This window comes from Benincasa hispida, chromosome 3, assembly GCF_027475165.1.
Source record: "Benincasa hispida cultivar pf3 chromosome 3, pf3_genome.v1.1, whole genome shotgun sequence".
NCBI classification, from domain to species: Eukaryota; Viridiplantae; Streptophyta; class Magnoliopsida; order Cucurbitales; family Cucurbitaceae; genus Benincasa; species Benincasa hispida.
Window position 1 is genome coordinate 40,759,311 of NC_143480.1, and position 72,089 is coordinate 40,831,399.

The 72,089-nt window shown below is 34.3% G+C and overlaps 3 protein-coding genes and 2 non-coding genes across 5 annotated transcripts; 4 read left to right on the top strand and 1 right to left on the bottom strand.

Moving 5' to 3' along the window:
- The first annotated feature begins 4,769 nt into the window (after positions 1-4,769).
- TRNAM-CAU (transfer RNA methionine (anticodon CAU)) lies at positions 4,770-4,841 on the top strand. The gene has a single exon. It is a non-coding gene; the product is annotated as a tRNA-Met (tRNA).
- A 10,363-nt stretch (positions 4,842-15,204) lies between these two features.
- Positions 15,205-23,118, top strand: LOC120072799 (exocyst complex component EXO70A1). The gene is made up of 11 exons (XM_039025306.2): positions 15,205-15,562; positions 15,835-15,930; positions 17,243-17,448; positions 18,288-18,530; positions 19,336-19,474; positions 19,569-19,781; positions 20,411-20,616; positions 21,119-21,316; positions 21,402-21,501; positions 22,307-22,545; positions 22,637-23,118. The coding sequence occupies exons 1-11, from the start codon at positions 15,404-15,406 to the stop codon at positions 22,752-22,754; spliced, it is 1,917 nt and encodes a 638-aa protein (XP_038881234.2). The 5' UTR covers positions 15,205-15,403; the 3' UTR covers positions 22,755-23,118.
- Positions 23,119-34,379: 11,261 nt separating this feature from the next.
- Positions 34,380-36,018, top strand: LOC120072670 (NDR1/HIN1-like protein 1). Its single transcript, XM_039025106.2, has one exon. It carries the CDS (start codon positions 35,074-35,076, stop codon positions 35,698-35,700), a length of 627 nt encoding a protein of 208 aa, XP_038881034.1. The 5' UTR covers positions 34,380-35,073; the 3' UTR covers positions 35,701-36,018.
- A 7,821-nt stretch (positions 36,019-43,839) lies between these two features.
- LOC150037273 (uncharacterized) lies at positions 43,840-44,988 on the top strand. Its single transcript, XM_090311948.1, has 2 exons — positions 43,840-44,535; positions 44,608-44,988. Exons 1-2 carry the CDS (start codon positions 43,840-43,842, stop codon positions 44,986-44,988), a joined length of 1,077 nt encoding a protein of 358 aa, XP_090168074.1.
- LOC120074785 (small nucleolar RNA R71) lies at positions 44,225-44,330 on the bottom strand. Its single transcript, XR_005481067.2, has one exon. It is a non-coding gene; the product is annotated as a small nucleolar RNA R71 (small nucleolar RNA).
- Positions 44,989-72,089: the final 27,101 nt, after the last annotated feature.

Genomic DNA, 72,089 nt, shown 5'->3' on the forward strand with positions numbered 1-72,089 from the left:
AGAGAGATTGCTCCCTTAAGGGCTGATTCCGAGGCTTAAACATAGTGGCCACAGCTTCTCTTTGGAAGAGAAGACTCAGTCATAGTAGGACTATGACTTATGTTTATTAAAGGGATCAGTGGTACTTAAGGAGACAGATGTAACTATAGGAGCATAACGGTTATTGGCCCAACTATACTTATGAGTGATTTGTGAAGGGTTGTTGCACTGCTGATTGGTTAAGATGGACACATAATATATCTATGGTAAGAAGAGTTCAGTTGTCGGTCTTTAGTGGAATGCCTGGCAGTTAACGGATGGTGGATCTCGTGACTAAAAAGTTTAGTCAGTTATTCACGTACCGTTGGAGCTTCGGATCTACAGGTCCATGAGATCCCCTTGGTAGCTCAATGGATTCAGTTGAGGATTAGTTCTTGGTATTGATTTGAAATGTTCTAATTAACAAGAGGTATTTTGATTATATATGATATAATCGGTATGATGTATGAGATACATCTATTGGAGGATTGATGTAAATGAGATTTACATTAAGTACCATGGAATAGAAAAAGAACTATGGTTTATATGTTTCATGAAGATGAAATATTAAAACTATAGGTTATAAATATAGTATGATAAGTTGGTTATCATTTATATTTATAATAATATTAATTATTGGATAATTAATTCTTTTTCTTTAATAACCAAATGAGTAGGTGGTTATTGGATTCATGGTAACCGTGAGTTTAAAAGGAAAATGGTTTTTCTATTTTCAAAAAGATGATTTACAAACGTTGAAAAGTTTTCGTAAAAAGTTTTTTGAGTTTTCTCTCTCACGAAAAGAAACTCACGTAGTCATCAAGTAAATATGGATTTACTAAAGGATGGCTGGCCGAGCTAAACGATCATGCAGTAGCAAGTTAAACGATCGTGCAATATTTATTAAACGATCGCATAGTTTTGCTAGATGATCACTTGCCCAAAGTAAACGATTGTGTAGAGTCTGTAGGTGACAGACCGAGCTAAACGATGAGCTAAACGATCGCATAGCTTTTGCTAGACGATCGCTTAGCTTTATCTAAACGATATGACATCGACCTATACGATAGGTCTCCGCCATCTCCTACTTGCCCAGTCGTGTACACGATCGGTGTTTCCTCCTTCGTTTACCTCATACCAAGTCCGAACAGAGTCCACCCTCTGGATTCTCACACCGAGAATACCAAGGTAGCCTTGTTGGTGGTGTCAGACTCAACTCGACACTGTCGAGGTTTTCTGGAGGTCGTTCATGGTGCTGTGGAGGCCGTTTGTGTTGCTAAGGAGTTCATGGCCGAGGTGATCATTGAGGATGAGTGCGAAGTGTTCGTGCTGTGTTCGTTATGGTGTTGCAGTCGTGTAGATCGAGTGTTCGAGGTTGCTGTTGTTCGAGCGTTTGTGCGCAACAGAGCGTGGAGACGCTTCTGCATTTGTTCGTACAGTTTTTTCCCTCTGTTCACTTGAGTTTTTCATGCTGTAATTTCTGTATGAATTGTATAACCGCTTGTTTGAAGTCGACTGTAAATGTTATGTTCATTTATGATTCTGATTTAGAATAATCTTGTTCCGCTGTTCATGAAAATCTCGGATCTGATTTCCTTCAGTTGCAGGGGGTGCATCCTGTTCATAAGCATTTAACTCTCGTTCAAGCACAATTAAATGAGGTATGTATGCTTCAAAATCTTATTGTAGTGTTGAAATATTCACTCCTTCCTAACATGTTGTTCTTGAAGCCGTCTGTTTCATTGAAGGATCCTGTGATGTAGCTACTGCTGCAAAATTTTTATCTGAATCTGATGTTATAGCATATTCAATGAAGTTTTCTTATTCTTTCATCCAAGGGAAACTTCTCATATTTTGAATCTTTCTGTGGGTGTGCTCTATTTACTATTCTTTCGTACTCTTCCTGTTGATGTACCTACTGTTGCAAAAGCTTTATTTGAATTTGATGTGTTATAGTATCGGATGGAAGTGCCAAACCATTGAGTGATCAATCTTCTAAAATTTTGGCAATGAAAGAATCAATCTCCATATTCATTACTCATGTTTTCAAGCCTTGTCAAGTTAGCTAGCTCATTTTGTGAACTTTTCCTCTAAAGTTAACTTGAAGTTAACTTTTTCTTTCTACTTTTTTTTTTTTTTTTTTTTAGTAATAATTGTACATAGGACTTATGATTTTAGTTGTTTTGTTCTTGTTTTTGTTGGAAATAATACAATCTATAACTTTAGTATGACTAGATTCAATTGCGTTATTATTTTAGTTTTATTTTGTTTTTGCTCGATGTATCTATATGACACTATAAAGTAGATAATTAAATTTTATTTTGTGCATGTACAAGTAAACGAGAAAGATTATTGCTTCTAGAAAAAAAAATATTATTAATTTGCACGTGCATAAAAAAAATATTTATTTTCAAAAAAAAAAATCAACAACGAAATGATGACAAGATATTTAATATCGGACAATTACTAACAAAAAGCAAGTGAAAAACCAACATTGAAGAAGATGATATTCAATGTCGGTTGAAAACTGGCATTGAAATCTTAGTCATCTATAATGTCAGTTTTAAACCGACATTGAAAACCTTTTATAACATGATCTTCGATATTGGTTTTGAACGGACATTATAACCCTACAATGTCAGTTTTAAACCGACATTATAGCCTAATTTATATTAATGTTTGGCTTATACACTCATTATTAATATAATGTAGTCAATTAAATAGAGGGTTTGTTTTTTTCCGAAGAATTTTACAGAGTAATCATTATTTAATTCCATTGGCTTGAATATCATATACTAGCATTTTTTTTTCTATGTTTGAACTTTTTGCCGTGCTATTTGTAAGAAACATTGTGATTGCCTTGCTATTGTTAAGACATTCATAAGAATATTCGATTGCTAACTTATAACGCAAACTAAAAAGACATGTTTTGGGTCATAACCTACATTAGTCAAATTTTGAATTCCTCTACTCTCACTTATTGTTGAACTAAAGATAAAAGGCAATATTTTGTTCGACTTTAAAGTAATTTCAGGGATAAATTTTGGTTGATGGGACAACTACATTATATAATATTAGTCAGCCAGTTATGGATGATTTTTAAATTTTGGGTTTGATATAGATGACTTTGGATCAAAGCAAACAATCGATTTTATGACGAAACTTGAGCCAAATAACTACTAATGCCAAATTAAGCATTTGAAGAGGGGATTTTGGGCCAAGGCCCAAACTGGCATGCTTAGCCTCGACCTCGAACAAGGATGAAATCGAGGCCGACCTTCTCAATTTGATAAATTGAGCATGTTTTGGCCTAATTTGGGCCTAAAAAAATGGATTGGACTAAAAGCTCAAATGACATCCTCAACCTCGGCCTCGGCGAAGGATGAGGTTGAGGCCAACCCTTACAGTTTAAGGAATGGGGTACCCTGAATGCAAACTCTGACCCTTTTGGCTCGAGAATTAACCTATGTGACACGAAAACTTTGATATGGAAGTCTTGGGTCATGATTTCTCTATAAATACATCACTATGACTTAAAAGAAGAAAGTCCATTCAGATACTAAAATCTCCTTCTTGTTTCATTGTCCTCCGTATTAACTTAAACATCAAAGCCTATGTGGCTAACACCAATTTACTGTTTAGATCTTCTCTATTTTGTTGGATAGGTTATTCCATAAATTATAAATTTACTGTTGCTATCACACAGAGGTCAAAGATCTTAACCTTGATCAAAATTTGGCATCAACAGAGTTTAAAATTTACTAAGTTTAAATGTATGATTTATGCAAAAATGAGTCTAACTCAACTCACATCAAACATATCCTCTCAACATCGAAGTTAACCTCCATCTCACATATTTTTTTAAAAAAATGTATGATTTAAGATGCAAGTTGATGGATATTGAAAATTTAAATTGACAACACAAAAGGTAAATCATTAAACTTAAATAAATTGGAAAATAAGATAGTCGAGTGCCCTATGAATTTAACCAACGACCATTTGGACAACATAATCAAAAAAAAAAAAAAAAAAAAAAAAAAAAAAAAAAAAAATTATGTAACTTGACTACATTTTGGCCTAGTAGAAAAAACAAATCAAACTACTACTTTAAGCATGGTTGGTTGAATTAATCATTGAGAAATTTACCGATAGAAAAAATATCAAATTATTTATAAAAATTACAAAAAAAAATATTAATGACACTGATAGACTTCTATCAGTATCTATCACGTAGTATCAATGATAGACTCTCATAAATTTCTATCACTAATGGACTTCTCTCAACCTCTATCAAATATTATTAAATTTTGTTATTTTGGGTAAATAGTTTCTATTGTTTTTCTATTTTAATTTTTTTTATTAAAATAATAAATTTTAATATGATATTAATGCCTTATAACTATTTTTTTTACTTCATCCTATTTAAAATAAGCCTAAAATCAATCCACTAAAATTTTTAATATCAATTTCATACATAAGTAGTCTATCGCATAAAAAAAAAAAAAAAACCATAGAAATTATATATATGTACAAAAAAAAAAGAAATAATAATAATTTTATTGTCCCTATTTTTTTAGTTAGAAAGTTAAAGAAAACATTTTTCCAACTAGTAAAAGGTAAAAACATAATGTTTTTTCTTTCAATAATTTTGTTTTATAAATCTTTAAAACAAACGACAAGAATTCGGTTTTAATTATAAATATGAAAGACAAATTATTATATTATGAATATTTGAGTATAGTTTTCAACAAATCAGAGTGGCGCAGCGGAAGCGTGGTGGGCCCATAACCCACAGGTCCCAGGATCGAAACCTGGCTCTGATAGAGAAAAGCTTCCTTTCCACTGTCCCTTTTTTCCATATTTTCGCTAAAGCCATTAGGGCCACCAAAACGACGTCGCAACAATAGAGGACGGCCCACATTGTTCAGCCCAGTTAGTTAGAAGAGAACCCATATCATCGGCCCACATTTCACAGATTTCATGTTCATTGTTAAACACCAGTTGTAAGACACTCATTATGGCTTAATTTTTGTGATAAAGTTTTACTTTAATTTTTTTTTTTTAGGGTTCTTTGGACAAATAGCTAAAAAAACCTTTTTAATTATGACCATCAAACTTTTTCTTCCAATAAATGGCCAAATGATTGTTTTAGAATTTTTAATAGAATTTATCAAATATAAAAAAATACTCCTAACAAAATATCTAACTAAAATGCTCATTAATTTAAAATTCAAATAAACGAATATATCTAATTTGAGATGCAAAAATACTGTGTATGTGAAGAATAAAACCTAATTTGGAATTTTCTCCGTCATATGTCATATACCCACTTTTTTGTTAATGAGCAAACCCTACCTCTTTATAATGAGCAAGCCCTCTGTACTTTATTAATTATCTATTTTTCATATTTATAAGGGGGATATTTGTGTTTTGTCCTATATTTCCCATCCCCTTACTTTACATTCATAACATTCAACGTCTTCTACTAAAAAATGCTAGCTTTTTCTTTATAGTTTTGCCACACAAATATCTTGTACTAAAACTAGTTAAAATTTTCATTAGTCTCCTAGCAGCACAAAGTATCTAAGACAATTTAAATCTTATACCTTATAACAACTAGAAAAAATACTTTTAACGGCTAAAAAACAACTAAAGTGATTCATATTGTGCTATGAAAATACCTCGTATTCAAAATACATAATTGAAAATCTTCCTAAAACCTGCAATGATAGCGAGAATATGATCCATTTTTTTTTAAAAAAAAAAAGCTATTAAGATCTACAAAAGCAACAATCAAATGCAATGTACTCGAATGAATAAACACTAATCCAATAATTATAGCACATAACCCAAAACAACAATCAAATCAATGATATGTTGGGAATGTCCTATAACTCGCAGTTCATAAAATTCATATTAAACATTCTATTTATCAATAAAATATTATTGACTATCTTATTTGATAAAGTTGTTGATATTGCATTCTATTATAAAAATCCAATAAACATATCCATGGCTATAATATGAATACTTTAACTTTATGTAGTGACATAAACAAGATCAAATAAATAGTATATAACCTAAATGGTCTATAAGTATATGGATGAAATTGGGTATCTCATCCTGCAAAAACCAATACATCTCCCCATATTTATAATAATATTAATTATTGGATCATTAATTTTGTTTCTATATAACCAATTGAGTGAGAGGTTATTAGTGGTTTCACGGTAACCTTGAGATAAAAGAAAAATTGTTTTCCTAATTTTAGTAATGTTGAATTTTGTGAATTAGAGATTTTTCTCTCTTAGAAAAATGTCTAAAGTTGTCAACTAAATAAGATTTACTAAGCGACAACTTGGAGCGAGCTAAACGATACTGTAGTGTTTGTAGGCGACAGACACGCAACTAAGCGATAAGCTAAACGATCGCTTAGCTTTTGCTAAACGATTGGGCATCGACCTATACGATAGGTTCAACCTTCTCCTACTTGCTCAATCGTTTACACGATTGTTGTTTCCTCCATCTTCTACCTCAAACCAAGTCCACACATAGTCCACCCTCTGGATTATCACACCGAGAATACCAAGGTAGCTTTCTTGGTGGTGTCATACTCAACTCGACACTGTTGAGGTTCTGTGGAGGCCGTTCTTGCTGTTGGGGTGTTCGTGATCGAGACAATTGCTAGGTTCGAGTGCACGGTGTTCGTGCTGTGTAGCAGTTATGTTGGACGAATGTTCGAGATTGCTGTGTTCGAGTGTTCATGATCGAGAAGTTTGGCGATGAGTCTACAAAATAAAAGTTGAATTTATATATATGTACAAAAATTTATTTTATGTACGTCTTTAAAAGTTTAAGTCGACTCTTCTAAAAGAAGTTTAGGTTGACTAAATCAAGTAATCTACAGGTATACAAAAGTAGTATATTATTTTCTTTTGCCCATTTTTATTTATTAAGGTTAAATTGTAATGATTTCTTTTTTTAAAAAATAGTTAACTTATTATTATTATTATTATTATTATTTTATCGATAACTAACTAATCATTATTTATAAATTTAAAATTCAATTTAAAATTATTCTATTCTCTTGGTTAAATTTATCATGGCATATACATAATTATATTTTTGAACTTTTGTAATTGAGGTACATTATAAACTTTACAAAAATACATGCAATTATTATGAAAAAATTTCAACCAAGAAAGAATTATTATGAATATATATAGAGAGAAATTCACAATTTATAACAAAAAAAAATTCTAAAAATCATTGTACTTTTAAAACTTTTTGTGTTAATTTTTTTTTTATATTTAAAAAGATCCCATATATATATTAGTTTAAATTAAACTTTGAAATTGGAAGGATAAACATATTATCCATATTAAAATTATAAAAGCTATTTTGACTACGAGAAGACAATCATGAAATAAAAACATTAACAATGGTTTGGTTTTAAGTTAAGTTTGAAATTAAAGAGAGAATAAAAAAATCTCATTCCAAATAAATAAATACTTTAAAGATGGTGCTATCACAAAATTTTAAACGGGTAGAAATTAAGTGGTTAATCAAACAATCTCAGTAAAAAAAAATTGTTTTCTTTTTTATTGTAGGGAATTTTTTTATAAAAAAAAACCACATATTATCTAACTCATATTTTAGCTCTAACTAATATTTACCTAAACAAAAGATTTTTTAAACAAAAAATTGCATTTTATCTCTAGTCATATCTATCTCACGGAAAATATATATTTTTTAAATTTATCTCTAACTAATATCTACCTCGCTTTAAATAAATAATTTTTTTTAATAAAAAAAAGTCACATTTTATCTCTAACTAATATACAATTCATCTTAAATAAAATATTTTTAAAAAAGAAATTATTCTATCTAAATTATTTTTGAAAAATCAAATTAGGATTTAAAATCAAGATTTTCTTTACAGTTATCTCCTCTTCCTTTTCTTCAATTTTTTTTTTTTTTTTTGGTTAACATCTCCCTAATTTTTAATGGATATTTACTTTTTGTAGGGTTTACTTTTAAAAAAAAGTATTTAGGCATTATTGCCACAATTTTCTTTCTTTTTTTTTTTTTCTTTTATTCTTTAAAATTTTACGATTTTTCTACTTGAGGTACCTTTTCTTTTTCCAACCTTTTTCTCTTTTTCCTTTTTTTAGAATTAGAAATAGCTAGGTATCATACCTCCATTTCTATTTTTAGTTTAAGGTATGTTTTTAATTTTTTAAAAAAGTTTTTCTATTATAAAAGTAAATATTATTAATTTGTTTGTTTTCTTACCATCAAATATTTAAATTTAAGAGATCAAAAAATCAATTCGAAAACTAAAAAAGAAAATTCTAAAAAACATATTAATTAAAATTTGTTTAGAAGAATGTGAAAAAAAAAAAGAACTTAAAAAAATATAAAGAAAAAAATCACTAACATATATAAGGTTCTTATTTCAACTTTAGATTTCATTTTCAACGTTATGAAACATGAGCAACCCACATTGTTCCAACTAGTAAAACCAAAAGGACAAATGAAATTATTTTATGATAAAATTTTATTTTATTTTTAATTCAATTTAATTAATAAAAAATGATAAAACCAAAATGTACAAATAAAATTATTTTTTTAAAATACAACAACTCGGGTAGGAGACAGATGTCATATCAATACATCGAGTTAAACTCACTTTGGCCAAATAAAAACTAATTTTAATTAGAATTTATGAATGGAAGTGATTTTCGTATTTACTTTTTTATCCTCCGTCCTCTCTGGTGGTAAAAACAAAACTAAAAATAAGAGTATAATAGTTAAGTATTAAAAAAAACAAATCACAAAATGGAGAGAAAGTTTATATATATGTATATAAATTTTGCAAACAAACGATGATTAAAAAAAACCCAATCAAACATAAAAATAAAGTACAAACAACTCAAGAGAAAATGTCCGAAGGAGAAGATTGTGTGGTCAAGTTATAATATAGTGAAACAACTTTAGAAATCGATTATCGTCCCCAAAGATCAAATTAACAAATATTGTGTATCTATTTGATAATCGAATCAATTTTAGCTAAGAAAATAAAATCGAATGTTGAACAATTGTGAAAACTAAATAAACTTGGGAAATTAAAGATGAATTTCAAAGTAAAATTGTTATAGGGTGTTGAATCCATCAATTACTTCAATAAGTTTTCTTTAGCCAATTCATGGAATTATGTCTAACAATATGCTTAGGTCTAAAAACTTAAATTAAGATTACTTTCTCTAAAAGATAACCTATTCTCTTGCAACTCAAATGATAACTAATTTCTTAATACCAAAATAAGATGCAAGACATTAAGTAAAGTCATTAACAACCTTCACTATTAGCCTAACTATTTTCATGAGAGATTGATAATGATTCAATGGTATAAGTCAAGTTCAACATTCAATCTATCAATTCAAACATTCAATCTATCACGTATTGAAGGGCAATCAATAAGAGTTAAGCTCAATATCATTAAAAAACATATAGTTCAACAAACAACCTTGAAAAGGACTAAAGTTAACATAAACTCATAGCGAACTTCATACACACCCTAAAACTAGAGAGTTTAGCCACTCATGGCTTTGAAATACGTACTTGCATACAAATTTGTTAGCATAAAGTTAAAGAAAAGTAAAGAACCAAAAAAGTTCACTATCGTGATGCTTCCCTTTTGATGGAATTCGCCAATATTCTCTCAGTCGGCACCTCGGGAACTCGAACGGCTTCCTAAATAATTCTCCACACCCTCTAACTTTTATAAGACAAAAAAAGTCATCCTTTTAGGTCTGAATGTCATGCTAAGTGTCGTGTCTTGAGTGTCGAAAAGTTCCAAAATATATAAAGGATCAAAACTTGGCCACCAAGAAATTACCAAAAAACACAACATATTTTTAATTCAGGAAGATTGGTGTCCCAACGCTTTAGGACAGCATCGTGTCGCTTCCCTCTTAAAGACCCTCACACATGCCCCCATCTACTGTAGTGTACCGTTATGCTCTGGATTGAGTGTAGCAATGCTGGCCTAGCATAGTTGCGCTCTGCCGTCTTCACAAAAACTATGCTCTCAGGTCTGAAGCATATAAGGTAGTATAGCTACGCTATGCGTTGCACTGCCCTATTTTTAGGGATGTTTTTAATCTTTTCTTGGTTTTTTTTTTTTTTTAAATGATTTTGGTGGTTTTGGTTCTTTTGGTTTCCAACACTTGTTTTCATGATAATTTCCTGAAACCACTAGCAAACGCATTAAATCTAATAAAAACAACTATAAATAAGAGGCCAATAACACACACTTTAAGCACGTTTCAAAAATATCATTTGGGTTTCCGCAAGAGAAGCCCCAAACCACTTAAAACAACAATAAAGTCCTCAAACTGAACAATCAATCTAATTACCTGGGAAAGGTGCAATGTGTAACTCTATGGACAACACACATATTATGCTCATGCCAAATATTATAGATAACAACACATCAAACAACTTTCCAGACTTGACACTTTAATCTAGTACATGTCCTAAAGTGACAACTTTTCATATTATTCTTTTGACACCTTTTAATATAGATAGACATAAATATACAAATAACTTGAAAATTTAATGCTCTAAAGGACAATTACTTGAAGTATACATTACCAAATACCAACCACTTTTGTATGCTCCAAAAGTAGTTACTTCAAAATCACATCCTAAATCATGACTTTTGTTGTAGCCAACTAATTTTAAGGTGCCCAAAGAGTTTTAACTCAAAAAATAATCACAACATTAATTAATGTCCCTTTTAAGAGTATTACAATCTATAGGCTGCTTTTAAGGTGATCAAGAGTTGAAGTTAAAAACAATCATTACATTCAATGCCTCCTATATAGATCTAGCTATTGTTTTTGTTTTTGTTTTTTTGTTTTTTTTTTTTTTTTGTTTTGTTTTTGTTTTTGTTTTTTGTTTTTTTTAATGAAGCTATTGACATTAATTGAATACCTCCATTAAGCAATGAAGAGAATTTATCTAAGTCATTTAAGAGAAATTTACCTTTGCTTTTTTTTTTTCTATGGTTTTCACATTTTTTTTTTAAAAATAACATATGCATTCTTAATTAAATTATTAAAAAAATATATTATTTATAAAAAAAGGCTGTTTTTAAATATAAAAAAATAAATCAAAATATTTACAAAATATAGTAAAATTTTAGAACTATCAATGATAGATGCTGATAGACACTAATAGACTTCTAACAGTGTCTATAAGTGACAATGATAGACGCTGATAGAAATCTATCAACGTCTATCATTGATAGTTCTAAAATTTTGTTATATCTTATCAATATTTTTAACAATTTTATCATTTGAAATAATTTTTTTTTTTTTATAAAAAATTGATATAGATTTTGAAAACATGTTTATAAAGTAAACAACAAAATAATCAAAGAAGTCGGAGAGAGATGTAAATATATCTCATTTTCAAAAAATCAAATGAGTAACCTAAAATATAACTATTTTTTGTATAGATGACGTAAAAAATCATGACGAACTGAAAATTTGACTTGATTTTTCAAAATAAGTTTGTTTAACATTTTGCTAGTATTTAGCAAGACATTTTTATTATATTTTCTTTTCATTATTACTATTTGACTTCCCGTTTTCCCTATCCCTTTTCTTTCAACTTTTCGCTTTTCTCCTTACATTGCCTCTCGCTCTCCTCAATGTCGCAGTGATGGCTTTGGCTAGAGGTCGTCATTGAAAAAGAAAAATGAGAGCAAGATGAAACATATGGAGTGTGAAAGTAAGTGACAACATAGAAAATATGAGGCATGAGAAAAAGGTTAAATTATAAAAAAATACCTCTCAATTTTATATTCTGTGTACAAATTGTCCATCAAATTTTAAAAGTTTCAAGAATATCCTTAAATTTAAAAAAAAAAGTTAAAAAAATATTATTATTTTAGATGGAAATTGTTAAAGTTTTGTTTCAAAAATACCATTAACATAATAAAAATTCAAAAATACCTTTACGATTTGTATTTGAACAAAAACCGTTAATTTCTCGCTCGTGACAAAAATGACTTTAAAAATAAACAAAATTAAAAAATTCTCATACTGATCAATTTATTTGAAGTTTTCTTAAGTTTGAAAAGAACCAATTTTAAAATAAATTATATCGACATTGTCATTGTTTTCATATAGGTACTCTCATATTTATCTTAATTTTTCAATTCTTAACTTACACCAATTTTCTCACCAACCAAGATAAAAACCAAAGTTTTAAGTTAAAGACATAAAATACCACAAAATTTCACAAAATTTCAGAACAAAAATCTTCTCTTGAAACATACCAAAACGGTAAATAATCAAATAAAAAAAATATTTAGTTATTAACACATACTCAACTACTAACATACAATTTTGTTAAAATATTTCAAGTCTTAAAATCACGTGGTACTTCATTTATTATATTTCTTCTTCTTGTAGTTCATATGTCTTAATTAAAGTGAAATTTTATTTATTTATTTATTTTAGATAAATAAGTGGTAAATAGTTAACAAAAATGGGTGTCAAGAAGGGAAGTAAGAGGTTAAATAAATAAAACTGCACACTTTAATTAAGGTATATGAACTATAATAAAAAGAAAGATAATAAATAAAACACCAAAATTTTAAGACTTAAATATTTTAACAATATTGTACATTAGTAGTTGAATGTATGTCAATAGCCAAATACATTTTTTATTTTACTATTAAATTTTGTGGCATTTTATGTTTTAACTTAAAGTTTTGGTTATTGAGAAAATCAGTGTAAGCTAACAATTAGAATAAGTGAAATATGAGAGTACCTATATGAAAAAAATGAGGCTATCTATAAAATTTATTTTAAAATTGGTTCTTTTTGAACAAAAGAAAACTTCAAACAAATTGATTAGTATGAGCATTTTAAAAAAAAATTTAAAGTCATTTTTGTCATGAGAAATTAATTGTTTTTGTTCAGATACTAACGGTTGAGGTATTTTTGAATTTTTATTAAGTTGAGAGTATTTTTGAAATGTTTTGAAAGTTTAGAGTATTTTTTAAACAAGATTTTAACGGTTTCCATCCAAAATTAACGGCAAAGGTGTTTTTTGAATTATTTTTTAAAGTTTAAGAGTATTTTTGAAACATTTGAAATTTTGAAGGTATTTTTGACACAAAGTGTAAAGTTCATAGATATTTTTTATAATTTAATGTAAGAAAAATAGGGAGTCAAATTTTTTCGAACAAATTTGAAGTTAGGATAAAACATTGACTTTTGAAATGATACTTTGTACTCTTATCCAATGAACCATATGGCAAAAATATTAACACATGTTCATTATATTTTTCATTCACACGTTAGATTTCTTGAAGCCTATATATATATATATATATATATTTTTTGTTTCTTAAACTTATTACAAAAATATTGCAGTATTCAAACAATTTAAAAAAAAAAAAAAAAAAAAAAAAAAAAAAAAAGGCATTTTAAATAGTCAGTGCCCAATACCATGCTAAACTACAAAATTTTAAAACACCAACAAAAATCATGTCTTGAAGACGACAAGAAACGCTTGACGAAAAGACGCCAAGCTATTTGAAATAATAATGTGCTGATTAGAATACCATATACGTCTCTATATTTTAAAGTTTATTCTGTCTAGTTCTTATACTTTTAATTATTTAATTTTTATCCTCATATTTTCAATAGTCTTATATTTAATTCTTCTAAATTAAATTTTAATAAAATTAATTAAATAATAATAATAATAATATTTTTTATGCAAAAAAAAATATAATATGTGAATATGTTTTCAAAACTTAAGGTTCAAATGCTAATACATAATTGTTTTTTCCTTTTAAAAATCAACGATAAACTAGTTGTGAGACTAAATTTAAGATTTATTGAGAGTACAAAGACTAAAATTAGACCATTGAAAATACATGAATTAAATTAAATAAATTACAAAATATAATTTTAACCGAATATTTTTATATGCAGTTTAACAACTACCATATTTTTATAATAAGTTACAAACACTATCAACTATTATATATATACTATTTGAAATTGGGTGTACATGGTTTGAGTTGGATTGAGTTGAGGGTGTTTTTAGACCAACCAAAAATTCGGATTGATTGGGTTGATAACCTAAAAGTCCCAAATAAATCTTCCATCCAACCCAACCCTTAAAATTTGGGTTGGATTATCGGATTATAATTTTTTTTTCTTTTTAATTAACAATATGTAAATTTATCTATGATTAGTAACTAAAATCTCATAAAATGCCAATGTTAACTGCCAAACATCTATGGTTTTTATTACAAACTTTAAACAAAGCAAGTACTATAGCAATTGTAAAAGAAATTAAAAATTCACAGTTAATCAATATAAAAGTAATAAAAAACTTTAAACAAAGAGTCATATATATTTTTATTAATATGTATATAATTCGGTTGGGTTGGGTCAACTTAGATTTTTTTTAACCAACCCAACAAAAATAAGAAAAGTTTAACCCAACCCGAGGTAAGAATAAAACTAACCCAACTCAACCCTTACATTTTAGGTTGGATAGTCTTGGTTGTTTGGATTGTCGGGTCATTTGAATACTTCTATACGAAACTATTTGAATACTTCTATACGAAACTCAATTATTTTAATAAGTTTAAAAAACTGTTATATTAAAAAAAGTTTAAATATTATTTTGGTCCTCATACTTGTGATTTTGGTTCATTTTAGTCTCTATATTTTTAAAATATTCATTTTGATCCTTAAACTTTCAATTTTGGTTCATTTTAGTACTTGTACTTTCAAAACATTCATCTTAGTCCATATACTTTCAAAAAGTAATTATTTTGGTCATTTAACTTTCATATTTACTTTATTTCTAAAGAATCAAAATGATATTTTTTTAAAGTTTAAGAACCAAAATGAATCAAAATTAAAAATATAAAGATCAAAATAAATCTTTTAGAAGTAGAAACTCTAAAACAAACTAAAGTTGAAATTACAAGTATCAAAATAAACATTTAAAAAAATAGAAGAACCAAAATTGTAAGGTAAGGTACGTATTTAAACTAAAAAAACCGATTTCCTCCGGGTAAATTTCGGGATTTTCAACCGGGCCCACTTAAGGTGGACCGTAAGTATATAAAAGGGGCCCATATTCTGACAAGGAATAGCTTTCCGGAACCACCTTCATTTTTTCGTCCAGCATTTCGACGGGAGACCTGAAAAAGGCGAAAAAAAGGCAACAGAAGCTTTCGCATGGCTGAATTCTGTATCTGAATCGGCTTCTTCTCGTGATCACGCTCCGCTCTCCCATACCACACCACATTGGGAGGGGAAAACTTCCATCTCCAATGGGGGTTCCACAGACCATGGAAATTCTGACCGAGAGAGCCGCACTTGTGCGAGAGTCGCTTCAAAAGAGCCAGAATGTCACCGAGAGCATGGTCTCCATTCTTGGCTCTTTCGACTACCGTCTCTCCGCCCTAGAAACCGCAATGCGTCCTACTCAGGTGCTTTTTCATGCTCCCTTGCTTAGCTTCAAGAATTTGGAAACTGCATTCGTTAGACTTGGTTTATTTGTTCTGAGAATTCTGCGAATTTCTTCGTATGATTCGTACTGTGTGTGAATTTGTATTGTTATCATGATCATGCCATCTATTTTCCGTTAATTATGAGATCTGCTTGACGATGTGTTGATACGTTTGATTGAGTTCAAGGAATCCGGAGAATTGCTGTTATTGATTATACTCGTTTGTATTTTCTTTTGATTTTTTTGGGATAGATAAGAACTCATTCAATTCGGAGGGCGCATGAGAATATTGACAAGACATTGAAGGCTGCAGAAAGTATGCTAGCTCAGTTTGATCTTACACGCAAGGTTGATTGCTCTTACCTTCTCATTCCTTCTTGTTTATTGATCATTTTGTGGAAAGAAGAGGCGCGGCTTCTGATTTGCTGCTGCTTGTTATTATTATATGTGTTTCGTCCTGTAACAATTGTAGTAAGTTGAAATAAAATATATCATCCCCAAGCCATGTTCGTAATCATGCCTTGCTACTAATTGGATTTTAATTGACTATAAGTTTTCTGCTGAGTTTATTTTTATTTTATTTAGTGCATTATGGCGTATTGGAAATTTACATGAAATTTGGTGTTCTAGTAGTAGCATTTCAGGGTGACCTCACGTCTCAAATTGTTTGGGTACTTCAATAGATTGTTTGGGTACTTTTAAAGCTTCCATTTGCATCATCCGGACAGTTTTCTTCGCCCTACCCCTCTTTAATTCTATTTCACTACGTCTACAACTTGGAAGCACAAATCGTATCAGTAAAATAATAATAGTAATAATAATAGTAATAATAATAATCACCTGGAGAAATCTCGTCGCAACATGCTAGAGGCACACGTTGGACAAAAATAGTTGGAACTTCTTTTGTTCTTCTTTATTTAACGCACGGTGGGACACACAAGATGTAATTGAAACCCCTTGTGCATTCTTCTCTGGTTCACAGAGAGCCACATATTTACATTTGTCTCAGACTGTAGGATTGTTTCTCACGCTATATTTCTCTCTAATCATGCTAAAATGGGTTGGCATCAAGTGGTATAGACAAAGAGAAAAAAGTAGCTGCGAAATAGTTGGTTCGGGCAGTGCATTGCTTTTATAGTCATGAAAACCTGGTGTTCACCAGGGTTTCTGGCTATTTATGACGAAAAATCCCAGATCATTAGAAACAAAACAAGTTGGAGGTAAATTTACCTATTTTACATGTGTCTATGTATGTTCCTGTGAAAAACATATATCCACGGCATTCTTTAGTATTGCTAAATTTAAGTTTAGGCAGTAGAACTAACCTAAATCATATGTGTCACTATTTTTAATAACTATAAACATGTCTCTGTTGCATTATTTTAATCATATCGACAGCTTGTTTGTTTGCCCATCTCGCAACATGGTTCTCCTTCTTAATGGTATTTTATTATGTAAGAAAGACTGTTAGCAGTTGGCGGTTTTTGGTAGTTTGACCAGGGAATTTTTAGTGTTAGCATTTGGGTCACTAAGTGGCACAGAGTTCCTATTTCTTTGGTTTCATATTTTTCTTTGAAAACTATTATTGTCACTATTTTCAGTTTATGCAACATGATTGTCCGTCTCTAGACGATAACATTACTTCAAATGAAAAATATAGGCCGAGGCTAAAATACTCAGGGGGCCACATGAGGACTTAGAAATGTACTTGGAAGCAATTGATCAATTACGAAGCACAAATTGCTACTTTACTGGGAACAAAATTTTCAAATGTAACGATGCTATTCTTACCCACACAAGCAACTTGCTTGTTAAAGCCATTTCAAAGTTGGAAGATGAGTTCAGACAGCTTTTAACAAATTACAGGTTTGTTTTCTATATTTTTTAATGCTTTTTATGGATAACTGTACTTTGTGGCTGTTCTTACTATTTTAATTCATTTTTTTTAAATAATCTTTTGAATCTTTGTTTTCACGTAATCACCAAGTTGAATAGACTTCCTCTTTTACTTTCTTAGAGAAATTTTTGTTCAGTTTAAGGTTTGAAAAGTTGCTCCATAACAAAAAAATTGTAAATGTCCTTGCTTCTGATTTAAAGTAAGAATCATCTGGTCAACTTATGGTTGGTTAACATTTTTCATAATTGCTTTTATTTTGCTCGGATTTGTGGTTCCATAGAACAGATGTTTGTTTTTGTAATTTCTATTAGAATGAAGATATGAGGCCTTCGATAGTAAATACATCTGAGAGAAAGGGCAAAAAAGGGAATTTAATCTCTATTAGTCGTGCAACGTGTTGTATCATGCATGGGGGAAAGATGGCATTAAATTAATATAGACTCGCGAATGTGGTTAGGGGTGTGGAATTTTTGGCAAGTTAGGTTAGGAGGAGAGGTTACCAGCTTCCTGAAATCAACTATGTGTTTGGAGTCAAAACCCGAGCCCAGGAAGAAAGCCTTTGATAAATAAACAAAGGACTTATTGCTATGGTCACCTTGGTCAACCCAACATTCTAAAATGTTATTCCATCCTTAGGTTGTTATATTGAGCTTACAATATTTTGTTATTCAGATTTGCTGTCTTCCTATCATAATTAGACTTGTAGAAAAGCTAGGCAATTGTTTTAATTAAACGCAAGATTTTTGAGCCACGTTGTACTATTAATCGATATACAAGCACAATGAATGTGGACTTATCATGATTACAGTAAGCCAGTGGATCCTGATCGTCTGTTCGATTGCCTCCCCAACTCTTTGCGTCCATCATCGGCATCTGCGCAGCATGGGGATAGTGGTAGCAAAAATAATTCTGACCATCAGAACAAAAGCTTAGAAGCTGCCATCTTCGTTCCTCCAACTCTTATTCCACCCAGGGTTCTTCCGTTGTTGCATGATTTGGCTCAACAAATGATTCTGGCTGGTCATCAGCAGCAACTGTTTAGAATATACAGGTATCACCTCTGATGGTGTTTGACTAAACGTTTTGAGTACTAGTTTGTTCAATATGAGGGTTGTCTCTCCTGTAACTTGTAAAGTACCTAGATAAGTATATTAGTATGGTATTAGTAAGAGGCATAAAAATAAATTAATTAGGTAGGAAGTTAGTTACTGTATCTTGTTATAAATACAGAGAGGATGAGTGAGTGAAGGTAGGCATTAGTTGATACAATTGTTAGGATACTAACTAACTGCTATAAGATCTGAATATATTGAAATTTAAAGATGAAGAAATACAAGATAAACCAAGTTCAAGGTACTTGGGAACCTCCCTCGTGAGCATACTAACTCAAGCCTTAAACCACTCAACTAATGCCTACCTTCATTCACTCATCCTCTCTCTATTTATAAGGAAACTAACTTCTTATCTAATTACCCTTATGCCCCTTACTAATACCATACTGATATACTTATCTAGGTACCTTACATAACTTTCCCTTCCAAAAAAGACTTTCCTTTTCCTTTGTGTAATATACAAGTTGTAGGTTTATAGATTTCTATGAGAATATGTTGATGATGCTAAGTTGCTTAGTCGCTGACTACCAACTTGAAACTCTGTATTTTACATGTTTTTAGATAAAGTAAATGATATTTGAGTACTGGTTGAGAACAAATCAGTCAATAGCTGTTCAAGGAATGATAAAATGTTTAAACATCGTTTGCTTAAAAATGATGCATCTCACTTCTCTTATACTGTTACTTTCTATTCAGCCCTTCAAAATATGGATCGATGGAATAAATTATTTCTTTTTATATCAGGGATACTCGCTCTTCAGTTTTAGAACAGAGTCTTAGGAAATTAGGTGTTGAGAGGCTTACCAAGGATGATGTCCAGAAAATGCAGTGGGAGGCTCTTGAAGCTAAGATTGGTAACTGGATACATTACATGCGCATTGCTGTAAGGATGTGTCATATTTGGTTGTGGTTATTTAATCATTCTATTCTCAGTCCTATTTTGATTGTTTTCCCAACTTTTTACCCTGTTGAAAAAGGTCAAATTGCTGTTTGCTGGGGAAAGGAAAATCTGTGATCAAATTTTTGACGGTGCAGACTCTCTCCAGGACCAATGCTTCGCTGATGTGACTTCAAACAGTGTGTCAGTGCTACTAAGTTTTGGAGAGGCAATTGCCAGAAGCAAGAGATCTCCAGAAAAATTGTTTGTTCTTTTAGACATGTATGAAATAATGCGAGAACTGCAGTCTGAGGTTCTTCTTCTTCTTCTTCTTCTTCTTTGGTAGTTTATCTTAGGTGTTCAAATAACAAGACTGCAAAGCAACAAGTCCCCATCTATTTATTCAAGTCCTCTTTCCCTCTTTATATTTACATTTTACATTTTCCCTCTCATTTGGTTTGTTTACTTCAGATTTTATATATATGTATAAAATAGTTAGGAGTAAAACTGTAGAATGCTAGGAATACTAGGGTCCAATCTTTATCTTTATTTGTGGGAAACTTTAAAGTGATCCAAGCATCTTCTGTTAGTTAATGATGTGCATGATGATTTATTTTACTCCTTTTTTTGTATGTCTACTACACTTTTACCCGAGTGTAAAACTGCCGATTCACTTTTGAGCATATAATCCGTCTTTTTTGATGGTTGAGATTGCTGTATTACATATTTTTATGGGTTTGTAACATTAAGTTAAAATGAACTATTGGAATCTGAATGTACCCGACTTATTAAATACTGTATTTGCTACCGTAAATTGATGTCAGATTCTTATGCTTTTGTTTGTGAGAAGACCAAAAAAATATTTCCAACAGTGCAACTTGCAAACACTAATATGTGCCCTTTTACCTTTCATTTTTCTTTTTGATGGGGTGCTAAGAGCAGATTGAAACACTTTTTGGAAGTAAAGCATGCTTTGAAATGCGGGATTCTGCATTGAGCTTAACAACACGCCTTGCCGAGACAGCTCAAGAGACCTTTGTTGATTTTGAAGAAGCCGTAGAAAAAGATGCCACAAAAACTGCTGTTCTTGATGGGACTGTTCATCCCTTGACTAGTTATGTGATAAATTACGTCAAGTTTTTGTTTGAGTAAGTTATACTTTCTGTGGCTTCCACTTCAACATTTCTTGTCATATTCCTTCCCCCCCCCCCCCCCCCCAAAAAAAAAAAAAAAAACTACGGCCCACATCCCTGACATACCATGTAACAACACCTGCATTATACGTCCTCCAATTTTCTTGAAGTGCATGCCCTTTCTCAATCATCTTTACAATTGATGTTATTACCTCAAACTATTGCCTATTTTTCTGCTCTGAAACATTTTGTTTTAGTTCGTAGATGATCTCCAAAAGAACTTCTCTGGCTCTCTTTTTCTCCTTTTTTTTCACCCTCCTTGTTGTTGGGTCCTTTGAACATAAGAAATGAGTTTTGATACATGTTATAATTTATAAATCCTTCATTATGGCTGATTGGCCCTTTTCATATGATCTCCTGGCAATTACGTGTCTGTTGTTTTACTTGTTGTTTTTATATCCTATTCATACCCTATAGCTACAAACTACGTTTCTCATAAACAACATAAAATGTACAGCTACCAATCTACTCTGAAGCAGCTATTCCAAGATTTTGACGCTAGTGATCCAGATGCTCAGATAGCAGTGGTAACCACAAGAATCATGCAGGCCCTTCAGACTAATCTTGATGGGAAATCTAAGCAATATAGGGATCCTGCACTAACTCAATTATTTCTGATGAACAATATTCACTATATAGTGAGATCCGTCCGGAGGTTCGTGGTATATTTGGCTTGTACATCAAAAGATTAAGATTTATCTTATTATTATTGGTAATGGTTTGTTCTATTAAGTTCTCAGATCGGAGGCAAAGGATTTGTTGGGTGATGACTGGGTGCAGATACATCGAAGGATTGTGCAGCAGCATGCAAATCAATACAAGCGGATTTCTTGGGCCAAGGTTTGGTTCACTCAATTCTTTCAAAGGGAACTCAAACTCAATCTCTTGATTATTGAATCTATTTCCGCACTTAAATTGCTGCCCCAAAGTTCCAATAGTCAAACAGAAATTTATGTTCTATGGTGTATTGAACATAACCGTTATACTCTGTTGCCTAAATATGTTAAACTTGTTCTTTTAGTTATTGTACTGTAAATCTGTTTGTGAAATTAATTTTAGTTTCAATCTTTTACTTTTGGTTTTCTCTTCTAATGCTGACAATAGATCAGTCTAAGGGCTAAAGTTAGAGAAAGTCCTATCCATATTGGAACTGTCTGTGAAGTGTATGATATGATCTTTTTTATGTCAAGGATGACATCAAGAACTTGCAACCAAGTTGGTGATAAAGTTGGTTTATTTTCCTTGTTCAAGGACTTAATGGCTATTCTGTCATACCTTTTTAGTGATCCATGCATCAGGCTCTTGATGTCTCTTTGTAATCGAAACAAATTTGCTTCACTCGGCCAATGTTTCTCTATATTCTTCATTTTTCTTTGGAATGCCATCTGGAGAGCCAGCACATTAATATGATGTCTCTTATTTACATTAGGATGGGCCAAATAACGTTCATGACTCACATTTGTCATTGTACAATATCTCATTTAATAAGGTCCAGAGGGAACCTTAAAATGCCAATTATGAAACTTTTTCTAGGGACTGTGAAGATCATGGATAACATATTAGCTTTTTCTCGGTATTTTCTATATAAGTTCCAAGAAAACCAAGAACTAGTTAGCATACTAAGATTTTTGTTTCTTGTTTGCAGATTTTGCAGTGCCTTACAGTTCAGGCCTCAGGTAGTGGTGGTGCTTCGGGAGATGGTAGCAGTGGACTTTCAAGAGCTATGGTGAAAGATAGGTTTAAGACTTTTAACATCCAATTTGAAGAACTTCATCAACGGCAATCTCAGTGGACAGTTCCTGACAGTGAGTTGCGGGAGTCATTGAGGTTGGCAGTTGCTGAAGTTTTATTGCCTGCCTACCGATCCTTCATCAAGCGTTTCGGGCATGTTTCTCATTATTTCACTTTAAAATAATCAAACTTTAATGTATAAAATTGTGTATATTTATGTGTAAACTACATACATGTGCAACAGGCCTATGATTGAGAATGGGAAAAATCCTCAAAAATATATCAGATATTCACCCGAGGATCTCGAGCGCATGCTAAATGAATTTTTCGAGGGCAAGACATTCAGTGAGCAAAAGCGCTAGTAGCTTCTCAAAATGCTCTGTAAATGGACAAAGTTAGAGCAGGTACTCCCCCCTCCCCGTTCTTTTCTTCTCTACAAATTGTATCATTTGATTCTGTCTTCCATTTGCGGATATTTTCCACATTTACATGCTCTTAGCGCAGTTGCTAGCAGTATGATAAGTCCTTCCTATTGCAGGCAGCCAGATTTTTTCTTAATGGTCTTGTTGTGTATATGTCAATTTACTCTCTCGATCCTGCCTCTTAACTTATAGTAGTACATAGGAAACTATTCAAAGTTGTGTTTATTAATTGTATCTCTAGATTTTTTCAGAACCGTAATAATTCATGTCAATGTAGAAGAAAAATTCTAATCGCTTGAGCTTAGCCACACTTTCTTCATATGTCTTAAGGTTGCTTGGACTACAGGGAAAAAAAGTTAACCAAAATTTATAATATGGCTGAAGGAAATGAAAGACTTGTATCATCAAACTAAATAGGATGTAATGCATCTCCCTCTCTATACTTTCAATGGTTCCTAGCCAATATACTTGGTGATTCCGAATCCTTAATTGCAGTGGTTAGTATATGATGCTCTCCTTTACACCTCTGTAAAAACAAACTTTTGAAATTTCCACCAAAGCCTTTCCTCACCGTACTCTTCCTTCATTAAGGACTTCTGAGTTCTGAGCAAACTTTTAACATCTATTAGGTGAAAAAGAACTTCCCTCTTTAGTTCCTAAGAGTAAGGATTAGGAGAAGCCTATGCGTGATTTAGATCTTTTTTCCCCCCGTTCATCTTCATTTTCTTCATCAAAGATTAAAATATGATAGCCAAAAACCATTAAAATCACATGATCTGGAGGCCAAGGCTTGCCTACCGTGGCCAATCCGTTGAGGAATGTTCCTCATTTAGTATAATTTAGCACAATTTATCCCAGAAGTTCCTAAGGTTGGAGAAATTTGACGGTTTGGAAAATTAAAGAAGACGCCATGGATTAAGTAAAGTAGAACACCATTTCCTTAGAAACCTCTTATGTTATTGAAGTTGCCTCTTAGTTTTAATGGAAAATCTTCATTAGTATCAATATTTTAAAAAATGAATAGGGGTAAGGGGTGGGATTGTGAACTCGTGGGCTACAGTGTAAGGAGTTAATAAAACATAAAATTGACGTTTTTCTAGTTGGGGAGCCACAAACTCTTTTAGCCAAATAAGGAGTGGTGTTCACAACTCTAAACTCCACTCTCCCAATTCCTTAGTCCTTAGGCCGAAAATTTCTCGATGTGGGCCTAGACATATTCAAGCCCCCAGGTGCAGCCTTTATGCCTCGCTTGAAGCGCACTCAAGACACGCACCTGAATGAATGCTTGTGGTGTGCACCTCGGAGCCTCAAACCCAAGTTTTTGCTTTCTTTTTCCAATTTTTCTAATTTTCAAGGGAGAAGTGCATGAACTTTCTTATCGTCTGAAATAAAACCTCTATTTTGTTAAACTTGTTATCACATCATACTAATTCTTTTTCATAAATTTAGAATATACTCATAAATAAAAGTTTACATTCTTTTTAGTCGTGGAGGGCTACTGAGCTTTAAAAAGCACTGGTCAATATCTTTGTCTTTGTGGGTACATCTACATGATCTGAATTTGTAAACACTTGTAAGGTGGAACAAGCAAAAGCAAATTTAACCTTTCGGCCTTGAAGCTTTTTGGTAAATATAATGATGACTAATGTCATCTTCTTCGATCCAAAATATTACGATAATTACAAAAGGGAAGAGGAAGACTACTGAATATAAGCCAAATTATGATATTTGATGGTCAAAGTTTTTCCCATAATAGTACACATGTTTTTTTTTTCTATTAGAGCTGAATTTTTCTAGTTTTATATCTTTTGAGGATTAATTTAGGCATAACTTTAATATCCTTTCTAGGTTTTAAATGCAAATTTCATTATCCTTATTTGCAACATAATAAGAAAAAAGGAAAAATAAAAACAAATGTTAAGAAAATGAAGATGGAGCCCATAATTGTTCATCATGTACGATTATTATATATAATTAAGAGAATTTTATTATATAATTTTTTATGAGATTAAGATATTAAGCAGTATTCAATAATTACTAAAAGTTGTGATTTTCGTTTGAGATACGGTGAAGAGAATAGCTTTTCAATATATATTTTTAAATAAATTTTTATCAAATACAACTTTGGAATGTTTTCATAAACCAAATTATTGTTTTATGCAACAACATGATGACTCTTTAAAAAAAACTACCTTTTTAGTCATCGAATTTTGAAGCATGAATGTACTTGATTTTTGAGTCTTGAAAGTACAACTAAATCATCTGGTTTTTTAATTTTCAAAATATTGGAATCTTTTAAGTCCATTTACAAATTTAGGACTAAAAAAAGTATACATTAAAAATTGAGGGACAAAATGTACATATTCTTAAAAATTTTAAAACTTAAAAAATATGTTTTAAAATGTTAGGGACCAAACTTCATCATCGTATTCTTTAAAAGTCAAGATTAAAAGGGTGGTTTTTGCTATCTTTTAATTTCTTTTTGCCATTTTCTTTCTTGGAATTATCCTATTTGATAATTTCCAAACCTTTTTTCTCCTGTGTTGGCCTACCTTCCCTAAGCGCGTGACATACAAGGCAAATGTTTTTCAATGGTCCGTGCTTTACACGCATCCTATACCACCTCAAAAGAACACAACGGCTTTGTCACTTCACAACTCAATTGGACAATTTGTATGAAATTTGTGGTTAATTTAAAAGCATAAGGAAAATATTATTATTTAAAATATTTTGATTAGGTATGTTCGAGAATTGAAAATCATGCCAACCATTTTAATAGTACTTCTATTATTATTAATTAACTATAATATCTCTTTGGATTTTTACTTAATTTTAATTTTCAACTTCTAAGATAATTCTATTTTAGTTCGTAAATTTTTACTGAGTTTATTTTAATATTAGAAAATTATATTTATTCTATTCTGACTCATATTTTTGTATCTCTACTTTTGTTCTTGAAATTTATTTTTTTTAGTAATTGAATTTTAAATGCTTGATATTTTAATTCTGGCCGCTATTTTGCTTTTAACAAATGGATAATATGGATTTGAGATGCGTTCTATTATGACTTGCGTCAGTGTCCCATAGGTTACTCAAAAGGTATATGTAGAAATTTTTTCCCCAAATTTTTTCCACTTTTTAATTTTTTTTAGATTTCTTTGTTTTCCCTTCTCTCCTCAAATTCAAGAGTCTGTATATATCTATTGCTTATTTTCTGTGAAGTTTATACACAAATAAAAATATTTTTCTATTTTTTTTTAAATATTACATTTGTGTGTGTATATATATATATATAGTGCACTAATATTTATGTATTAAGAAAACTTTCCTTGATAAAGGGGAGGAAAGAGGGAAAGTATATGAGGAATATTGTGTAAATCAAGGAAGATAGTGTGTAGGGTTATTTAGGGAAAAGGGAAAATGAATTAAACCACAAATTCAAAACTCCCTAAGCCCTACAAATTCCTATCTTCAATCCCACAATATATATATATATATATATATTTGAGATAAATCCCAATAATTCTACTGGTCCATTTCCACATGCTACCTTTTCCAACTTATCAAAACATATCTTTTTTCCACCTCAATTCTTGCTTTTTCAAACCATACAATATTTTAATGAATTACATCTCCAATTGTCCTATTAAATCTCATGGAATCACAAGTACTTCCTAGAATGTGCATTGGGAAAATAATATCTTTTTCGAGAAACACAAAAAGATAAATTAAGATTAAAAAAAAATTACCAGTGTACTCATATTCATGCATCCAAATAATTTTTTTTTTTTATTAATGTACTTATTACTTTCTAATTTTAATTTGATACATCATTAAATAATATATTGATTTATTTCATTGGTCTCACATTATTCTTAAATATTTCTATCATGACGAATGATGAATAGATATAGTATGCAAAAATTCTCTATACTATGATAATACTAGAATCTTTCCGGTGCATCATATATAAAAAATGTTAAAAGAAGTAAGAAAATTTTGGTATGTGGTCGATTATGATTGAAAAATTCGGTGGGATGCACAAATATGGCTATAGCCTAAGATGCACTGAAGTGTATATACGTGTGTATATATATAATATTCAATATTAAAATTCAAGTTAAATTATAGTTGTAGTCCTAAATTTTGAGATTTGTGTTTATTTGATCCTTCAATTTTTTATTTTACAATAGGTTTCTCAAAAGAGTTTTTAAAAATTGATTGATCTATGAAATATAAATTTTAATTTTATGTCAAATGGAACTTTAAATTTTTTATTTTGTTTCTAGTAATATGCCAATATTTTTTTTTTTTTAAAACTAAATTTGTAAATTTGCAAGTTCAAAAATAAAATAGATACAAACCAAATTTGTAATTTTGAAAAGTTCAAAGTACATACCTAAATTTGTAATTTCAACCTTAAAATTCTATATATATAAGATTTTGATCTATCAATTTGTGTTGTTATTTGTTGGTTTCTTTTTCATTTTCTCTTTGGTGGGTCTGTTTTTGACTTTTTGTTGAGTGATAGTTAAGTGATGTTTAAGAGCGTTTAAGGCATAAATTTGTTTTTGTCTAATGTATTATATATCTCATCTTCTTTTCAATATTTTCTTCACATTTTATGAGTAGTTTAGTTTTTCTTCTTGAAAATGTATTAAGCTTTTTGAACAAGTTTTTTTTTTTGGGTCATGTTAAAAGATAATAATGTGAAATTTCAAAAGAGAATACTCAGAGAGTTTAGGGTCTAGGAGAGTAATTTTATATAATCATAAAGATGAGTTAAAAGAAAAAGACTTTTGAAATTTCTTTTTAAGTTAAATTACAAAGTTAATTGAGAAAATTAGAATTTAATATCTATAGAGGAATTTTCAAAAATAGAAAAATAAGGAAAAATATTTACACAAATAATGAAATTTACTTATAGTTGTGATAGTTATTATTATCAATGTCTATCACAAATAAATGCTGATAAACTTCTGTCAGCATCTTTCAATGATAGAAATTGTTACGAGTCTATCACTTATACACATTAATAGAAGTTTATAAGTGTTTATCAGTAATAGAAACGGATAGAAGTCCATCATTGATACTATCCGTGATAAAAACTTATACAAGTCTATCATTGATAGAGGTTGATAGAAGTCTATTTGTGTCTACCAGTGTTTTTTTTTTGTTATTTTTGTAAATAATTTGGCATTTTTCTTATATGTGAAAATTTATCCAAAAAATTGTAAAAGTTAGAACTTTGTTTGTGATTTGATATAATCTCATAAATAGTTATTGCGGGTTGATATTTTTACATAGATTTTATCAAAACATAAAAACTAAATTCTACCTTCCATCAAATCATGCGAACCAAATTTATAATTTAACATTTTTTTTATTTTAAGTTTTTAAGCTTGGTATGTTTTAGTGAATATTTTTGTTTGATTTGATTTTCTCCTTTTTTTTTTTTGCCCCACATACCCCAATAGCAAAGGAAGCAAAGTTTTTGGTCAACATCTAACATCTTCCCCAACAAAAAATCCAAAACGACACCTATATATATGTAATATTCCAAAACTATTTTTTGTAAAAAAATAATCAATCAATCATAAAGCATCTTTGCCAAATAAAAATCACCAATAAATTGTGAATAGAAAACCCTAGAAGAAAACTATATAGTATATTACAAATGAGTACATTTATTACATATTGTTATTTAAACAATTAACAATTAACAATTATACCTACATGAAAATGATGCAATAAGAGAGCCCATATATATGTCTTATACCTTTCTTCTTATCTAACAAAACTTGGATGTATCCCATTAAACCAATATTCTATTGATAATATTAGTAGATCCACTAGTCCTTTGTTGCTACCCTAATTTACTTAGGCGTTTGTATCATATTATTATTATTTGTTATGTACTAACTATTCGAAAAGTGTGTGAAAGATTGAGACGCCCTCACTTTTGAAAAATAAAAAAATATGTACAAAAACAACCTTTCTTCTTTATTATATAAAATTAAATATGAAAATTGAGATGGCCTAAAATTTCTCTCAAAGGTAATATTTTCAAAGATATATATAGATATAAATATATACAATGTATTTATTTTAAATTACGTTCAAAAAACAGGACCTATTTTAAAGAAAAATGTAGCCTTTCAAATTTCAATGGATTTCTATATAAGAAAAGGAAATATGGTCATTTAGGTTAAACTAATATTTGTATTTGGTCGCATTAAGCTACAACATGACAATGACGAGTTAATTATGATAGTTATAAAAAAAATAGTTCAAAATGATATAATTATATCCATAAAGAAAGTGATATGATCGAAAAGAATTTATTTTATGATGACTTGTTATATCATCAAAATTGACAAATAAATTCTAGATGATTCACTTTTTCTTATTAAATATCAATGTATTAAGTTTCAAAATCGTTATCAAAAAGTTTTTAAATAATTTTTATATATAATCAGAATTCAATTCTAATAATCTTTTCTATTAGAATAACTCTTTACATGTGCGTAAATATAAAGTATAGTTTAATTGATTAAGACATCAACGATATTTTATTTTAAGTTGTATATCTGAATCTCCGTTGTTACTTATTTCTTTTTATAAAAATATAAATACATACGAAAGTTAACAAATTATATTTTATATTATCTTTTAGGACATAAGAAAGGAGTTGATTTAAAATTACGGGTGTACATGGGTTGAGTTGGGTTGGGTTGAAGGTGCTTTTCTGGACTAATTCAAAAATTCGGGTTGGTTGGATTAGCAACCCAAAAACTCAAGTAAAGTCTCTAACCCAACCCTTAAAATTCGGGTTTGATTAGGTTGGGTTGTCGGATTATAACTTTTTTTTTCTTTTTAATTAAAAATATGTAAATTTATGTACAACACATGACTAATAATTAAAATCTTATAAAATTCAAATGGTAAAGACCAAATCTCTAAGATATTTAATGCAAACTTCAAATAAAGACAAATATCATAATAATTTTTTTTAAAAAAATATTTAAAATTCATAAATTAATCAATACAAAGTAGTCAAAATTTAAACAAAGAAAAATATATATAGTATATTATATTTATATATATAAAATTCGTGTTAGATTAGGTCAACCCAAATTTTTTGGTTTAACCTAATCCAACCTAAAATAAAACTAACACAACTCAACCTTTATATTTTGGGTTTAATAATTCATATTGTTCAGGTTGTCGAATTATTTGAACACCCTATTTAAAACATTTCACGAGTCCATTATATATATATATATATATATATATGCAAAGAGGAAAAGTAGAATTGAACGGCCATAAAAGTGGATGGAGTGAATGTCTTTTTATGTGTGGAAAGCATAAAAGCTTTTCATTGAAAGAAGAAAATGAAAGCACAATGGTTTAGTAATATGTAACACAACAAAGAAAAAAAAAAGGAGTTTTCATGACACAATTAAAAATGTTCAAAATTACTAAATTACCCTTGATTGGGCTTAGTTTTGATTTCATCCTTTTTAATTTAAAATTTAACTGAATTTTATCACTTAGGCTTAGTTTCATTTTGGTTCCTACTGTAATTTACTTCTTATGATTTGGTTGAATATAAAATTTATATTATTCTTGTAGTCATTTTAGAATCGCATGAATAACCTAAATTTTTGGTCTGAAATGAGATTTAATCCACTTTTTGTATTTAAAAATCTTTTTATCTTTTACTTACGTTATATTTAAGTGAAATTATCGTGACGGTCAGTCGGTACGTAGATTCTTTTTGCTCTATCACTCTCAATCTCCTCTCTCTCTCACTATCTGCAAACAAACTCATCTCTCACTCTTGATCTCCTCTCTTTCTCTTGAGTGAAAACCCACATATTCGACGAACCCATTTCGAAAACCCCTCTTGCAACTGAAAAAACAAAACAGTGAAAAAAATCTCAGAAAAAATCGAGAAAAGGAAGTAGACAAAAAAGAACAAAAAAGAAAAGAGAAGAGTATTTTGGTACTTTTGGCTAATGATAACCTAAGGGAAAAAAAAAATCTTAAGTTTAAAAAAGAGATAAAAAAAAAAAAAAAAAGAAAGAAGAAAGAAGAAAGGCATAATCATCTTGAGTTTTTTTTTTTCTTTAACAATTACCTCATAGTCGTCAAAGTCAGGGACTATAGATTTATTATTAGACTAGATAATGATATCAACATTATGTTAGTTATATATATATATAAAGAGAGAGAGTTTCTCTATATCTATATTAAATTCACTAATGGTAAAAATGAAATAGTTTCAAATTATAAGAGCTAACATTAAATTTTAAAAATCATGAAATTAAAAGTATGATGAAAATATGAAAAATTAAAGGCTAAAAGAAAAAAGAGAGATTAAAACTAGAAGTTACCTCACAAGTCTTCCTATATTTATGTGGTCGGCTTTTGGCAGCATGTGGCGGTTTGAATATTCTCTAATAATTACTCTATTGGAAAAGGAAATGCCATTTTGGAATTAGTTTGGAACCTTCCTTTGCACGTTAACCCCACAACCACTTTTTTCCCTTCTAAAAAAAAAAAATAAAAAATAAAAAATAAATCTATGGTTGACCTTAACCCTAATTTTTTATACAAATTTACCATGAGTTAGAAGTTCTCTAAATTTACCGATGTAAAAAATATCCTATAGTTTTCTATCAATTAATACATGTTTTTTCTTTCTCTACTTCATTATAATCTCTTTGTCGTGAAATATTTATGAATTTTTAAGATTATATAAATCTTGATATCAATCATCATAAAAATATTAGTATTTGTGTACTATTGATATATTGATATATTTTTAAGCCTCACCGATTGAGTAGATAAACAATTGGTTTGTCGATACTCAATCATAAATCGAGATCTTAATATGAAAATGATATTTAGTTATGTTTTGATTCAATTCAATATAGAGACTATCTAATTAATTGTTGTATACTATACATTAAAGTATAAAGACGTCTATTTAAAGTCAAGTGTTTTTATTGTAAGATTTTTAATATTATTATTAGCTAAATGACTTTTACACGTGCATTCTTCTCTCCATTTAATATTATTAAGGTTTTTTTTTATCCAAACATAAATACATTTTTTTAGTACAACAAATATAGGATATATTAGAATTTAAATCTTCGACCTTAAAGGATGAAAATATATAAAAATTATTGTTAAATTATGCTTATATTTGCCCATTTTAATGTTTTTATTGTATAAAGTATTCCTCCACTAATTAACATATTTTCTTAAAATCATGATTGAACTCTCATCTCAACTTAAGAAATCTCCTAAATACAAATCCTCTCTCATTAGACAACCAAATAACTCACTATTTTATTTGTTTTTTCTTTTTTTTTTGGGAAAAATCTTTAATCCAACTTTATGTAGGGTTCATTTATTTCTTAACACAAACAACACTCCAAAATAAAAATGTATGATAATGGATGAGTAAAACTTTTAGGATTAATAATTAAGTATATAACAATTTTTTCAAAAAATTGTAAATATAACATCTTGGTATACTCCGTTGGAGATAGACTCTATCGTTGATGGACTCCTACCAATGATATAGTTTACCATTGATAGACTCCGATAGCTTGATCTAAATTTTGTTATATCTACAAATTTATTTATATTGTGTTATATCAATTAATATTTGGAATCTGATTACTATATCTGCCATAATTATATTACCCCTAAGGATTATTCTTTAAAATAATAATAAATAATTAACAACCAAATATACATGATTGGAAATAATTATTTGCATTGTAAACCAAAAAATAGAGGTAGCTCATGAATCTAATAGGATTTTTTTTTCTAATTGATGATACATATCCTCTAAAGAGGCAACAAATCATGAAAGACTTTTGGAATTGGAATAGGAATAACAAAGGCTTCCCCTTTCCTTTCCTTTCCTTATCTGTTTTTTAGTTGTTAACACTATTTTCTATTTATGATTAGTTTCTTTTTTATGTTATACATCTATATTTGTTATCAATATTCAAGATTACTTAAGTTGAAAATAAAAAAGAGAATTTTTAAAATTAGAAAAATAAAGAAAATTATTTATACAAAATAGTAAAATTTCAATCTTTTTTATAGAGGTCATCTATCAATGATAAACTAATAAAAGTCTATCACTATAAATGCTGAAAGAAGTCTATCAATGCTATAAGTGTTTTTTTTTTTACTATTTTTATAAATAGTTTGACATTTTTTATCTGTAAAAATTTTCCTAGAAAAACTCATCTTTCAAAAATTGTTTATTTATTTTTCTAGAATTTAACTATAAATTTAGATATTTAAAAATGGTGCAAAAATAAGCCTAATTTTCAAGTCGGACTAAAAAGATACACAAAAAGTAGCTAAAATAAAAGACCAAAAAGTAAGAATTTTAGTGTGAAAAAGAAAAAAAAAAAAAAAGTGAGTCATCGCACACCCACAAAATTAAAGCACCAAAAACTTCAATAATTAAAAAGGTTGGAGAAGGCTTTTGTTGACACTTCTCCCCTTCCCATCTCAACTTTCCTCTTGCTTTCTTGTTTTCCCAATTTAATTATTACTAAGTGATCGTAAATAAATTATCTAACTTTATTTTCTAACTACTACTACCACCACCTTCTTATTCCTTTTCAATTATTATTTATTTGGTTGCCTTTCGCTTTTAATTTTATGTACTTTTATCATTATTGTCTTATTCTTTATATATATATACACACACATACATATACATATATACATTTATATTCATAATATCTATGAGACATATAAAATAAGCAATAAATTAAAATTTTAAGAAATACGAATTTCGTAAAATTTTGAGACCTGAAATTTTTTATCAATATAGATACTACACTTTACTGGATGCTTTTTTTATCTTTAAATTAGATTAATAAAAATTGAATGTGATAGAGTTAACGAAATGAACTCTTCGAGTTTGATTGTTCTAAAATATTTTTTCTTAATTTATAGAAAATAAATGTTTATATCCTACTTTGGTTTATCTGTTTTTTTAGTTAACTTTTTATTTTCTCGTTTTTTTGGTACTTTCAAAACATCATTTTAGATATCATAAATTCAATTTCTATTGTTTCAATATGTACTTTAATTTTAAAAATGATAATTTTACTCTAAACTAATACAAAACAAAATAATATGCTTTCTTTTTACAAAGGGAAAATTAATATGCTTTCTTATTAGTTAACATCATTATAATAATTACCAGAAGACATGAAAATGAAATATGGATAAAAAACAATAATAAATACTCTAACTATTCGAGGGCCATGTTTAGGTTGGGAATATCATGCATAATTTTCTATATATATGAAAATTGGAAAATGTTAAGATTTTTTTTAGACGTGACAATTTTGAATATCTAATCTTTATAGGTTAAGATATAAAGTATCATTCTAGTTTCTGTACTTAGAATGATTTAATTTTAGTTTTTATACATTCAAATTATCGAATTATAGTCTCTATAGTTACAATAAATCTTAAATTTAGTTTATACTATTAGTTTATTGTTTATTTTTTTATTTTTTTTATTATCTATGGTGTTTACTATTAATTTTGAAAATATATTCACATATATTGTATTTTCTAATAAAAAAATATTATTGGTCACGAGATAACTTGAGCTTTAATTTGGATTAAAAATTAATTTTAGTGATTGAATTTAAGATCTATCAAAAGTATTGAGATAAAAATAGTATTTTAACTTAAATAATATAACTAATAACTAGTCGATCAACATACAACATCGACAATAACTATAGGTTAAAAAGTATTTTTTTAAAAATTAAAAAATATGGACTAAAAAAACATGTTGAATGATAAAGAAAACGAGTGATGTATAATGCATATATATTCATTTTTATTAAACAAATAATGTGAAAGTAAAAAAAAAAAGTATTTTAAATAATATTAAATGTGTTTTAAAAAAAAAATTAAATAAGACTATTTTCAAGTATAGTAAAATGAGGTAAACAAACATTTTGATATATTTTAAAATATTTTGAATAGTTTTATGATTTAAAATAATTATTCTGTAACATATTTATATATAAAATTTATTATGAACCATCGAAATTAGAGTTCATGATCCATAAATAACACTCCAAATCATCAATCTCTACTACTGATCCTGAGAGAGATAGTGGAAAGAACATCAACGGCTTCAAAACCCACCTTCTTCTCTCTCATCTGATCCACCGGCACCGTCGACGACATGTCAAAGGAATGCGTTCACCATAGCAAGAAACGGCCAAAGCTAATCCGGCGAATCTACGCCGGAATCCTCATTTTCCTCTTCCTCGTCCTCCTCACAATCCTCCTAATTTGGGCCATTCTTCAGCCTACAAAGCCCAAATTCATCATCCAAGACGCTACCGTCTTCCTCTTCAATGTCACCGCCGCTAACTTCATCTCCTCCAGTATCCAAGTCACCGTATCCTCCCGGAACCCTAACGACAAGATCGGAGTCTATTACGACCGCCTCGACGTCTACGCCGTTTACCGGAACCAACAGATCACTCTTCGTACAGTCATTCAACCTACCTACCAAGGCCACAACGATCTCAATATCTGGTCTCCATTCCTCGTCGGTAACGACGTTCCGATCTCTCCGTACAACGGCGCCGCTCTGAATCAGGATCAGGCCGTTGGTACCGTCCAGTTGTCGATCAAACTTGACGGTCGCGTCCGATTCAAGGTCGGTACCTTCATCTCCGGCCGCTACCATCTCAATGTAGACTGTCCGGCGGCAATCATGTTCGGAAATCCTACCGCCGGTATTATCGTCGGTAATAACGCCGTTAAATATCAGTTGGTGCGGCCGTGCAGCGTCAGTGTATAAGCTCCGTTATTGCCGTCAGAATTCTTGCTCTCCGTTCTCTCTCTTAACGCCGTTAGTTTCGATTTTTCTCCGTCTTTTTTTTTTTAAATTTTTTTTTTTAAATTTAGACGATACGTTGGGATAAAGAGTCTATGAATTGTAAATTTTTCCAAAGAATAAAAAGTGAAAATAATATAGTAATTAAAATTATTAATGTGAATTTGTATAAAAGAGAGCAAAAATTTAAAGGTCGGTGGCAAATTGTGTAATTTTGTGTTAAAAGTTGTATTTAATATTTATAATGGAAAAATTTTAATATAATGTTTTAAAGATTGTGTATATCTTCTGCTCATTTCCATTTTGCGTGACCTTCGGACGTTGCCGTGTCATTTTCGTTGCCGTGTCATTTTCGTTGCATTACTCAACTTGTTTCGCTTCATTTTTTAGCCCCCCCTTTCCAATTTTACCCCTCTTTTTTTTAATTATTATTATTATTTGGAGATTTTTTTTTTTTTAAAAAAAACTATTTGCACAATATAGTAAAAGTTTAACCTTCTTTGATAGATATTGATAGAGACCGATAAAAGTCTATCTATGATAAAAAGTCTATTATTGATACTATGTGATAATGCTGAAAGAAGTTTATTAACATTTTTTTTGCTATTTGTATAAACAGTGATATTTTTTCTATATGTATAAATTTTCCTTATTATTATTATTACCATGTTTTATTTTTTTTAATTAAATATTTATTTAAAAACTTACAAAATGACTAAAATGGTTTTCTTTTTAACCATGGAAGTTTATTATTCAAATTATCGTGTAGAATATAGTTTAAAGTATGCTATTATTATGCTTTGATGATTTAAGTTGGTACCAAGTGGTTATTATTAAACAAACTAAAAAATTATTGCTCAAATAAAATGATATTGCTTACTACAGATTGAAATAATGCTTATAAGAGTGTGTTTGACCTAAGGACTTAGGAAGTAGGAATATTGAAAAGAGTTTGTGAACTTCACTCCTTGTTTAGCCTAAGGAGTTGATGAGTCTCACTGTTGAAAAATATCAATTTTATATCTTATCAACTCCTTCCACTATAGGTCTCGATTGTTTACAACTTCCTAAATTTTGTAACGACTTATTCCTTACTATTCCACTATTTGTCTCAAACACTTCCTTTGATTTTACAATCAACATTAAAAGAAAATTAAAATTTGATCCTATTATAAATTTTATCCGATAAACTTTTGGTTATCCTCCCCTTATAATATATAATCATAAAAAAAATATATATTTGAGTTGATTATGTGACATCTGCAAATTAAGATTTATTTAACTTTTGTTTCAATAGATAAGTAGTTCGGATATTTGTATTCGTTTTTTCTTCTTTAATCTATTTGAATAAAAAATTGGAGTGAGTGATATAGGACATTACTTTTTATATATTTACACCAACTTAAAAACAATTATATAATATTTTAAAAATTATTTATATATATTAGGTACAAGTTTTTTTTTTTTTTTTTTTTTTACCTCTTCTTGTTCTTTCTTTCTTTCTTTCTTTTTTTTTTTTTAAAAAAATCAAATGTGAATGAATGATATAATTTCAATAAAACATTATCCAAAGAAAATGAAGATTATTTATGAGAAGCCATTAAAAATTCCATAAGAAAGATGAAAAAATCCTTTTGGAAGTTTGTGCAAAACCCCATCCAAATCCAACCCAAATACAAAGTACCACACTTCTTTTCTTCTTCTTTGTTTTTCCTTTTATTTTTCTGAATGAAAAAAGAAAAAAGAAAAAAGAAAAAAGAAAAAAGAAAAAAGAAAAAAAGAAAAAAAGAAAAAAAAAAAAGACCAAAAAAAGTTTTTGGTGGGGTGGGTTGATATTGGATGCACATGGTAATAGGGCAAATATTGCAAATTGGAAAATGGTGGTCCTTTTCCAATCTCACAATCAATAACAACTCTCTTACCTAACAATAATTGCATAAACAAAAACACTTTTTTTTCCCTTTATATTTGTCTCCACTTAATCATCTCCATCTTTATTTTTCAAGAAAAATTATATGTATGAATGAACTAATTGAGTCCACCCAAAACTTCCACATGCCCTCCTCACCTACCTTACCTTCCATTTGAGTTTTTGGAATTTTCCACCTTCTCAAACTTATAAATATTATTATTATTCCTTTATTTTGCTACCATTTTTGTTTTATATTATGCCCACTAACCTAAGCTAACATGTGGTTTCTTTCCAAGTTCTAAGTCTAACCAACTAAAATTATCTTTTAATCAATTAATTAATATTGAAATAATGATGCGATATGTTTATACACTATATAAGTCTCGATTGAGTTGGCATGACATGATAAATAATTAACAAGTATGCATTGCACTTCTTTTTAAGTAGATATATATCTATGTTAATGTAATTTTTTTTAAAGATCCATCATTGTCTGATAGATTGTGACATTTTGTTATATTTGAAAATATTTTCAATCGTCTGAAATTTAAAACAACTTCCTTATATATATATATAAGTTGAAATGTGAAAATTATGTCCTTTAATCTTTATTAAGTTTTTAGTAACTTGTTATTTTGTGTTTAATAGACTCTTATGTATATTAATTTTATTGGTTTTAACTCAATTTACTCTTGTATTATGACACGTACATTAAATCGACCAAGCCAACAACACTAACCTACTTGACATAAAATTAAAGTCCAACAATAATCTATTATTTTTTATGAATATAAAAATTAAATAGATGCAATTTTTAAAATTCAATAACTTATATGTTATATAGGTAACTAGTTTAGAGAAGCAAGTTATAAACTAACATAATATTTAAATTATAAGATTAATTTTTTTTTCAAAAAATTGAACCTAAGAATATGGTAGAAGATTAGTTTGGCTAAGAATGTGAGAAATAGGAATTTTGTAAAATAAAAGTATAAAAATTTGATTTCTAACAGGTGAGAGATTGATTATTTTATTTTATTGTAATTATTTTTGGCAATGATTGGAAAGCAACAAAGGCTGGGGCTTTCTGTATTCAGTCAGAGGAATGTACCACACAAAGCCACTCTTTTCCATTTATAATTTTTTTGTTCTCTTTTTCCTCTTTATCCCAACAAAATTAGGAGTGCCCAATTTTTTATGTTGTTTTTCTTTATCTAGACATTAAATTAAATTACTTTTAAGTGTTCAAGATTAAATTATTCTCATGCTTTAACCCTGATTTTATTTTACTCTCTCTTGATAGAGTTTCAGCATGGTTATAAAAATTAATATTTGCCTTGCATATTTGAACTTTAGGAACTAAAACAAGGGATTAGATTATTTGGTAGTAGTAAAAAACAAGGCATAATAGTTCTCTAAAACAGTATTTATCAATTTCAGAATGATAATTAAACCACAATCAATCAGTCGTTATTTTCAAAATTTTTCTATACTAATATAATTTTTTCACAAGATTTTTTGTAGTACAATATATTTTTTTAAGTACAACAATTACGGAGTGGAGGATTGAACTTCCAACCTGTAGGAATGGAGGTTATTGCCAATACCACTAAATCGACCTTGTTGGGATTTATGTCTTATACTTAAAGTTTGTAAATTTATAAACAAATTTTCTATATAAATAAAATGTTATTTATCTTTAATAAATAATTATTATTTATTTAATCGCATAACTCAAATCCAATAAACTAAAATCCTAGTTTATTTTCATGTAACTTGAACAATATGTGACTGACATATAAGTGAATCGTGTTCAAGTAATAACTTAAAAGGTCTATAGTATATGGATATGTAATTGTTAACAAGCGATTTGATTCAAATTGTTCATGTGGAGACATGTGAACGAGGGTGTCCTATATAATGAGATTGTATTAGACCAGACTACAAAATATATTGTCTCTCGTTATAACACCATTAACTACAGAGATTGATATTTCAAATGATTACCATGAAACTTAATTTGAATCCTGAATGAGTTATGAACTCCTGGTCACGAGTGTTATCCTTTGATTTGTATGAGTGAGAGTGACCCTAGTTGCCGACTCAATAAGCCTACCATCTTGGGATGATACCAAGTTAGGAGCTGGGAACAAAGCATCGCAAGATAAAATTCACTCATTCTCTCCTCCAGGGTAAGTAGACAGGTTATTCCCTTAAATGCTGACTATGAGACTTGAACAATGAGGTCTCACCCTCTCATTAATCCGAGAGGAATTTTGTCTATGGTTGGACTATAAACAGATTGTTCATTAGAGAATCAGTAGTACTTAAAAAGCAAGAAGTAACTACAAGGGTATAACGGTAATTTGATCCAATTGTAGTTATGAATAACCTGTGAAGGATTGACTTACAGGAAATGGATAAAAATCAATGGATACATAAATATTCTACAGTTCATAAGAGGGTAGCTATGCTTCTATAGTGGAGCGCTCCATAGTTAATAAATATTGATTAATTTAATTAAAGAGTTTAGGTCCATAAGGTCCATTTGCTAGCTCATAATGGGATTAAACAAGGATTAAGGTGTTGTAAATTTGAAGTGTTCAAATTATTATTTAAGGAAATTTATTATATATGGTACAATTTAATATAATATATTTATTAGATACATTATAATATATAGTTTATTTAAATTAGATTCAAATTTAAGACTATATAATATGATAGATAATATTTGAGGTTCAAATATTAAATAATATGAATTGGTTCATATTAAACCTATATATAAGTAAATTTAATGTGAATGAGAATCATATTAGACTATAGGTTATGAGAGAGAAGAATATTTAAATATGATTCAAATATTAAATTAATTAAATATTTGATAGTTAATTAAAGATTAAATAAATGTTAATTTGGTTAATTATTTAAATTAAGTTAGATTTAATTTAAACTCTAAATTAGGGGAGTGGTTAGTGGGGACGGGGGGATTTAACTCCCCTCACGTTTATTCTGAACCCTAAAAGACTAAGAGATACAAAATAACTCTACTTGACTCTCACATAAAAAAAAAAAAAAAAAAAAAAAACAGAGAAGAGATCTCTTCTTTTGGCCTTCCTCTTCTCCAAGAACACTAAAACTCCAACAAGCTTCCTTGTTCCAAAGAGAATAGCAGAGAAGTTCAATAGTCGTGTCTTGCTCGTGGTTTGATCGTGCAATAGATCTAGAAGATTGGGAAAAGGTCTTTGAGAATTGGTTCTACAAAGTTTGTAATTCATCTTCCCTAATTAATTATTGTATAAAATATGTTTTAGCCTAATTCTTTATGTTTCTGTTATGTAATTTTTCTGTAATAAAATTGGGGCATAAATTGCTTCCGCATTGGGATTCAATCCCTTCAAACCTCACTTTGACTCAATACTTATTTACTCTTTGGATAGTAAAACACACACACACACACACCCTATTACATATTAGTGAAAATAATATATTGGAAGTACATACTGCAAGATAAATAATGTTATGAGCAATGTCACAACTGTTGGGTTTTATGTTCTAAAACTCGCAGTTTGTAAAATGATAAACATTTTCTATAATCAATATACTTATTATCAATTTCATAAATTGTATGAAAGTCTAAATCCAATAAACTAAGACCCATGACTATTGTATGAGTATTTGAACTTTATGTGGAGACATAAGAGTGGATCAGTTTCGAGTAAATAGTCAAAATGATCTATGGTACATGAATGAGGTTGGGTACCTTATTCTAGTAACATCGTTGGATGTGGCCTACTCTGTAGTTGTTACAAAGAGTTGTAAAGTGCTACATATGATGTGATCCTAATTCGTACATGTTATGACATAAGAAGTGGGACATCCTATGCAATGAGTTTGCATAAGACCAGAATTAAGAAATAAGTCACTCTTACTTTATAACGCTGTTTATTGTTTAAGACTGACTATTTCACCTAGATGACCTAGGTAACTTGATCTTAATCCTGAGCTAATTATGGACTCCTGTTTATTTATGATTGCCCTTAGATTTGCATAGGTGAGGGTTGGCTCAACAACGCCGGCTCAATAAGACTCCCATTTCAGGGGTAAGACCGGATAGATAGCTGGGGACATAGGGTGCAAGACAAAGTTCACGCCTACCCGATTTAGGGATAAGAGAAAGGTTGTTCTCTCAAGTACTGAATCTAGGTCTTGAACAAGGGGTCCCACCCTCTCACTGAGCTGAGAGAGTTTGGTTTAGTGATTGGATCACAAACCAGTTGTTCATTAGAGGATCAGTAGGGACTTGAGGTATAAGACGTAATCTCGAGAGTAAAACAAATATTTGACCTAGCCACTATTCCGAACAATCTGTGAAGGGTCGGCTCGCTGATTGTGGTTAAATCACGTGGACATAATATATCTACAGTAAGGGGAGTGCAACTATGGGCTTTAGTGGAGTGACCCATTAGTTAACGAATGAGGATTAATCCGATCTAATGAGTTTAGCCAATTAATCTCGAATCATTGGAGCCCATGATCTGTAGGTCTGCGAGGTCCCCCTACTAGCTCGTAACGGACTAGATCTAGAATAGCGTGATAAGTTAATTTGAAACGTTCAAATTAGAATTAAGGGAATTAGTAATTATATGAGATATAATTACATGTTTAATTTGAGAATTAAACGGAATAGGAGAATTTATATATTTAAATATGATTTAAATATATAAAGATGGATTTGTATAAAAATTAATTTAATATTTGATATTAAATTAATTAAGTTTTATTTAAAATTAATTTATGAAATTAATTTTATTTTTCAGTTTTAAAATCAAAATGAATTTTAAAATAAAATTTTGATTTTTGAGATAAAATTGAAAAAGAGAAAAAACACAAAAATGGAAAAAGTTTGTTTCCCATTATCTACCTTCTAAGTAGCTCAAACAAATAGCATCTTCTTTGCCTTGTCTTCTCCAAGCATGAGCTGCATGCAACTCTCTTCTTTGCATGTTGATCTGCAATATAATGAAGAGATTGGAGTGAAATTTGGGCATGCAATCTATAGAAAATTTTAGAGAAAATTCGGTTTGATATTCGCATTGAGAAGTGCCGAATATAAGTCTAACGCATAAATGAAGATAAAAAAATCATCTCATTCACATCATATTCTTGTTACATCTAACTTAGATCGACGCATATCACTTGCATTAAACTCCATTTTTCACACGACCCCTTATCCTCTACTTAACCCTTTTGTATCTTCTTGCACACACACACAACAACTTAGTGTAAATAACTCATTTCTACATTTACTTAGGATATTTCTATAATAGTTATAACGTAAGGTCTGCGTTAGCTTTAATCTGAATCCCTGAGTTCGACCCTGGACTTACCAAGAACCTAAGTTGGATTTATACTTGGATCTGAGTCAGGAAAACTTGAACGTCTATAGAGGAGTGTCATGCGTCATGTTGTACATCATTAATGCATTAACGCGACACTAACGCATCATAAACGCATCAACGCATCATTCACATTTACACTTATTTTTCCAATTACTTTATACAATACACTCCTAAGCTCAAATCATGAAATCAATGAACAAGTTTTTGACGTCGTTGCCGGGGATTCAGCAACAAAACTAACCAGAAATTTTGCTTGTATCTTTTGTAGGAAAACTACAGCCGAGGGAGTATTACGAGCTAAGCCGAAGCTTGTAAACGTTTATGAGCAGGGAAAGCACCCCTGAACTTGTATACAACCCCGAAGTTGAAAGGACCTTCCGATGAAGAAATCAATCTAATCGTCGCTGTAGGTTAAGGCAACAACTACCCAGACAATAGACCAGGCAACAACAAATGGTGAACGAACAAGTTTTTGACGCCGTTGCCAGGGATTCAGCAACAAAACAAATCAGAAATTTTGCTTGTATCTTTTGTAGGAAAACTACAGCTGAGGGAGTATTACGAGCTAAGCCGAAGCTTTAAACGTTTATGAGCAGGGAAAGCACTCCTGAACTTGTATACGACCCCAAAGTTGAAAGGACCTTCCGACGAAGAAATCGATCTAATCATCGTTGTAGGTTAAGGCAACAACTACTCAGACAATAAACCAGGCAACAAAAAATGGCGGACGAACAAGTGAATCATAACTTGACTCAACAGCTAGCCCACGCTGCGTAAAATCCTATCATAATGGCAAACAGTAGTACGCGTCCCATGAGGGAGTATGCGTCTCCTGTGTTGTATAATTTTTCACCGGGGATCATATATCCAACGCTAGATGGGACAAGATTTGAGATGAAATTTGTGATGTTACAAATGCTCCAAACAGCTGGACAATTTGGGGGTGCTCGAGGAGAAGACCCTCACGCCCACATGAAACGTTTCTCGGAGACGTGCAACTCGTTTGTGATTCCTGGAATCACTCCAGAAGCTATCAGGCTATCTTTATTCCCATATTCTCTGCGTGACGAAACGAAGCAATGGGTAAGTTCTTTGGAGCCTGGAGAGATCACGACCTGGGAAAAGTTGGTGGAGAAATTCATGCAGAAATACTTCCCACCCACCATAAATGCAAGGAGGCAGAGAGAGATCATGAACTTCAAGCAGGAAGAATTTGAAACCTTGAGTGCCGCATGGGAGTGCTTTAAAGGATTAGTCAAGAATTGCCCCAATCACGGATTACCGTTAACCATCCAGATGGAGATCTTCTATGGCGGATTAAACAGAGCGTCTCAAATGGCAGTCAACGCAGCTGCAGCTGGCGGCATTATGGATAAATCTTATAATGAAGCTAAGGAAATACTAGACCGCATAGCCAAGCATAATATGGAATGGGTGGATGACACTTACGATGCAAAAGCAGAAAGGAAGAGGCGATCTCAGAATGTGAATTCTATTGATTTTAACGCAATAGCCACGCTCTCTATATAAGTGGCTACTATGACAAACCTTTTGCAGAATATGTCACTGGGGAACACATCAAACTCGCAAAAGGTAAATGAGGTAAAAACATTCATACTGCCCATGGTTAGCTGTGTGGGCTGTGGAGATCCCTATTCCTACTCTAATTGCCCACAAAACCCGCAATCGGTATGCTTTATTAAAAATAACTCATTGTCAAACACCTATAATCCTGGATGGAGGAACCATCCAAATTTCTCTTGGGCAGGTAATCAACAGGAGCCACACCACCTAGAGGTAAACCAACAGCAAAGGCAAGGACCGCCGCCTGGATTCCAGCCAACGCAGCAGCCACACCAACAATCCTTTAATAGAGGAGGTCATGTGTCGAGTTCAACATCTCCGCTTGAAAACCTCTTAAAGGAGTATATTGCCTAGAACGACGCATTGCTAAAAAGCTAGGCGTCTTTCATCAGAAATCTGAAGATACAGGTGGGGCAGATTGCCAGTGAGTTGAAGAATCGGCAACCAGGAGTCTTGCCCAGTAACACGGAAACCCCAGGGAATAACAATGGAAAAGAGTAATGTCATGCGGTGACATTGCGAAGTGGCAAAGCTCTTGAAGAAAGAACCATGAACCCAAGAACCAACAATCCTTCAAAAGAACTCAACACACGCTCAACGACATTAGAAGATCAAGAAGAAAGGATGCCTGAATCCACAAGCCATTCGAAGCCAAGCACGTCTAACGCGAGAAAACCGCGGTTCAGTTGAAAGCACCATTTCCTAGACACTTGATGAAGAAGAATGATGAACAACAATTTAAGCGTTTTCTTGAACTCCTGAGACAATTGCACATCAATATTCCACTTGTAGAAGCCTTAGAACAAATGCCAAAATACGTCAAATTTTTTAAGGATATTTTGACAAAGAAAAGAAGAATCAGCAAGATGAAAGTAATTGCCCTAACGCAGGAGTGCAATGAGTTAGTCAGCAACAGAATACCCAAGAAACAGAAAGACCCGGGAAGCTTCGTAGTCCCGTGCTCAATTGGAGGGTTGGACGTAGGACATGCGTTGTGTGATCTGAGAGCAAGCATTAACCTCATGCCACTCTCAATATTCAAGAAATTAGGAATTGGTGAAGCACAACCCACTTCTGTAACACTTCAACTCGCTGATAGGACGATCACGTACCCTGAAGAAAAGATTGAAGATGTTCTGGTAAAAGTTGACAACTTCATACTCCCAGCGGATTTCATCATCCTAGACTATGAAGCAGATAGGGATGTACCAATCATTCTTCGACGACCCTTTCTAGCCACTGGGAAAGTATTAATGGACGTGCACAAGGGAGAATTGACCATACGCGTAGACAATTAGGAAGTGAAGTTTAATGTGTTAAACGCATTAAAGTTCCCAGATGTCAATCAAACAAAATAGAGTTGCCTGAAGAAGAAGCAACCTAAGTTTGTGAGGTCCTCGCGTTGGAAGAAAACATGAAAGAACTCGAGCCACCAAGTCTGAGTGAGTGGCAGATGAAACCAACGCGCCCATCATTGGAAGAACCACCAGAACTAGAATTGAAACCGTTACCTAATCACCTTTAATATGCTTTCCTTGGAACAAAAAAACCTTACAAGTAATTATTTCAGCAAATCTTTCCGAGCCTAACGAACATTCTTTTTTGCAGATGTTGCAAAAGCACATGCGTGCAATAGAATGGATGCTGGCTGACATTCGTGGCATCAACCCATCTTACTGCATGCATAAATTCAGGTTAGAAGAAGAGAAGACTGGATCAATTGAGCCTCAACAAAGGTTGAATCCCATAATGAAGGAAGTAGTCAAGAAAGAAATCTTAAAGTGATTGGACGCAGGAGTAATCTACCCTATATCCGATAGCAGCTGGGTAAGCCCAGTTCAATGCGTCCCTAAGAAAGGAGGAACAACAGTGATAATCAATAGTAACAATGAGCTCATCCTTTCAAGGACTGTCATGGGTTGGCGCATATGCATGGACTATAGGAAACTCAACACGGCAACCAAGAAGGACCACTTCTCTCTTCCCTTCATTGACCAAATGCTTGACAGACTGGCTGGAAAAGAATTTTATTGTTTCCTTGATGGATACTCTGGCTATAATCAGATTTTAATCAACCCAGAAGATTAGGAAAAGACGACATTCACTTGCCCTTTTGGAACGTTCGCGTTCAGACGCATGCCCTTTGGACTATGCAATGCACTTGGAATATTCCAAAGGTGCATGATGGTAATTTTCTCTGACTTCTTGGAAAAGACCGTTGAAGTTTTTATGGACGATTTTTCAGTTTTTGGAGACTCATTTCAATCATGCTTAGATAACTTGGAGGCCATCCTCGCTCGATGTGAGGAAATAAATCTTGTGTTGAATTGAGAAAAATGTCATTTTATGGTGACTGAAGGCATTGTTTTGGGCCACAAGGTATCTAAAGCCGGGATGAAAGTTGATGAAGCCAAGGTAGATGTTATAGCTAAACTTTCTCCACCATCAAATGTAAAAGCTCTACGAAGTTTTTTAGGACACGCTGGCTTCTACTGAAGGTTCGTAAAAGGCTTTTCTCAAATTGCGCGACCTCTGAGCGCATTATTAGACGCGAACTGACCCTATGAATTCAATGACGACTACTACGACGCATTTGAAACACTGAAGTATACGTTGACTACAGCTCCGGTACTAATACACTGGATTGGATGCAACGTTTCATTCTAATGTGCGATGCAAGTGATGTTGCAGTAGAGACCATGTTGAGGCAGAAAAAAGGGAATTTGATAGACCCCATCTCTTATGCGTCCAAGATACAGAACGACTCTCAGGAACACTACACAACCATAGAGAAAGAAATGTTGGCTGTAGTGTTTGGCATCGAAAAGTTCAGATCTTATTTAGTTGGTGCATCAGCAACCATCTATACAGACCACTCAGACATTAAGTTCCTGATGAGTAAGAAGGACGCGAAACCAAGATTAATTAGACGGATGCTGCTATTGTAGGAATTCGACATCGCTATTCAGGACAGAAAGGGGACTGAGAATCAGGTGACTGACCACTTGTCCAGATTAGAGAATCAAGAAATACGAGACCACGAAAATGAAATCAAAGATGCATTTCCTGATGAATGCTTATTTAAAGTTGAAGGCAGGGAACCTTGGTATGTAGACATAGTTAATTACTTAACTACCAAGCAATTCCCCGAACACTTCAACTCTCAGCAAAAGAAATGGTTGGTACACGACAACAAATTCTATTTTTGGGATGAACCGTTTCTCTACAAACAAGGTCTCGACTCCATCATGCGTCGATTCCAGAGGGAGAGACACAACGCGTCCTGGCTGAGTGTCATGACTCTCCTTACGGAGGGCATTTCGGAGGGCAAAGAATCGCTGCAAAGGTTCTTCAAAGCGGATACTTCTGGCCTACCCTCTTCAAAGACGCAAGGGAGTATGCTTGGAATTTCGATTGCCAACGTACCGAAAATATCTCATCAAGGGACACAATGCCTCTGAACAATATTCTTGAAGTTGAATTATTTGACGTCTGGCGCATCGATTTTATGGGACTTTTCCCTCTGTCCTGCAGTCAACAATATATCCTGCTGGCAGTAGATTACGTATCAAAATAGGTGGAAGCAGTAGCTTGTGCCAGAAATGATGCGTCGACTGTTTCTAAGTTTCTTACCAGGAACATTTTCACATGCTTTGGAACACCAAGAGCCTTGGTAAGTGACGAAGGTACGCATTTCATTAACCACATCATTTCAAAATTTCTTGCCAAATATAATATCAGGCACAAGATCGCTACCGCATACCACCTGCAAACCAACGGTCAAGCTGAGGTATCGAATCGGGAAATAAAATCAATACTAGAAAAAGTTGTCAACGCATGCAGAAAGACTGGGCACAGAGGTTGGATGAAGCACTCTGGGCCTACAGGACTGTCTACAAGACTCCCATAGGTATGTCTCCATAATTCTTAATATTCGGAAAAGCTTGTCACTTATCCCTGGAGTTGGAGCACAAAGCTTTCTAGGCAGTAAAGAAGCTGAATTTAAACTTAGACGCCACGGGCGATCAACGCAAACTTCAGCTCAATGAGCTTGAGGAATGGCGGTTGAACACATACGAGAACAACAAACTCTACAAGGAGAAGACCAAACATTGGCACGACCAACACATTAGTAAGAAAGAGTTTTTTGTTGGCCAAAAAGTTTTATTATTCAATTCACGATTGCATTTGGTCCTAGGAAAATTAAAGTCAAGGTGGTCAGGACCATTCATTATCAAAACAATCTTTCCCCACAGAGCAGTAGAGTTGACGCGGGAGGATGGCACAAATACATTCAAGGTGAATGGCAAAGAGTGAAACCCTACTTTGAAGATGGTGTAGAACGAAAAATGTCATCCCTCGTATTATGTGAAGCCAACTGAGGCTTGCGTCGAAGCATCCCTGCGTTCACATCGACACATATTCCAGGGATGCTTCTTCTACCTTCATTTCTTTTGCATTATGTATTTTATGACTGTGTTTATGTTTACTCTGATTGTTTGCTTGTTTTTGCGTCACATTTTAAGTTGATTGATGATTGTTACTGCTTTTTTATTTAAGAGATTTATTTAATTTAAATAAAAAAATTGTATACAATCGAAAGAAGCTTAGGATGGGAATAAAACTGACGTGTTAGACTTAAGCCAACGCATGGCCCAAACCGAAAGAACGCATCTCGAAAACACAAAGCACTCGATATCCTAGAAACCCTAGGCACATCCTTTCATCCATTTAATAAATCAGGATGTCAGGCACCACCTAACGTCACCACATCCTCTCCCCCAGACCTATAAAACGCAAACCTTCGAAATCTCATCTTCTTCCACCTCCTTCAATCCTACTTCGAAAAAAAAAACATATCTCCCGAAGCTTTACCGCCTCTTCGATCAAGTTCGCTACTTTGGTCAGCCTTCAGCAACAATGTCTTCAACATTTGACAGCCAAAACCAATCAATGAGCTACGAAGGCATGTCGCCGGTAAGTTCCTTTTCATCTTCTTCTGCTTCAATGTCGCCCCCTCCAAACCCTCGCCGAACCTCAAAACCTCCCTTTCCGACCAAGCCTTCGCACGACGGGCCTTCCTCCATATCTCAGCGACCATCTCGGTCGAAACCCATTGAAACCACCACAAATTCGAAAACCTCTAAAACCCACCAAAAACCCAAAACTCCCACCAAACTAAGGCGACAATGCCTTTCTTCCTTTGCAGATGTCGAAAAACCCTACACACAACCCACCCACCACCGTTTATTCCAAATATTACGCCGGTGGGTGTGACGCATGACCCTATTCCCGCAAATTTCCACATCGCACCATCGCCCACAGTGCGTCCACTTCCCCTATTATCCATCCAACCCTTAGCCACCATTTACCCCATTGAAGCAGAAGAAGCTAACCAACCCTTCAGCCGCCTTCACCAATTATCATTTCATCTCCCGGGTCGCCGCATACCCCATCCGGCACCCCACCAATCACTCCCCCCAAGCCCAGCTTTAATAGTCCTGCATTAGAGCAAAACAACGCGGAACTTGCAGAATTGGCTCGAAGAGACGAGCAAGAAATTTTTGGAGTGATTTTGGCAAGTTTGAATCAGGGCCAAGTCGAAAAAGAGCAAGTGATGCGTCCTGACCCAACCGATGCATCACTTGTAATTGATGAAGTGGAGCGTTATGCGATGATGCTTGAAGCAGAGTTGGAAGAAGAAGAAGAGAGAGAAAGGGAAGTTGGACCGAACGAGTTGCAACCTCGCCAATCTGACGTGGATGAAGGGCCATCGAAAGAAAAGAGAGTGATGAGAAAAAGGAAATTAATTTTGGAGGATGAAGGAGGATGCGACGCATGAAAGCTACTCAAGGTTTAGAATGTTGGAAAAGGAATTGGAGCAATACCAGCCTGCACGATAGGGGCGAAGGAAGTCAGCCCTCCGAAAAGAGTTGGAGAATGAATTAAGGGAGCTGGCACGGGAAGCCAAAGCACACAAGGTGGGCAAACACAAGGTAACTGACGCGTTACCTAAAAAGACCAAAGGAAGGATGCACTAGTTTAGTGACATCCTTGCCAAGAAGGGCTTCTTCCCCGAACGCAACCCATTACCGCCATATATAACCAAAACTGTGGACATAATGGGCTGGGGTCAACTATGCGTTGGGCATACGAGGATTTGGCCCAACCTTGTCCGTCAATTTTATAGCAGTGAGTTTGATATGGAGAAAAATACGGCGTTCGTTGATGGTGTTTTGGTGAGCTTCGTAGCCGACAAAATTAATGAAGCGTTCAATATTGCAAGTAACCGGACGCAGAGGGAAATCGCATCTTGGAACATCCAACTCCAAGCCAGATAGAAGATGCGTTAAGAATAGTGGTCAAACCTAGAAGCACTTGGCAAACATCAAGAAATGGAGTAATGATCTTAGCTTCCAGGAATCTAAAACTTGATGCAAACTTATGGTATTACTTGATTAAGAAAAGTATCATGCCTATAACGCATGATGAAACATTATCAAGAGAACGCGTCCTAGCCACTTACTGCATCATGCAGCGTATTCCTTTAGACGTAGGTTGGATAATAAGGGACCAAATCAAAGCCATTAAAGCAAAACCAGGAGGACAAATTTATTTCCCTTAGCTGATCTGTGAGCTGTATGAATACAGGGGCATCCCTCTAGGGGATGATTATGAGGAAAACGATGGTTTGATGGATATCAAGGTAATCAGGTGTTTGCTTCGTGGTTCGCCGCACCAGTATGCCTTGCCTTACAAGGACGCGGTAGCCAGACCTCGTCCCTCCCAACGCGCCCCTAAAAGAAGACGTGTCCGGGTGATTGAACACAGTGATGAAGCTTTGGAAAATCAAGATTACGAAGCGAAGCATGCGTCTACTGATGAAGAAGCACGACCAGATGTAAACATCCCTCTTTCAAACTTACCTTTGGCCCCGCAAGAAGGGATTATTGATCCAAACCAGCACAAGACTACCAATTTAGATCAAGAAATCCCTAGTCCCCTTCCTTCTCCCTTACCAGCTCTAATTCCAACTTTTGTACCTCATCCAATTATTTTTAAACTAACTGTTTTAGGGTCAAACAACGCAGGAAATCTTGAAGACACAGTTGAAAGAGCCGAAGAGCCAACACCACCTCAACCACACATTGATCTTGACGAGTTGAAAACTTTCATTAGTGATCAACTCAGACCACTAGCCGCGTCCATTGAAACTCTTCAGCAACAAAATAGGGTTCTAAGGGATTACATGTGGTAGCAATCAAGAAGAATGTAGGACCAGTTCGTCTATACAACGCAGTATATTAATCAGGTTTTGGTTGGAATGTTTGCCTTGCCACCACTACCTGCTCACCTAAGGAACCTTCTTCACTTCATGGATGAAGACCTTGTAGAAGAACGCAGCGATGACGCGCCAGCACAATAAATTTAAGGGTGTTGGCTACTTTGTTTTATTTATTAATCTTTTGTATTTGTTTGTTATGTTTGTTTATTCCATTATTGAGTTATCCAATGAAATGAATGAAATTTCTATCATTTTTCATCCTTGCGTTTGTCCTTAGCATACCTTTTTTGTTCTTTAGCTATTTTTCTCGTCTTGTGCGATGTTTTACCTCAATGATACTGGTAATATGAAATTTATAAGTACAGAGTAGGCGAAATCAACAAAGCTTGAACTTTTCTAAAAATTCTACATGTTTTCTTTCTAACGCATGCAAGCTTTAAATCAAAACTCCTTTCGAAACTCTCAAAGCCTTTTCGAAATTTTATTTCTCTTTTAGCAATGAGGATTTAGCTAATCTCCAAAATTTGGGGGTGAGAGAAATCCGAGTTAAGATGCATTAATCGAGTACATAAAAAAGAAAGGAAACAAAATAGAAAGATCTTAAACGCAAACTCCTCTGTCATTACTCTAAAAGAAAACCTCAAATTTGCATGAGTTAAAAATTGGAATAGGCACTTAACCATAGTTGGATGTTCTCATGACATCCGTGGGGGCAAGCCAAATGAAGTTAAGTCTTCTAGACCAATGCGTTCCAAAACTCCACTATCTAGTTTAAAGAAGCTGCATCTTGAAATGCATGGATGCTAGATATGAGTTTAGTTGTGAAGGACTCTCACCTGTAGTTGGATGCTCGCATGACACCCGTGGGGGCAAGCCAAAACAAAAGTGGGATACCTGGAACAACGCATGGGTAACCGAAAATTTATACTTTTTCTTTTAACCGGCATCTATTTTTAGATCTTTTAGCTCATTGCATAATTCTGAAATTTTGAGATCATAAAGCTGTGTTGTGGTGCAGAGAAGAACAAGAGGGAAGAGAACCACCACCATCGCCGATTAAGAAGCGGAGAAAACTGAGCTCAAGAGAGACTTTTCTTCCAATTCTTCCACAAGTGGTTATACACGAACCAGAATTGAGCCAAAGAGGACAAGAGATTGTACTCTGCGGCTTGACTCCTTTCATTTCATCTTACTTATCATTTTCATCTTCTCATTTGATTAAGTATTTTTTTTTTGTAAGGACAATCAATTTCTTTATAAATTCACATATTTGATCTATCATACTTTGCCACTTTTTATTTCTTGTTATGTCGGATGCATCTATAACTTCATGCAAAATTCCATTTTGAAATGCTGAAAAAGTAGCTTTGGCTTAAATTATTCGAGAGAATAAGTAAGCCAGCATCAAGTTAGAAACGCTAGTACATCTAGAGATAGACGCACTAGTGTTTTGTTGCATCTTGTGATTGACGCATACATCCTAGAGATAGGTATTGTATGATATTCGCATTGAGAAGTGCAGAGTATAAGTCTAATGCATAAAAAAAGATAAACAAATCATCTCATTCACATCATATTCTTGTTCGTGTGCATCTAACTTAGATCGACGCATATCACTTGCATCAAACTCCATTTTTCACACGACCCCTTATCCTCTACTTGACCCTTTTGTATCTTCTTGCACACACATACAGCAACTTAGTGTAAATAACTCATATTTGTGTATAGCATGATCGCATATCTTGTACACAATCTTGGGATATGTTAGCTAAATCCCTTCTCAACCCCTTCATCGCATACTTATTGTAACTCTACGCTTTTATCACTCCGTGTTCAACTCCGTCGCATAGAAAAATAATTAAAACACCATCTACTTTTTTTCACCATCGCAATAGAATCAAAGTCTGTCACATATCTATTTAGTAGTCCCTGTGTTCGGCCCTGGACTTACCGGAACCTAAGAAGGCTTATACTTGGGCTTTGTTAGGAAAACTTGTATGATCATCGCATCTGCACATCATCGCATACACACATCACCGCATCATAAATAAATGCATCAGCGTTATATAACGAGACTATAAAAATTCGTGGTCCGATCTTATACAAACTCCTTAGGACGCATGCGATGTGTATGAGAAACAACAGATAGAACTTATTTTTAAGTTTATACTCTTTCTTATGCGATCTAATCTGACTCTTTCAAGCCTAGATTCTATCTTTAGACTATTCATTAAAGTACGTCCAAATGATGAATGATGCATACATAAGATAAGATGATCGCATAAAATGCATAGCTTAGGTCATGCTAGCTAAGTACTTCTCAACCTATTCAGAAATTTAGCTACTCATGCATGGTATGAAGAGATTGAACATAAGTAGAGATGAAGTTTCCATTTTCTGCAAATAAAGTATTGAGTACAAAATAGCAAATGGATTTGAGAAATAACAAGCCCGGTAAGCAATGTCTTGCTTCCCATGGCCTTTTACACTGCTCTTTATTACTTCAACTTTGTTCTAGTTGCGGATATTTGCTTTCGCAAGGGTTGGCCTTCTCTCCTTTATATTGCGTTCCGGCAGTCTCTCGATCTGTCCGGGAGCAATTTCTCTCGACTTTGCCTCGTCTCCTTGCTCTCTCCGTCCTCTATGTATATATGTCGATCCCCTTTCTCTCTGGTGGCATTCAGTATTTATATATTTCAAGGTGAAGCAGCTTTTCTTACTAATGATTGCAATGATGGGCGACAGTAATTTCCCTACTCTGTTGTGCCGTTTAAAAGTCACCTAAAGTTCAATGTACTTGCTACATTATGGTTTTTAACGGCTTGTCAACTGAATTCAAAATCGACCGTTATCAGCTTTACGTCCCATCATGATTTATTATGTTGTCGCCTTGATGCGAGGTCTTTATGCGATCACTTTTTGAGAAACTTCTCATGATCGCACGACTTACTATCACAAGTTTAAGTTCACCGTCGCATTGTGCCCTTGGATCGCAATTTCATATGCGCCATCGCATTGTACCAGCACAAAATAGGTAAATTAACCACTTTTATACGATGAGCATTAACGATCGCAATTTCTTTCAGTTTGGCGCTTTCAGACATGATATTGCCTATTTTACCATCACTTTCTCTCATTGTTTTACTAATTTGAGCTGTAATAACTTGTATTTCTACCAGTTATCAAAAGCCGTTCATGACAGAGACTTCACTTCACTAGGATGACCATAGGTAACATGACCTCAATCCTGACGGAGTTGGGATCTCTTGCCTTTGAGGGCGGTCCTTTGATTTGCATCGGTGTGAGTGGCCAGATTGCCGACTCAAACCTACCACTTTGAGGATTCGTCTGATTTGAGAGCTGGGAACTCAGTTACACAAGAAGGAATTTACTCCTTCCCCGAAGCAGAGGTAAGTAGATAGATTGCTCCCTTAAGGGCTGATTTCGGGGCTTGAACGATGTGGTGCCACACACCTTCTTATGGTCTGAGAGGTGTCCATACATAGTAGGACTATGTCGTATTGTTCATTAGAAGGATCAATGGTACTTAAGGAGTTAGATGTAACTACAGGGGCAAAACGATAAATTGGCCCAATTGTACGTACGAGCATCTATGAAAGGTTATCGTACTATTGATCGGTTATATTCGATGGACACAAAAATATATCTGTGGTGAGAAGAGTACAGCTGTAGGTCTTTAGTGGAATGTCTGGCAGTCAACGGATGGTGGATCTCGTGACTAAAAGGTTTAGATAGCTATTCATGTACCATTAGAGCTTTGAGCGATAGGTCCATAAGATCCCCTTGGTAGCTCAATGGATTCAAGTTGAAAATCAGTTTTTGGATCAGTTTGAAATGTTCAGATTGACAAGAGGGAGTTCAATTATATATGATATGATTGAACTGGTTAATTATATATGATATGATTAACATTATGTATGAGATACATTATTTGGAGAAAAAATGATATAAATATGATTTATATCTAGTGGAGGAGAAAAGGACTATGGTTAATGTATTGCATATGATGTGATATTAAACCATAGGTTAATGAATATATTATGATTATATTTATTATTTATTTTTGGACAATTATAGGATAATTTTGCCAGCATTTTCTCCGTAACCGTGTGATACTGGGAGGTTGGATTCAGTTTTCGTAACTGGAGAATAAAATGAAAATCGTTTTCATTTTGCATAGAGATCGGTCATTTGTTCATGTATTGTGTATACAGCCTATCGCATAGCAAATCGAGAGGCTACACGATAGCTCAACATTTCTACACGATCGCTCAACATTTCTACACGATCATATACACGCGCGCTTCTTTCTAAACGATCGTATAAGATTTTTTAAATGATTATCTAGCTCTTTCCTAAACGATTGTGTTCCCGAGCATTTACTAAACGATCGTCTATACGATCGCAGCCTATTTACTAAACGATCGTGTACTGCTTCCTAAACGATCAAGCATCGTCTATACAATAGACTTCGGCCTTCTCCCACTTGCTTGGTCGTGGTATACGATCTTCCTTTCCTCATTCCCTCTGCCAAATCCAATAGAGCCCACACCTCCTAAATTCTCACACTAAGAATACCGAGGGTTCTAAGTGGTGGTGTCCTCCCCGTTGTTGTGTTCATGTTGAGGCCGTTAGTGGGTAGACGATCGGGTTTTGGTGGGCGATTACGTGGACGTGCTTAACGAGAGCGAGAGGAGAAGTCCATGTAGAGAACGAGTTCTTTAGTGAAGAGAGTTCTTCAACTGGTACGTATTTCGTTCTCTTATTATTTGTTATTCAAAGCATGTCAGTAATTTGTTGTATATTGCATAACTATTCTCTGTGATTGTAAATGGGATAATTCTGTCACAATGAGTTTGAAACGATCCGCTTTCGCTCAGAGGTACTCTTGTATAAGAGTTCCTTCAATTGGTATCAGAGTCAGGTTCTGATATTCTAAATTCATTGATGAAAAGAATAACATTTACTTTCTCGGTGGGTAAAAGCATGTCTGCTCTCTGTTTAAGCCTTAAATAGTTTGTGGATGTGAGATTCATGGAATTTCTGGGATGAAGCCTCTGGTTGTTTAAATTCTTTTACATTTTAAAGTTAATTGTAAGGCCCCTTACGTTTTAGGCATATTAACTTGTTATCGAGTCTGTATTTTCAAAGTTGTTTGAGTCTATGAGTTGTTCGTGAAGAAGCTTCAAGGCATGGGTTGCTATTTTTCGAGGATGAAGACGACCAACCATTCATCGGGTCGTGTAAATGATGGGGTAGACGATCATAGAGTATCAGATACTCGGGAGCTGGTTAACATGCGCACACTAGACAATCGTGTAGCTCAACAACTTCATCACTTAGTTACTGACTACACGATCGCGGAGTAAATCATTTACTTAATCTCTTGTTAAGTGGTCGTCTAGACGATCGAGCTTCGTAGCTACGTTGTTGTCTAATGATCGTTTAGAACTCGCGTGTTTTTGTCTTATGCGCTAAACAATCGGGTACTTCATGCTTCATCGCATAGTTATTGGTACTCGATCGTAGCTAAACGATCGTCTACCTGGCCACGTTTACTAAACGATGGGAACTTCGGCCGGTGGTTCAAGACCCGGTTCGCCTGTGAACCTGTTTGCTCGATGGAAAATGTAATAAATTGAATTTTATTTCTAGTTTTGAGGTGGTTCATCCCGGTCCATTAATCTTTATGAATGTACATAGGATGTATGTTAGTTTATATGTCATATGGTATGCCATATAGAAAAAATCCCACCTTAGGTTATGCATTGATCATGCATCATCTCTTTATTATAAGTGTTATGATTTAGAGAAGTATGATTTCAATTACGTAAGAGCATGCTCATGCATTATATAATATAAGAGTTATATTTATGCATGCATCATCTTTATATTATCAGTGTTATAGTAGGGTGTATGGAAAGCATGTGTGCTTGGTTCGTTACTTGTATATAAAAGTTATGTATAGTAATGAACAAACATTGCATGAAGCATGACACATAGGTTAAATTTATAAGAGTTATAAATACCTAGTTGTGTGGCAATGTGGTTTTAGTTGTTTCTTTTATAAAGGTTATAAGGAAATTAGAACTAAAATCTATAAAGAAGACATGCAGGCCAACTTAGGATTAAATCATGGTTTTAAAAGTATTTTAAAATTTGGTGGAGATAGACCTAAGATCACGGTTATAAAATGATTAGCAACCTTAGGCTTTAAACTTAATAAGATTAAATTGACTAATAAAAGGTTAAAGTGTAGCATATCTATCTATAAGGGACCTTTTGTCTAAGGCGGGTTCTATCTTGGCTGGGGTATTTACAGTGACGGAAACGAAACACCCCTACCTCGTAACCTACCTGGAAAGGTGAATTAGATAGGTTTGATGCATGTATGCAAAATTTGAGGATGGTCTATTAAAGAGTTTAATGTGACTACTTGAACTTGTTTAATTTCAAAGAAAAAAGTTGTTTTTGAGCGGATTAAACTAACTTAGATTAAAATCAATAGCCGGATGGTCTAAGCTAATGAACCCCTAGGTAGAATTTTCAGTGGGAGGTACTTGGGGTATCTCATGCCTCATTTAAACCTCTCGCGTTTCTCCCTTTATTGTCCACATTGTGAGATCTATCCTCGACCTCGCGACAACTTGAAAGTGTCCCCCTAAAGGATGGTGTTTGGGTAGGTCAATATCAAGGTGGATGGAGAGAATGTTCATAGTAAGTGGGAGTGTGACGTGCGATAGCATATCCTACGGTCTCTCTCATTAGGTTGAATAAAGTTTCTGTGCATTGCCTCGAGGCACCCTGGAAGTGTCCCCGTATAGGATGGAAATTTTGTACGTTTCTTTATTTGATCTTCTGTATAGGATAAGGTTACTTAGTCTCTTGTCCTAATCTGCTTTTTCTCTATGATGGGCGCATTAGGGCGGGACTGTGGGGCCGAAAACGATGGGTTACACTTACGTGAAATTGTTAAGGATTAACAGTTCTGGACCGAACAAATGGTGACTGTTAGGTGCAGTTCTAAGAGTTGGTTTTGTCTAATGGTTGAGAGTGTCTCATCCCAGTGAAGAGACATCTGATCACCCCACCGGTGACGTTTGTCCGGCCTCGTTGGAGTATCATTGTGAAATAGAAGTCATATCACTTAGTAGAGTTGGAAAAATTCTCTGCGGGGACCCGCCCCAATCAGGGTGAGGAATCCCTGCTTTGACCGGGGATGGGGTCAAACCGGGGAAATTTTTTGAGGACGAGACAGGGATGGGGACGATATCCCCGCCCCATCCCTGATCTCGTTCCCGACCCCGATTTGATATATTTATATTTTTATAAATATATATTTATAATATATAAAATAGTTTATTTATATATATGTTTATAATGTATAGTATTGGATTAGAGCCAAATATTAAATATCCATTTTCTAACTCTAATCCCAAGAAGCCAAGCCCAAACTTAAAAAGTTAAAAAACAAATGCCCTAAATTGAATATGGTAGAGGAATCCCCGCGGGGAAACGGAGAATGGGGTCCCGCGAGGACCCCGTTCCCCCACAGGGAATCCCTGTCCCTATCCCTACCTTCAAATGGCGGGAACGGGGAGGGGATGAGGGTGAATTTCCCCCACGGGGTCGGGGACGGGGGACACCCCCCACCCTACCCCAGCCCCGTTGCCAACCCTATCACTTAAGGTACTTGGTAAGTATTTATCTAAAAATAAAATCGGTGTTAAAATGTGGTTTAACAAAATACTTATAAAAGTTTGTTCATTTTTCTGCAACGGGTTTTAAATGGCTACAGTCACAATTTTTTTACTTAGCACCGAAAAACTAACTAATGAGAACTACGCTAGTTGGAAACAAATGATCGCGACTATACTTATCATTGAGGACTTATGTTCGTCCTTAGGGAGGGGCATCCTCCTATTTTACCTCCTATCGCCGCTCGTAATGTTTGAGGCTCTTATGAGCGCTGGACACGAACGAACGAGAAGGCCCAAGCCTATATCTTGGGCAGTCTTAACGATGTGTTGGCCAAGAAGCGTGAGCCCATCGTCTCAGCGCGTGGGATCATAGAGTCCCTGCAGGGGATGTTCGGACAACCGTCTGGACAACTCAAATATGAAGCTCTTAAACACATCTTCAACTCCAAAATGGAGGAAGGCACCTCTGTTCGTGAACACGTGCTTAACATGATGGTCCACTTCAATGTGGCAGAGATGAATGGGTCTAGGATCGATGAGGGCAGTCAGGTTAGCATTATCCTACATTCGTTGCTGGAAAGCTTTCTACACTTTGTCAGCAATGCGATTCTGAACAAAGTGGACTATACCCTTATAACTCTCCTCAACTAGTTGCAGATATATCAATCCTTACTGAAATGTAAGGAGAAGAGAGGAGGTGAGGCAAATGTTTCCTTATCTTCAAAGACGTTCCATCGAGGTTCGACCTCAAGGATGAAGTCTGCACTTTCTACTTCTAACACTGGAAAGAGGAAGAAGAAGAAGGGTAGGAAGGGGAAGAGGAAGGCGCCTGCTAACCCACCACCTGTCGCTCAGTGGAATAAGCATCCGGTGCCGGTTGACAAAGGAAATTGTTTCCACTACAACTAGGACAGACACTGGAAAATGATTTGTCCTCACTTGCTTAAGGAGAAGAAGGCGGCCAAGCCTAAGGCCAAGGCTAAGTCAAAATAAGGTAAATGTGATTTACTAGTTTTGGAAACTTGCTTAGTGGAGAATGATGATTCTACCTGGATTATTGATTCGGGCGCCAGTAATCATATTTGTTCTTTATTTCAGGGGATTAGATCCTGGCAGCAGCTGGAGGCTGGTGAGATGACGATGCGAGTAGGCATCAGACACGTCATCTCAACTGTGGAAGTGGGAGGGATTTAGTTGACTTTACAGAACAAATTTCTTATTTTACATGATGTATTTATAGTTCCTGAGTTGAAAAGGAACTTAATTTCTGTAAAGTGCTTAGTACAGTGTAAATATACTCTTAATTCTAATGTGGATAAAGTTTTTATTCATAAAGATGGAATTTAGATTTGTACAGCAAAACTGGAAAATAACTTGTATGTGCTAAGGCTGCTGGCATTAGGTTCCCTCCATAACATAGAGATGTTTAAAACCGTCGTAACTCAAAATAAACGACAACGAGTTTCTCCAAAAGAAAATTCCAAACTTTTGCACCTTCAATTAGGGCACATTAATCTCAATAGAATTTAGAGGTTGGTGAAGAATGGCCTTTTAAGCAAGTTAAAGAAAAATTCTTTACCAATGTGTGAATCTTGCCTTGAGGGTAAAATGACTAAAAGACCTTTTATTGGAAAAAGTTATCGAGCCAAAGAACCTCTTGAGTTAGTGCATTCTGATCTCTGTGGTCCTATGAATGTGCGAGCCAAGGGAGGCTATGAGAATTTTATCAGTTTTACGAATGATTACTCTAGGTATGGATATGTTTATTTGATGCAACGGAAGTATGAATCTTTTGAAAAGTTCAGGGAGTTCAAGGCTGAAGTTGAAAATGCATTGGATAGACGGATTAAGACACTTTGATTGGATCAAGGTGGAGAGTTTTTGGATTTGGGGTTCTAAGACTATTTGATAGAACATGGAATTGTTTCCCAACTCTCAACACCGGGTACACCTCAGTAGAATGGTGTAGCTGAACGGAGAAACAAAACCTTGTTGGACATGTTTCGTTCGATGATGAGTTACGCTTCCTTACCATACTTGTTTTGGGGTTTTGCAGTGGAGACTGCATTGTATATGCTTAATTGTGTTCCTTCCAAGAGTGTTGCGAGAACACCTCTGAAGTTGTGGAACAGGCGTAAAGCTAGTACACAATGTGCTTGAGGCTAATCTAAAGAAATTGGAACCACGGTCGAGGTTGTGCCTCTTTGTAGGCTACCCCAAAGGTACACGAAGGGGGTTACTTTTATGATCCAGTAGAAAACAGAATGTTTGTTTCTACGAATGCTACATTTCTGGAAAAGGATCATATTAGGGAGCATGGTCGACGTTGTAAAGTCGTGTTACATGAGCTTTCCAACGAAACTTCTGAAACTTCAATAAGAGTTGTTGAAGGGTCTGCTTCATTAGCAAGAGTTGTTGATGATAGTTCATTTGGTAGGTCGATTCCACCTCAAGAGTTAAGGGAACCTTGACGCAGCGGGAGGGTTGCGAGCCCACCCGTTCGCTATTTAGGTTTCACGAAAATCCTGGCTATGGTAGTTGATTGTGATGTTAAGGATCCGTTATCTTATCATAAGGCAATGGAGGATGTTGACCGGGATGAATGGGTCAAACCCATGGATCTGAAAATGAAGTTGATGTACTTCAACTCAGTATGGGATCTTGTAGATCAGCCTTATGGGGAAAAACCTATAGGTTGTAAATGGATCTACAAGAGGAAACTGGGTGCTGATGGGAAGGTGCAAACCTTCAAGACTCAACTTGTGGCATAGGATTATACCCAGGTGGAGGGAGTCGACTATGAGGAGACTTTCTCGCCTGTTGCCATGTTGAAGTCGATCCACATCCTTCTGTCCATTGCTGCTTATTATGATTATGAGATTTGGCAAATGGACGTCAAGACGACCTTTCTGAATGGCAATCTTGAGGAGACCATTTATATGGTGCAACATGAGGGATTCCTTACCCATGGTCAAAAGCAAAAAGTTTGCAATCTGAATTGGTCCATATATGGGTTGAAATAGGCGTCTCAATCTTGGAGCATTCGATTTGATATTGCGATCAAATCGTACGACTTTGACCAAAACATTGACGAGCCTTATGTATACAAAAAGATCGTCAACGGTTCAGTAGTTTTCCTAGTGTTATATGTAGACGATATTCTACTCACTGGGAATGATGTAGGTCTACTGACTGTAGTTAAAAACTGACTGTGACCCAATTCAAAATGAAATTTTTGGGAGAGGCTATGTTTGTTCTAGGTATACAGATCTTTCGGGATTGTAAGAAAAAAGTATCTTCGGAGAAGATCCTCAAGTCTAACCCTGGCTAAGGTCACATAACTGCAGTTAAGAAGATCCTCAAGTATCTTTGGAGAACGAGGGACTACATTCTCATGTATGGAACAAGAAATTTGATCCTCACTGGATACACGGATTCTGACTTTCAGACTAATAAGGACTCTTGGTTGTCCACTTCAGGGTTAGTTTTTACACTTAACGGAGGAGATGTATAGTGGCGAAGCACTAAGTAGGGGTGCATCGCCGACTCCACGATGAAGGTCGAGTACGTAGCGACTTGTGAAGCTTTAAAGAGGCCGTTTGGCTCAGGAAGGTCTTGACAGAGCTGAAAGTTGTTCTAGACATGTCTAGGTCCATCACCCTCTATTGTGACAATAGTGATGCTGTGGCGAACTCCAAGGAGCCCAGGAGTCACGGGCGCGACAAACACATAAAGCGAAAGTATCAACTCATCTGCGAGATAGTGCATCGAGAAGACGTGATAGTCATGAAGATCGCTTCAGAGCACAACTTTGTTGACCCGTTTACGAAGGCTCTCATGACTACAGTGTTTAAGGGTCACCTTCAGAGCATGGGTCTACGGGACCGCCCGCCGTTGGACTAGGGCAAGTGGGAGATATTTTTGTACTGGGCCTTAGTTCCCTATTTTATTGTTTTGTACTAGTTTTATGTACGCCCCACTCGCTTTAGGACAAGTGACAGATTCATGGAGATGATGCCCTAAACTCTCGTATTCTGTAGTTTGTAAACACAATTTTGAACAAATGCTTGTGATGTATAATATATGATAATTTCTTCACTTCTTGTCTATGGACATTAGATGTTTTATTTGCTTTACCACAAACCAATAAATTAAAATCCCTGGTCGTTATTTGTAACTTAAGCATGTATGTGGAGACAAATAAGTGGATCATGTCTTAAATGATAACCAAAATGGTTTGTAGTATATGGATATAGGAGGGAAACCTTATCCTGGTAATGCTATGGATGCAGCCCGCTTTGTAGAATAGTTACAAGTGTTGTGACTTGCTACAGATGGTCTGATCCTGATCATTAATGTGGGGACATGCGAGCGGGGATGTCCAATACAAAGATTTGTATAAGATCTAACTACGAAGTGTTAACGTCTCGTTATATTACGGCGTTCATGATAGAGACTTCACTTCACTAGGATGACCATAGGTAACATGACCTCAATCCTGAGTGAGTTGGGAACTCTTGCCTTTGAGGGCAGTCCTTTGATTTACATGGGTTCGAGTGGCCAGATCGCCGACTCAAACCTACCACTTTCGGGATTAGTCTTATGTGAGAGCTGGGAACTCAGTTACACAAAAAGGAATTCACTCCTTCCCTGAAGCAGGGGTAAATAGATAGATTGCTCCTTTAAGGGTTGATCCCGAGGCTTAAAGGATGTGGCACCACACACCTTTTCATGGCCCGAGAGGTGTACATATACATGTCATCTTAGGCCTTTTATTTAGAATTATGAGGGCTGTTAAGTAGAATATGTGACAATTATGTTAGGAATTCATGAGAAAATGAGCTTGCGGTGTTCAACATTGAGAATCTTGGCTAAACCATTATTATGCGTTATTATGCATTCAATGTTCTATTTTTTAGCTAACACAGGAAGTGGACGCAAACGTGGAAGCCGAACCACCACATAGACGACCGCATGCATAGAAACTCTCCATCGTAAAGGCGAACACGTTCGATCAACGCATGGGTGTTGTGGTAATCAGTCACATGTCCATCGCATGAGAGTTGCACTCGTCAAGTGATTACGGTCATCGTGTAGAAGTTGCAGTATTAAGCGAATGTAGTCACTACATGATTGCGGCTACACGATAACGCATGATAAAGGGATCAACACAAGGTTGGTGGAATGAATGCATCAACGCATCTCTTGGGAAAATAAAAAAGATGATGTTGACATCTCACCTACCACGCCGTTAGTAGCAGAGATTTAGAAAGGACTAAACGCGCAGCGAATGTCAGTATCAGAGCAGTCCATTAATGCTGTCGGCGATCCAAGCTCTATATAAAGAAGCCGATGAGCAGAATTTCAACTTATCCAAGGTTTTCGCCTGAGGTTCGCCTTAGGGTAGATTCTTGTGATCCAGACAAACGTGTGAGAAGAAAGCTTGAGAGTTCTTCATCTCCTTCCTCCATTCCGAGTGATGACCAGATTCTTCGACCGGAGCTAGATCTCGGGAGAGTCAGCTCCACCGCCCATCCATGGCACCACCGGCAGCCTTGACACACATCTGCTAGAAGCAAGTCATTGCTTCCAGCCGATCATTTAATTTTCCCTTCTTTTCTTATGTTGTATTGTATTACATTTTGTGATTAAGGAATTAATACATAATGTGTTCAATGCATTTCTGTGTTTCCTTCGATTCCATCTCCATTTTCTTTACTTAGTATCCTTAACTTTCATTGTATCACTTAGTGAGATTGCTAGAGTATCGCATACTTAGTCATGTTGATTAGAGATATGAAGCATGTAGCAAACTATTGAGAGGTGAGCGTTGTGTGAGTGTGTGAGAAAACCTTATTTGCTTGGTGTGAAGCTGTAGCAATGCTTGTCTATAGGCTAACGCAATGCTTGTCTATGAGTAAAGTCAGCAACAACCAACAACCAAGTGGTTGGTCACATTAAGCAATATAAGTTATTGTTCACTAGAGATAGGAATAATCTTGCGTCAGCCAAGTTTGTGTGGTTACCTTGTCTTATGTATGCGCCCATCACACCTTTAGAGCTGCTCGAGAAAGAGTCTAAAGAAAGAACGTAAGACTCGAGAGAGCTAGGTTAGAATCGATGCTCGAGAGAGTTAGATTAGGTTTGCAGAAGCAAGAATGGAGACTTAGGAATAAGCTCCGTTTGTTATTACAAAGCGTATGCACCCTACGGAGAGGACAATGGCTACGTCAAGGAAGTAGGATATGGTGGCTGTATGCGGTCATCTCGACACGATGCATACACCCCGCATACGTCCTAGATTTAGGCTTTTAGTATGTGTAGCATGATCGTATGGCTTGCGTTGACTAAGGTTGCCCTTGCGGTCACTCTTAAGGGTTGCAATGAAGACATCTCCACATTTTATCTATTTCTCCATCCATTTACTTCCTGTCAATAGTTGTCGTGTCTCTATCTCTCATTCATATTCTCATTGTGTTGTCTGTTAGATAAGAGTAGGAGTAGTGTTAGCTTAGAAACCTCCCCATCATTCTTTGATTCAACTGCTGCATGCACATTACCATATATGCCTAGCTAAAAGTCTCTGAGTTTGACCTCAGATCACCCGAGAAACTTTCGTTCGCGTTATAATTGGCATGAGTGCAAGAAAACTTGTGCCAGGAATGCATGGTCATCGGATATATTTGTTAACGCATAGTCATTCCAACGCATGACCATCAACACATGATAATCAACGCATACCCTAAAAACATGCATTGCATAGTGCGTTTCACCGGATTTTAGTTGTCGAGTATTTGACATCTAATTTCCCATCATCAAGTTTTTGGCACCGTTGTCGAGACTTGGCAACTAATTGTTTGTTGAGTTTTGTGTCTCTGCAGGCAACCTTTTTATCTTGAGAGTATTGTAGCTTGTGGTTGCAAATAATATTAAAGTGTAGGCGATGCGTCGAAAGCCATTATTGACCCCAAGGTAGAAGGGCAATCAGTTGCAAGAGCTGAAGGTAATTCTAAGCACATGGTAGCCAACATACGCCCAACAATTGCCGGAAGTTCCAATGGTCAAGGCAACTTGGCCCAAGAAATTGAGAATAATCTCTTGCATGGAAGATTCCCTGCGGTGACAACACTCCTATTTTTTTTAGGGACGTCTTCTAGTCTATATTTACCTTGCTTTGTTAGTTTAGATTATTTTTATTTTTACTGTTATTTTGGATATATGGCTGCTTCCTTGGTTGTGGTGCGTTTGCTCTTTGTAGGTGCTACAATAAGTCTCCTCGGTGCATAGTACAACGAAAAAATTCCTTTCATCCTTCAATGCATGGCTTCGATCGTGTGGATTCCAACGCATGATCGCATGCGTTATTCCTCCTAAGGTTCTTTTCTTGTTATCTTGTATGCCCTATCGTTTTAAAATTCTTTCTTTCTTGATTGCGTTGCTTTGCGGTGTTTCTATGATGGTATGTATAATTCACCGCATCTTCTAATTAATCATCGCAAGGTGTTCCTTACTTTTATTGGCTTTTTCAAATTTTGAAACTCTTAAGTTTTATTTTATGCAAACCTTTGTTCAAACATTTATTACCACATTCTTGTGAGTTTGTTTTTAGCTTTGCGGCGAGAACGCTGCCAACCTCTGAGTTTGGGGGTGGCAGCGATCTCGGAGAATTGCATTCATTGCATTGCGATCATTTGCAATAAAAAAAGAAAAAAAAAAGAGAATTTTGAGAATAATAACTCCGCTGTCAATGCAATGGGGAAACCCATGCTGATCAGAGTTAAGTTGTGAAAGGCACTTACCGATAGTTGGATGTTCGCATGACACACGTAGGGGCAAGTCAAAACAAAGGTAAGTCGCCAGGATTAACGCATAAGCACAACTCCTCTATCCGGCGCAAGCCAAATCAAGCAAGACAAGAGTTGAGTTGAATGTTGAATGCAACTGAAGTTGGATGCCCCCATGACACACGTGGGGGTAAGCCAAAACGAAGAGCGTAGCCAGGTTCAACGCTGCATTCTAATAAGTCATCACAAATTTTTGAAGTGTTTTGAACGAACGAATTCTCAAAAGCTAAACACAAAGTTGCGGTGAATGAATAAAAAGTTTTTGAGCAAAGGCTTGCCGGATCTAAACTTAGAAAAGATCTTTTTGAAGAAGCAGCCAAAGTGGAGGAGAGCATTGCGGCGGTGGTTGAAAGTATGAGTAAATTATATTCTGAGAAGCTGGTCATCGCAAGGGGAAAGCAGGAAGGTGAGTTAGAATTTCTTGAATATAACGCATGCTTGAGGACAAGCATGATTCTAAGTTTGGGGGTGTGATGACATGCAGAAAAGGCTTTTTATTTAGAATTATGAGGGCTGTTAAGCAGAATATACGGCAATTATGTTAGGAATTCATGAGAAAATGAGCTTGCGGCATTCAACATTGAGAATCTCGGCTTACCCATTATTATGCGTTATTATGCGTTCAATGTTCTATTTTTGTAGCTAACGCAGGAAGTAGACGTAAACGCAGAAGTCGGACCACCGCATAGACGACCGCATGTGGAGAAACTCTTCATCGCAAAGGTGAACGCGTTCGATGAACGCATGGGTTTGTGGTAATCAGCCGCATGCGTCCATCGCATGGGAGTTGCGCTCGTCAAGCGATTGCAGTCATCGTTTAGAAGTTACGGTATTAAGTGAATGCGGTCACTACATGATTGCGGCTACACGATAACGCATGATAAAGGGATCAACGCAAGGTTGGTGGAATGAACGCATCAACGCATCTCTCGGGAAAATAAAAAAGATGATGTTGACATCTCACCTACCACACCGTTAGCAGTAGAGATTTAGAAAGGACTAAACGTGCCGTGAATTTTAGAATCAGAGCAGTCCATTAATGCTGTCGGCGATCCAAGCTGTATATAAAGTAGGCGATGAGCAGAATTTCAATTTATCCAAGGTTTTCGCCTGAGGTTCACCTTAGGGCAGATTCTTGTGATCCAGACAAACACGTGAGAAGAAAGCTTGAGAGTTCTTCATCTCCTTCCTCCATTCCGAGTGACGAACCGGAGTCTTCGACCGGAGCTAGATCTCAGGAGAGTCAACTCGGCCGCCCATCCATGGCACCACTGGCAGCCTTGACACATATCCGCTGGAAGCAAGTCATTGCTTCCAGCCGGTCATATCATTTTCCCTTCTTTTCTTATATTTTATTGTATTACATTTTGTGATTAAGGAATTAATACATTATGTGTTCAATGCATTTCTGTGTTTCCTTCAATTCCATCTCCATCTTTCTTTACTTAGTATCCTTAAGTTTCATTGCATCATTTAGTGAGATTGCTAGAGTACCGCTTACTTAGTCATGTGGATTAGAGATATGAAGCATGTAGCAAACCACCAAGAGGTGTGCGTTGTGTGAGAAAACCTTATTTTCTTGGTGTGAAGCTATAGTAACGCCTGTCTATAGGCTAACGCAATGCTTGTCTATTAGTAAAGTCAGCAACAACAACTGCCCGGGAGGGTAAATGGTTAGTCACATTAAGTAATGTAAGTTATTGTTCACTAGAGATAGGAATAATCTTGTGTCAGCCAAGTTTGTGTGGTTACCTTGTTTTATGTATGCACCCATCACATCTTTAGAGCTACTCGAGAGAGAGTCTAAAGAAAGAACGTAAGACTCGAGAGAGCTAGGTTAGAATCGATGGTCGAGAAGGCTAGATTAGGTTTGCATAAGCAAGAATGGAAACTTAGGAATAAGCTCCGTTTGTTATTACGTAGCATATGCACCCTACGGAGAGGACATTGGCTACGTCCAAGAAGTAGGATATGGTGGCTGTATGCGGTCATCTCGACACGATGCATACTGATAACGGGCAGAAATGCACGTTATCATAGTGCTAAGTTCTTAAACAATGTTGGCTTGCGTTGATAAAATATGTTAAATTGCATCCAAAAAGCATCAAATTCATAATATTGCGGTCGCATGCGTTCATTGCACAGAAAAAGTTGATTTTTGTGTTTTTATGTAGAATATGCGTTGACGCAAGGCAAAAATTGTGATCATAGGAAATCATTGGTCGAGCGCAACATTACCGCAAGACTTTGCGGTGATTGTGTTCGCAAACATTTACTCAAGAAGGATTGTTGCAACTTGGTGGATGCAACTTGATGGGTGCATTTGGGTGAAAGGCATAATTAATCGCGATGGGATAGAAAGCTGATGACGGTTGAATCCGAATTAAGCTGATAGCCGCTAACGATAACAAGTACATTCAGCTTTTCGGTAATAAATATTCGGCGCATCAGTCAGGAAATTAAAGCCATCCCATCTGGGCAATCATGAGACAGAAGCCGCCTCCACCCCGAAGCTCTATAAATACCAGACGCATCCTTCAGAAAAGGGGTTCAACTGTTTTATGAGTTCACAGTTTAGCCTTGTTCTTAGATTTTCTTTTACCTGAAGGCGGATGCGAGAGAAGAAGGTTGTGTCGACAGATTGTTCCGGTAAGCTTGGGAGAGTGCCGAAAGCTTCAAGGACAGAGAAGGTCGATGCCTATGCAGGAATATCTTTGGAATCGAATAGAGATTGACAGTGTAAAAGCCTCGGTTAGCAAGGAATTGCTACCAGGCTCTCTACCTTTATCTTCCATTGTTATTTTATATTCAAACTCATTTATAAAAATGGAATTTCCTTCTCTATATCTGTTCACTCTCTGTTATTTACGCATGAGTAGCTAAATCTCTTGAAATGTATGCTTCATTCATCCATTAGAGATACTCGGGAGGGTAGTCTAAGGACAGGATCTAGGCTTGGGAAAGTTCGGTGAGAATCTAGGCTCGGGAGAGTCAGATTAGAACGTTTAATAAGGAGATAGAAGCTTAGGAATAAGCACTATTTGCTATTAACGCATCGCATGCATTCTAGAGATAGGATATGATTGTGTGCGGTCACTTTGCCTTTATGCATCTTGCATCATCGCATAGGACAAGAGTAGGGACTTAGAAATAGCTCTATGGAAACTTTTGCATTCAACATATGCGTCCTAGACTTAGGAGCATCACATTTGCATTGGAAAATGACTTGTTGTGCATGGTTGTAGCATGATCGCATAGTCTGATGCATTCCTAAGTAACGCTAGCTAAAGACCTTCTCAACCAATTCATCCGCTTACTCAGTGCATCTATCACATAATCTGAATTTTCTCAAATCTGCCGCAATTATTTATTTTCCAATACCACAATCAATAACAAACCAACAATTAATTGAGTTACCGGTTACCGCAAAGTTTTCTAGAAATTACCATCGCAACCTGTTTTCACTAGTCCCTGAGTTCGACCCTGAACTTACCAGGAAACTCAATGGAGTTTACACTTGGATTCCGCTGAGGAAACTTGAGTGCTCAATGCAATTTCACCTTCGTATTTCATCCACATTTCCACATCATCAAATAACCATCAAGTTTTTGGCGCCGTTGCCGGGGGCTTCAGCAAAATAGTGTGCTAACGGTAAGTTTTTTTATTTCTTTGCAGACTCTTAATCTCTGGTGAATTACGACCTGAAGATTGAGAGGAAATTCAGAAGAAGATTAAGAGACCGCCAATAACAATAGTCAGATATAGAAGAAATAGCAGAGCAGCCTGAAAACGAAGCACCAAACGAAAACAACGTCATGACGAATCGAATACTTCTGGCTAACGATCGCAATAGACCCATTAGGGACTATGCATCAACAAACCTCTATGATTTCTCTCCAAGAATCATGAGGCCTGCCCTTGATGGAAGTAGATTCGAAATGAAACCGGTGATGCTTTAGATGATCCAGACTGCAGGACAATTCGGAGGACGGCGTGGCGAGGACCCTCAGACCCACCTCTGAAGCTTTATTGAAATCTGTAATACTTTTGTGTTCCCGAACATCTCTGCCAAAGAAGTTCAACTAACTTTGTTCCCATTTTCTCTTTGTGATCAGACAAGGAAATGGGCATATTCTCTCGAGCCAGGAGAGATCACTTCTTGGGAACAGGTCGTAGAGAAATTCATGAAGAAATATTTTCCACCTATTGAGAATGCTAGACGAAGGAAACTTATAAAAAATTTTGAACAAGACATGGACGAATCGCTCAACGATGCCTGGGCGAGGTTTAAGAGGTTGGTCCAGGACTGTCCACACAATGGTTTGCCAGACTTCCTTTAGATGGAAATCTTTTATCATGGTTCGAATCCCAGTTCGTATCGGCAGCCGCTGGTGGTCTGCTTGATAAAACGTATGACGAGGCTAAGAATATCTCGTATCGCATCTCTAAGAACCATGAAGATTGGAGAAAGAGTGATTAGAGACTGAGAATCAAGGATAACGACGCAAGTAATGGTGCTATTACTTCACTACAGAATCAGATGACCGCAATGATGAACATAATTTAGGGAATTACGATCAGTAGCCCAACACTGCAAAATGTGCA

Excerpts from the sequence above, each read along its gene's own strand:
- LOC120072799 (XM_039025306.2), top strand. The coding sequence starts at position 15,404 with ATGGGGGTTCCACAGACCATGGAAATTCTGACCGAGAGAGCCGCACTT. Across the intron at positions 15,563-15,834 it reads CCGCAATGCGTCCTACTCAG|ATAAGAACTCATTCAATTCG; the intron begins GTGCTTTTTCAT and ends TTTTTGGGATAG. Across the intron at positions 15,931-17,242 it reads AGTTTGATCTTACACGCAAG|GCCGAGGCTAAAATACTCAG; the intron begins GTTGATTGCTCT and ends TGAAAAATATAG.
- LOC120072670 (XM_039025106.2), top strand. The coding sequence starts at position 35,074 with ATGTCAAAGGAATGCGTTCACCATAGCAAGAAACGGCCAAAGCTAATC.
- LOC150037273 (XM_090311948.1), top strand. The coding sequence starts at position 43,840 with ATGGCAAACAGTAGTACGCGTCCCATGAGGGAGTATGCGTCTCCTGTG. Across the intron at positions 44,536-44,607 it reads GGAAGAGGCGATCTCAGAAT|AATATGTCACTGGGGAACAC; the intron begins GTGAATTCTATT and ends AACCTTTTGCAG.